General features: G+C 34.0%; 3 protein-coding genes and 1 pseudogene across 3 annotated transcripts; all 4 read right to left on the minus strand.

The window, feature by feature from the left end:
- Nucleotides 1-24,151: 24,151 nt before the first annotated feature.
- On the minus strand, nt 24,152-25,447 carry LOC131858797 (probable carboxylesterase 120). The gene is made up of 2 exons (XM_059212248.1): nt 25,082-25,447; nt 24,152-24,976 (listed from the first exon to the last, which is right to left on the minus strand). The coding sequence occupies exons 1-2, from the start codon at nt 25,349-25,351 to the stop codon at nt 24,311-24,313; spliced, it is 936 nt and encodes a 311-aa protein (XP_059068231.1). The 5' UTR covers nt 25,352-25,447; the 3' UTR covers nt 24,152-24,310.
- Nucleotides 25,448-26,819: 1,372 nt separating this feature from the next.
- On the minus strand, nt 26,820-26,933 carry LOC131859690 (U6 spliceosomal RNA; annotated as a pseudogene).
- A 19,016-nt stretch (nt 26,934-45,949) lies between these two features.
- On the minus strand, nt 45,950-47,233 carry LOC131072619 (probable carboxylesterase 17). Its single transcript, XM_058008844.2, has one exon. The coding sequence runs from the start codon at nt 47,057-47,059 to the stop codon at nt 46,136-46,138; it is 924 nt and encodes a 307-aa protein (XP_057864827.2). The 5' UTR covers nt 47,060-47,233; the 3' UTR covers nt 45,950-46,135.
- A 5,595-nt stretch (nt 47,234-52,828) lies between these two features.
- LOC131072620 (probable carboxylesterase 17) lies at nt 52,829-54,058 on the minus strand. The gene has a single exon (XM_058008845.2). It carries the CDS (start codon nt 53,898-53,900, stop codon nt 52,965-52,967), a length of 936 nt encoding a protein of 311 aa, XP_057864828.2. The 5' UTR covers nt 53,901-54,058; the 3' UTR covers nt 52,829-52,964.
- Between the last annotated feature and the right edge of the window lie 18,031 nt (nt 54,059-72,089).

Genomic DNA, 72,089 nt, shown 5'->3' on the forward strand with positions numbered 1-72,089 from the left:
CTTTTGTAGGTACATACTCAAGCTTTGCTTCGTTATTCCACACCTTTTCCCTCAAGAAGTGATATCGAATGGATATATGCTTTGTTCTGAAATGATGTATTGGATTCTTAGAAATATTTATTGCACTAGTGTTATCAAACAAAATCGAGATAGGTTCATTGAATATTACACCAATATTCTTCAACGTTTGCTTCATCTATAATATATGAGTGCAACATGAAGATTCTGCAATATATTTTGTTTCAACTATAGATAGGGATACAAAATTTTGCTTCTTACTTGACCAAACAAGTAACCAGGAGCCAAGAAACAATGCTCCACTACTTGTACTTCTCTTATCATCAATATTTCTGGCCCAATCTGCATCAATATAAGCTATTAGAGTGAAATCTAATTTTGGGGGATACCGTAGGCCAAACTCTTATGTTCCTTTCAAATATCTGAAAATTCTTTTTATCACCACAACATTTGATTATTTTGTTTCTTGGTGAAATCTAGTTGCCAAACAAACTACATACATGATATCTAGTCTGGTAATAGTCAAATATAGCAGTCTTCCAATCATTGATTTGTATTGTCTTACATCAACTTTAGGAGACTTTTCCTCTTTAGTTAACTTGCATCCGGTGGTCAAAGGTGTACACATTGGTTTAGAATTATCCAACCCAAACTTCTTCAATAATTCCTTAATGTATTTAGACTGTGATTTATGAAAATTCCTTTGTCATTCTGATTTATTTGCAAACCAAGGAAGAAATTTAACTCACCAATCATGGACTTTTCAAATTTCTTCTATATCTCATTAGCAAATTTTCTACACATGCCTTCATTTCCTCCAAAACTTATTTCATCAACATAAACCACAACAATTAAGGTTTTACCTGAATCAATTTTGAAATATAAATTGTTATCAGCATATCCCTTTTGAAAACCTTTATCAATCAAATGATCATCTAGCCTTCCATACCAAGCTCTAGGATCTTGTTTCAATCCATATAAGTCCTTCTTCATATGAAAACAATGTTTAGATCATCTATCAACTTGAATCCTTCTAGTTGTTGAATGGAAACCTCTTCTTTCAATTCTCCATTCAAGAATGTTGATTTCACATCCATCTAATACACCTTAATGTCCTTAAAGTTGCAAAAGCCAAAAATATCCTGATAGCCTCCATCCGAGCAATAGGTGCATATGTCTCCTCAAAGTTAATACCTTCAACTTGTGTGTAACCTTTACAAACCAATCTTGCCTTATTTATCACAACTTTTCCATCTTCATCCAACTTATTTCGGAATACCCATTTTGTTCCAATTACATTCTTATATGTCGATCTGTGAACTAGTTCCCAAGTTTGATTTTTCTTAATCTGATCTAGCTCTTCTCTCATTGCCTTTATCCAATTCTTTGGAATTTATAAGAAATAATGATTTGGATGACTTTAGAAGAATAGGGAAATAATTAATTTATTCACAAATCAATTATTGGACTATAGTGTTAAAATTAATAAAATTTGATTTAATTAATTTTAAGAAGAATACGGATAAACATAATTAAATTAATTAATTATGTAGGAAGGATAAATTAATTAAATATTTAATTTAAATAATTTTAGACATCTACAATCCTAAACATTGTAATCATTTTCGCACATCTGTCCAACACTCAAAAGATTATGATGCATACCCTTCACATAGTAAGCATTGTCAGTAATATGTTTTCCATAAAAAATAGAACCAATTCCCATAATTTGCGTTGTCTAATCATCTTCAAACCTAACAGAACGTTCATCATACTTTTCAAGTTTTACAAACTTACTCTTATCACCAGTCATTTGATTTGAATATCCACTATCAATCAACCATTCATTTCTATCTCTCCTAACACGTAAGGTAGTAGAAACGGTCTTGGGAACACCAATCTTAGGCACATCTTTTTCTACAAAAAACAAGCAATCACCATCTTCATAGTCTGATTCATCATCTAAAATACCAGCATCATCTTTAACATAGTAGGCTCTCTTTTTAAACTTTCCTTTACCTTCTATAGATTTTTGTCTTGATCCTTTTTCTAGACATCTAGTAGCTATATGACCAATCTTTCCTCATCTAAAGCATTTAAGAGGTAACATACCTTTGTGCTTGTCAATGCCTTATAATTTCCTCACAAAGTTCGCTTCCATCTCATTTGGGCTTTCATCTTTCGAATCTTCCTCGGAGGCTTTAAAGGCAATCTCAAATTTAGCTTTCTCTTTTCCAAACTTCCTTATCTCAAATGCAGACAAAGTGCCATAAAGTTTTTCTCTAGTAAAATTCTTCTGATCATAAGTTTCTTCAATATCAAAGATCTTGTCATTGTAGCTTTCTGGTAGACATGTCAAAATCTTCTCAATTATGTCTTCATCTGTCAAGGTACCGCCAAGTTCTCCGATTTCATTTACTGCACTGTGAACCTTCTAAAAATAGCTTGTTATGTCTTCTCCTTCTTCCATTTTCAAGTTCTCATATTTGCACTTAGCTATTAGCTTCTTTGATTGTTTAACTAGAGTCATTTCCTTCATAGATATCTCTCAAACTTTTCCCAAACTTCTTAACTAGTCTTTAATGAAATAACCTTTGTCAATTCAATCTTTGGTAAAGTACTAAAGATAGCATATCTTGCCTTTTCATTCTCTTCATAAGCTTGAATCTCATAAGGAGTGGTAAGACCATTTGCCGATTGAACATACTTAATTTCCATAGCTTTCCAAGTTTTGTATCTTAAAGAGATCAAGTAACCTCTCATCTTCACTTTCTAGAAGCTATAGTCTATTATTTGGTGTGTTAATTGGAGTACATTGAAGTTTTGCACAAATCTTGTACAGAAACAACAAACCAAACACATCAAGATCATATGCACTACATTCAAGATTTGATCCATGATGGAGTCATTGATTTGCAGTATTGTCCCAAATCTCACCAAATATTTGACATCTTCATGAAGACATTCACTACACAGATGTTTCACTCTCTGCGAGACCTTCTTGGGGTGAAGGACACTGCAACACAATAGTTGCATGTCTTTTCTTTCCTTTCATTACGATTTTGTTCCCTTAATTAGACTTAAAGGGGAGTGTTAGCATTAATTCCAACTTAATACAAATCAACATTATTCCCAATTTTCTCCATAACTTTCAAAGTCTTCTCCATAGTTTTGAACATATTGCTCATGCGTTTAATCCATAATCTAATAAATGAGTCTGCGGCTTAATTTGCACATTTTCACCGTGTTTTCTCCATAAATTAACGATGATATTTTCATGGGTAACCAAACTAAAAGAAACTAAGAGTTGATGCCTCTTCACCATATTAGTTTTTTCAACGATTGTTCTTAATCATTGTAATTTATGCAATTTAGAGTTAATAATTATCTATTATTTTATTCTACAACTCTATTAGCTCTCTCTTTTTTTCTATTTTCCCTGCAAAGTGTTTTGTTTCTTCATTTTCTAGGTACATCCAAAAAATCTATGTCCAACATCCACTGAAATTTCAGAGACCTCACAATTAGTCACAAGAGTGCAGATACACACGTGGCAACACAATTACATAGCTCAAGCCTTATCACAATTAACATGAAGCTAAATGCATAAAATTTGTACATGCACAAGCACAAGATTAGTTTCAGAGTACAAGAATGCATGTGGGAGAAGTCTCTCCTTACGTGTAAATTATCTCGGTCAAGATGTAGACCTGTAATGGCATGCTCATACTTCTTTGTATTAAATAATTCAGACCTTGTACATATTCTCTTATAAGCCCGACCATCATCTCGCACAATGCTTAAGATTATATTTCTTTAGATTCAAGGGTTTGCAATAGCATTGTGCAAACTTGACCACAACCTATGGTTTGCTCATACATGTGCAATATATATACAACTTCATTAAGAAAGAGGTCGCTATTCTATATAAAATTCCCAGTTCTATTCCATCTTACAACTTTTGTAGTACCAATAAGATCTAGACAACCGCACAAATCACCAATACGTTCAACCATATTGCCAGAGACAAGGAAATTACCCATGCCCATTTGTAGCAAAATACAAGCTAAGAGTCTGCATAGATCTACAATGAACAATGGCATGCACCCACAAGATCATAGCACTATCATCCAGGATGAAAACCAGTCACTACATATGGTATTTAGGCGCTTTGAATTAGGCATCTTCCCTTAACGGCTCGGCTTAACCGGGACACTCTAAGCGTTGACTGCTTAGGTGGCCGGGCCCACTCAACAGAGATTTCACATATCTTATTCATTGTTAAAAAAAATTACATATCTCATTCATTGTTAAAAAAAATTATAAATTGAAGAACTCCTTTCATTATTAATTCACTTGGGTATATACTATATAAATAAAAATTTAGATGGACCTTTCAATATACATAAAAAAGTTGGACAAATATTTTTTATGATTATGTTTTCATATACAAAGAGCATGCCATGCTTCTCGTCTTCATTTTCTTCTTTAGAACCACCGTCATTTTCTATTTCAATATTTATCACTTTCCTCGTCATCATCTTCAAATTCTCTCCTCGTGAAAAGTCATTTGTTTGTATGAGTTCTTTGAAATTTTAATTTCTAAATTGACTGAATCTAGATATAAGATTTGAATACTTTATTGCATGTGATTTTCTTGACCATGACTACTTATGACTCTGACTTGAATTGCATCTTCATCTTGCTCACACCCTCTTTTCATTTTTGATGTAGATGATGACTTTGAAATGCCTAGAAAATTTCCTTGACTATAACCCATTATGATACTAACTGTCATTGCGTCTTCATATTGTTTACCTTCATTGTACAATATCTCACCACCCCCACCCACCACCCCCAATCATGCTCTCTTTTTAGATGAAGATTCAACTTTACTCATGTTTATAATTTTTCTTGCAACTTGGTTTCTTATGCACCAATTTAGGATATTATTTTTAGTTATTTTTAATCATTTTTTAGATTTAAGAAAGTATTTTACTTTTATATTTAGTACATCAGTTGTATTCTTATATTACCTTCTTTCTTTTGTGTGCTTGTGATCTTATCACATTTGTTATAAAGTTTGATTGTTAGTAAAAAAAGAAGAAGTCAATGGTCTTGTCACATCCTACATTAGGCCCCTTTAACTTGGGCATTATGTGGACAAAATATTAATTAAAATAAAATAATAAAAAAAAATGAATGTACAAGAAAGGGAGAGGAAAGTTGGATGATCTCCTATAATTCACATTAACTAGCGATGGCACAAGAGAAAAGGGGGGTTATCATGCCATTAATAAGACATGCCATCAATAAGACATGCCATCCTTCCCCTTAGCTATACAGTATGTATGCTTTAATTGTATTAAAAAATAGTGTGTGATATTGGCAAAACAAGTAAGGAGATATACATAGACAATTGTGGAAGAAGGCAAGTGGGAGGAGCAAGCATGGACAATGGTTGGAACCTTAAAAAGGGTAGGGGGGTATAGAAACTACCTTGGTAGGTAGGATATTCTCAAAACTAGATTCATTAAAAATGGTTTATGATCTTTTGAGAAAAAGTAATAGGCAGAAGTAAAGGTACACTCCATAACCTTTGATGACATCCATCATTATTTTGTCTGAAGGAAAGCTTACAAACAAGCTATGGATATACTTCAAGATTAAAGAATAGACAAATTTCATTAGATGTAGGAAGAAACTTAAAGAGGAAAGAATGAAAACATTAGGCAAAGAATGGGTGATGAGAAGTTTGCAATCTCTTTTGGAAGAAATGTATTTAGTGGCAAAGGAGATGATGGTGATCTTTATGTCTATGGATAGTCATGAAAGTGTGAAGTGGTTTGAGAGGAAGAAACAAAAAAATTGAGGCAAAATGAGAGGTGATAATATCAGTGCCTAAATTAGAGTATCTTCAACATTGTTCCAAGAGCTAAGTATTATCATCTTTCACATAGTTTTGGTCTTTGAATATCCACTCAAGTTTGGTCTTTGAATATCCACTCAAGTGTAGACATCAACCTTATGCTTTTCTAGATTTATAAGGGAGACTATGGTAACAATAGTGAATGATAATAAAGTAAGTTTTCTACTTTCACTTCCCTAAGACTTGTCAAATGCTAAGGTTTACCTAGTCATTTTGGATTGTAAAATAATGTGCAAAATTTATCCTTTCATATTACTAAGAACAAACTTATTTCAATGCTACCTTCCTCAATTGAGTTAGTGTGTTTAGCTTGTGAGTATTGCTAATATATTTTATTTGATAATCATCTTAGTGTTTCTTTTCTTTTTTTATTCTCAAATTCTTCTTCATTAGAAGTAATTTTAACTTATGGCATGTATCTTATCATTAGAATCACCCACGCAGAAAGTCAATAGGTATATTTTATTTCTTTTTGTCTTTGATTCTGATAGTGATAATTGAAAGTTATATTCATGTCCTCATATGGGGTGTTGGATGTTGAACAATAAAAAAAATTCTCCACCCCTACATAGCTATAAAATATGTAGAATGGTTTGATAGGGATGGATGCATAGTGTCTCTCACTTATATACTAAATTTGAAATATATTCATTAGTGTTGTGCCTCCACAACTCATGCCCTATTTTATCTCTTGAGAAAATAGAGACCCCCTTTTTTCTTTTAGCTTGGCCTTATTTTTTTTTGTCTTTTGTATTCATTTCCTTCCTCCTCTATTTTTTTTCCTTTCCTTGTCTTTTCCTTCTTTCCTTGTTTTTTCCCTCTTTTGTCCCCTTTCTATTTCCTTTTTTTTCTTTTCCTACCCTTGTTTCGAGCTTGCAAGGATCGCGGATCAGGGATTCCCCTTCTGATTTGAGGAATCAATCTTAATCCTTGACCCCCGACCCAAGGTTGGTTCAAGTGTTGGAAACCTAAATAATGCTCTATTGTATTGTTATTTATGTGAAACTTTTCTGGTGTTTGTTATAATCAATTGATGTAGTTGATCAATTTCACAGATGTTGAATATGGTCTACATGTCTAGTGATTGACCAGTTTTAGATCCAGTTGACGTGCTTTAGTTATTAGTCTAATGATGTCCAGTTGATGATTTGATAAGTTGTCTAATGTTTAATTGATGATTTGATGAGTTGTCTGATGTTTAGTTGATGATTTGTCCGGTGATAGATTAATGTGTTTTTCAATTCTTTAGTTGTTGATCATTTATCTAGTGCCTTAGTTGATGATCTATCATGCAGACTACATGGTTCAAAAATATTAGTGTATATGTTGTTGTTTATGTTTACATGTTGATGCTCTATTTGATGGTGTTGTTGGCTTTCCTGACATCTATAGTTGTGGATGTTTCAGTATGGAAAAGAGAACCGATATGTTATTTGATAGTTATGTTAAGTAAGCTTTAATATGCAAGAAAGAGTATTTATGTCCTATGTGTAGAAAAATGGAACCTTTTCTGGTTTGTCATGTAATCAGTTTGTGTAAGTATGCAACAAATATTTAGTTATGATAGGGATGTATGAAAACTTGGAGATGTTGTTTGTTGATGTATTGTGTTGTCACATATATTAGTTTTATATGTCATTTCTAGTTGTTGTATGTTTTTTATTGCAAGTGTTTAGTAATGTATATGATCCAGGACTAGATGTTCAGAGGTTATCATGTTTCCTAGTACTGATGTTATGCATACATAAGTTGGTTTCAGGAGGTTACAACACAAGAAGTTTCAAAATGCAAGAAATAGTGTTTAGTGTTGCAGTGGAAGAATGTTTTGCATCCTTTCGGATTATGAAGATCATGATGTGCAAATTTGGATATAATGTTTATATATTATGAATTATGTACTATTAGGTATGTAGGTCCTCTGATTTCTCAAATGATGAAGCTAATTGTTGTTGTTTTTTGATAGTAATGTTGTCTATCAGCCTACTCCAAAAATTACCTGGTGGCTTTTGGATACGAGGATCCAAGGGTTGGGGTTTGGAGGACACGTTCTTTTGGTTTGTGCAGTATTCTATTATATCTTTCAAGTGTTGGTTTTGATCTACAAGTTAGTTATGTTTGTATGTGCTTGACATTCTCTATTGTGTTGACCCTTAGTTGCTCTAGTTGATCTATCTTGTTTGTATTATACTCTTTTGGTCCAGATATGCTATGGAGGATGAGTAAGATTATTTATATGGATCTCACCATAGCATGTGGTGATCCACACTTAGTAATTTGCATTAGAAGATGTTTTGGATTAATTGATTGGTGTGTTTCATTATCTTTCTACATGTTTATTTTGGTGTCGATCTTGGATATTGTTGTAGCATGTGTGGTTCACTGATATCTACTTGAATGAGTTTATTATGATATGTTTGGGTCCCCTTTATATCTTGGAGAGGATTTAAGTGATTTTTTAGGTCTGAATGGTGTAATTTTTGTAATATTGCTTATTCTATCTTGGCTGACCTAATTAAGGGCTTTGTTAAAAAAATGTATATATAAGAACATTTGTATGGCTGTAAGTATTGAGAAATGGAATGAGCGTGAATCATTGTGAAGTGGATGAGGATAATATTCAAGTAGATTTTGGGTTGGTTATGTGCGAAAGTCAATTGAGAAGTGCCTTGATAGTTAAATCTTCATAGTGACAATGATTAGAGATAGTATTTGTGATCAGATGTCATTTTAGTTTTAGTTATTTCTCTTGTCTATCAATGTACAATGAGTTTGTTGGTAGACTTCTATATCTTGCCCTGAGATAGTGCACCTCAATTCTACAAGTTTCTTTATATCTTGTGCTAAGGTTGTGAGCATTAGCATTGCAATTCCATTAGGTGCATATTTCCCCTTGGTAATAAGCCTAAAAACTTGTAATCAACTTTACTATATTATGAGTGTGATTCTCAGTGTGGTTTTTTCCTCATAGGGTTTTCCACATAAATCTAGTGTTCTTGTGTTGAATATGCTTTGTGCTTTCATTCTTTGAAATTATAGTAGAAGGTTAATAGTTATATAGATCTGAAAATTATTCATCTAGATTGACTCATCCCCTCCTCTTAGTGTCTTGCAATGATTTCAATACCAAGCAATTGGATTTCTTGTTTGCTTACAGTCAGCGGACCTAGTCATGGTGTGTGCAACAAACTATAATTCAAATGAGAGGAGGGTTTATGGTCCATTAGGAGATATCATTTTAGATATCTCTCCTGATGCAATTAAAGTTGTCTTCCACATTCATAAACACGATACATATGCTAAGGTTATAATCACTCGCAAGTAACAATATTATGTAGAGGAGAAGAAGTCAATAGTCTATATCAATGAGCATTTGCTTGAGAAGTCCAAGAAATCTAATCAATTGGAGAGGATGAAGGTTATTCACCAAGCCTACCTACATATGGATGCAAGGGATTATCTCACCCTTCTAAGTAGAGTAATAGGCCTCCCAAATGAAAATTTCCATCCACACTTCTTAAAAAATTATTCAAACTCCCAAAAAATACATAATATAAATTTTCTTTAAAGCAAAATTAAATAAAATTCTCCCTCCAAATTATTGGAAAACTAAATTCTATATTTAGTAATCCTCTTGAACATATACCTCACTTTCAATATTGACAAAGCGTAAACTATATTAAAAAATAATCTAATTAATTTTAAATTATAAATTAATCATTTATAAGTATAAATCTTATAAATTATATATGTAATTATTTGTGATTTCAATAAAATATGATATTAAACTTTAATCAAATTTTAGATAAAGTATAAAATCTATAATTATTTATGAGTTCAATAAAAGAAAAAAATATGTAATTATTTATTGTAAATCATTTAGGATGGAGATTATGAATATAGAACAAGGAATAATGAGTATGGATAATTTGATGTCCACAAAAATGGTAGAAGATTTTGGCCTAAGATGGATGAAGTAGTCACAACCATACAAGATTAAATGGTTGCATTAGTGAGATGAGATATTATAGAAGAATGGTGCAAATTATGATGAGGTGATATATGACATTGCACCAATGGATGTGTGTCATGTATGATGTAGGTATATGATTAGAGGGATAACATCCACACTATAAAAAAATATGTCTAGAAGATAAAATTTGATGCCCCTCTAAGGATAAGTGAGGGATAATTCTAAAGATACGGGTCATGATGAAAATAAATAAAAGGTACTTGAGTTTAAAATTTGTAGTTTTAAGATCAATCCTTCATAGATCTTATCAAACATTGGTGAATTTATCTTCTAAAAATAAGAAGCACCAAGATGTACATGCTCCAATAAAAAGCTCATAGTCATAAGAACATCCACAAATATTAGAATAATAATACAAACTTTTGAGAACATTATGTTGAAAAGGAAGCTTGATTGAAATAGAAAGTTAAACACTCTAAATAAACTAATCGTTGTTAGAAGGATGATCTGGGATAAATTCATGAAGGAGATATTTTTTATCTCAAAACTAATGAATGACCGAGCAAGGAAAATAAAATACAGAGGCAAAAAAAAACCTTGAGAAATTTAGCTACCTATAGGTGAAAAGAATCCAAAACATTTTCATAGAAGTTGAAGCTCTTTTGCATAACTTGTTATTATTTAAATCACGTAACATTAACACAATAAGAATTAAGCATAATTTCTAGTCATCATTTTATGTATATAGAAAGGATGCTCTACTGATCAAAAGTAAACATCACTTTGAATGAAGTTTGTGTTATACTAGTTAGTTTAACGTCTTTAATTTTCACACATCGCAATCGATGGTTGGCCTAGCCTTAGTAAGATATGAGAATAATAGCACATTTAATCTTGTTGTTTGTACAATCATTCCACCTTCTGTGAGCATTCCTTGACGTCATGTATAAATCAATTCCTATGTTGGAGTGATACTTCTCACACATTTGGTTTAGTTCAAGAGGGTTTTGGCCTCATTATTTTTTGTTAGATGCTTCACACTCTTTAGCTATATGATCATTTATTTCACTCCTCTCCTTTTTAGGCTCTTTGTGGTACTAAAACACTCACAATGGAGTTGCTAGTTCACTTTGATGGTGAATTATAGTAGATGGACATCCTTGTGGAGATCAACAAACCTAGATTGAGAAACAAATTCTTCAGAAGTGGTGATATTATGGTTGTCATTTTAGAAGTGCTTGGTATGGATCTCATGAAAGGATTTAGTTGAAACAATGTCAACATTGACATTTCTTTCATATTTATGTTTAATATATATACCCTCATTAGTGGAAAGAAACTCACCAAAGCCATGAGACAATATTACATTTAGAATAATAGTATGATAGTGTGAAAGCAATTGTTGACAACATTGCTCTTCTAGCTGTCAATATTCTTCCTCTCAAAGAATTTGAATGCCATAGATTTGTCTCGATTGATATTGTTTGTGTAAACATTGACATTTCTTTCATATTCATGTTTAATATCTATACCCTCATTAGTGACAAGGAACTCACTAAAGCCATGAGACAATATTACAGTTAGAATAAGAATATGATAGTGTTAAAACAATTGTTGACAACATTGCTCTTCTAATTATCAGTATTCTTACTCTCTAAGAATTTGAATGGCATACATTTGTTTCGATTGATATTGTTTGTGCCATTAAGTCTAGATTGATAGTATTGAATAAAAAATTTAAGTATTTAATATTCTCCACGAATCTAAGAAGACATCCCCAGGCGTTTATTAATATCCTGCAATCAGCTCATTGCATAAGGACATATTTCTTCAAGGCATTTTGTCAAATAGTTCAAGAGCCTTACCTAAGCTTCTACATTTTGTACATGTAGAAATCATGGCACTCTGTCAAATAATTCTTGGAGCCATTCTATCAAGCAGTTCACGTGCTTTGTCGAAGCTAACACATTATGCATACATGCCTACCAGGGGAGTTGCAGCTACAACATATGATAGAGTTCCTCTTTCATTTATGCGGTGATGGATGTCCATACCCTGTTCTACAACTCCCATTTTCACACAAGTTGGGTTGATGATACCGACAAAGGTTGTGGAGTCTGGGTTTACATCCACCATTGCATTTGGTTGAGATTTTCAAAATCCTATTCAACAAATACATTTTGTGCATATCCTGGAATCATAGCTTGGTATGAAAACCTGTTGCATCAACAACATCGTGAGGATATCCATGTCTTCTATCTGCTGCAAAACCCATTTGCATAAAGCAAGAAAGGCCTTGAAAATACCTCAGAAGCCATCTAGTAGGGATGTAAATCTTTATTCTTTTTCCAACATCTACTTCGTCATAAATACAAGCACATTAAATATTTTAAGTCATTTCATATTGTGTAGCTTCTACTCTTGAAAGTCTTTTGCCTGTCATGTTTTGTTGATTGAACGCTTCCTACTCACAGTCCAAGTGGTTTCAAATCATTCCAATCTACAATACCAAAAAGTAAAACAAAAATTAAGTATGGTTTAGTAATATGTAATGTCGATAAAATTGACTTCAAGCTTTCATCTATGACTCTTACTACAAAGAAACATAGACAAAAACTAGTTATATTGGCACACTTACCTTACCTTTTATTTGGGACCTTCATAATATAAAGAGAACCATCAGACCTCAAGGGCATGGTCCTTCCACTTTTTCCATAGCTTTTATAAGTGATAGCTGAACAAGAGATCTAAGAAGCTCGCAAATTACAAAAATGTGATGGAATTGCATTGGCTATAAAATAATATCCTAGATTTTTTTTAAAAGGTACACTGATAGAATTTAATAGTTCATTGTTAAATGTATAGTATAGTGGAGTTGAGTATGTGAAATTGTATGTGTTTGATATCTCCACATGATTCTGATGTCACTTTTATACACATTATTTAATCAATTTTGTCAGGATTATATTTATTTCTCTAAGGTTTTTTTAGTTAATAAAATGTTGGAACGCATGATGTTTAATTGTTAATGATTTATTCATATATTTTTATTTGTCATGTACTATATAGGACACACATTCCTTTCATTTTGGCTTGCTCAAAATTGATCATTTGATACAAAGTATTGTCTATTCATGTATTGTAACATTAGATTTCATTGTTAGATTTGTAGCAACCTCTATTATTTGTTTTTTTAATTATTTTTATGAATGCTTATTAAAGTGATTTTGATGCATGATCATGTATCTACTTCTACTTCTACTTCTACATTTCCCAAGTAAGAGACATAATCATTAATCACGAAGAAGTTTCTCAAGTAAGAGGTCCCACAATTTCGCATAAGACATCCAAATTTGTATGCACTATCATTAACCTAATTAAAAATAAAGTGTTGAATTAATAAAATAAAATAAAAATTAATTTTTGCATTATAGTTTCCACTACATATTGTTTTTACCTCGTTTAATAACATTTCTTTTAAAGAATTTTATTTTTTATAACAAGCACTAACAAGATCGAGAATCATTGAAAGAGGTGCCCTTGCAATAATTTATTACTCTATATGTTCACATTTTTGTCTAATAAATGTTGCTATCAAATTATATGGATACACCAATGTGTTGTAAGTGCACAAAATTCACAAAACTGAAAATGAGAATACATTTTATAGACTCGATTTAGTTGGAAAATGAGAGTTCACCAGTTAGTCATAATTTTTATATGCCTTTCCTCTAACTTATGTCATCAAAGTGCATATATTTATAACTACAAGGAAATCTTCTTTCTTTTCTGCAAAACTAATAATAGTACTTGTTAATATATTTTCTCTAGCATAAAGATATATGTCAATGTGATCCCGTAATTAATATATTGCTATCGACATACATGAGATTTTATCATATGGTGGTAAAATAAAGATACTTTTGCAATAAGATAATTTTAGATCCTTAAGTCAAATGAATCACTAAGGGAGATGCTAATTACAAGAAACTAGATTTTTCATGGGTTGAGACATCATCTTACTTTAAGAATAGTTCCCACCTAGTCCTTGAGGTCTTGGCCTCTAAATGCTTGATGTTTGTGGTGTTCATTTTTGGTACAAATTTGGTATATTTTTTCACTGTCAATTAGGACTTGATTTAAAGAGTGGTATTGCAAGATTTATGAAATGGACTTTTGACAATTCTTATATTGACATATGAGTAGGAGAGACTATTCTACATAAAAACTTAATATATATTTATGTGGTTAAAATTTAAGTAGTTGTAGTTACTTACAATGCAAGTCTCGATTAATTATAAGAGCTTTAAGATATAGATTGTTGATTTGGTTGATATCAATATTTCAGGTAGAGTATTTTCCTTCTATTGTTTCATGAACTATGTTGCACTGGTATCATTTTAAACCTTAAAATATTCTTAAAGACTTCATCTTTTTTTTATTTGTCAACAACCTCCCCCTCTCTCCCCCCCCCCCCCCTCTCTCTCTCTCTCTCTCTCTCTCTCTCTCTCTCTCTCTCTCTCTCTCTCTCTCTCTCTCTCTCTCTCTCTCTCTCTCTCTCTCTCTCTCTCTCTCTCTCTCTCTCTCTCTCTCTCTCTCTCTCTCTCTCTTGTTTATTAATTTATTTGCACTCCACTAATTTACAACATAATTTTAAATAAGAGGTATGAGTGGAGTTTCTATCTTGTACAACAAGACTTACAATCCTACTTTAAGATGAGATTGACCATCCTTAGTCCCTTATTTCCTTTACGTTGAACACAATACATAATTTTATAATAGAAGATGCTAATAAATATAAAATAATGGAATGTAATGCATACACAAATATGATGATGCATGCTTACACTGCATGGCAAAATTGCACTATTCAATCTGCAAAAGATTGAATAGTAAGCATACTTAAACCAAACAATATATAATGAATAAACACAATGCCCTTTTTCTTTTTGATACTGGAAAATAGGGTGAGTGATTAAAGGGCTTGTAATGGAATTCTCACTACTATAAGGTGGCTCAATTTAATTTTACGTATAAAATATATTAAAAATTTAAACTAGTGGATGAAATTATATACATGGAGAAGAATATTGTATGCCTTTGTTGTACTATGGTATTGCACTATTCAAGATCTAAAAATAAATTCTTACACAATTTAAGCATTTTATATGTAATAAATACATATTAAGCTCGAACCTCTCTACTTTTAATGTTGTAACATGGTAATTTTGAAGACTCTTTTACAATAAATTTCTCTCATGTTTCTTCTCATTTGACCATTCATCCATTGATGGTGCTTTGCCATTAACCATTTCTCCATGTCAATTCCATGTTGAGTCTCATTTTGAGAAATACACTCTATAATAGAGAACTTATTATGCATTGCAAAATATTTTGTTGTAACATAAGTAGATTTAAAAAATATTCAACATTAATTTTGGGTTGTGTTAGAGTTGGTAGGAGTTAGGGTAGTGGAAAAGACAACCAAAAAGAACTCTATTTGAATTTATTGGAGAGATTTTAATCTAATTATTAGTAGTGAATTAGATTTATCTTGATATTGCATGTATTGTAAAGATAGTTATCCATTCTACCAATAATGAAAAAATATTAGATTTTCTTTAAATGCATTCACTCATAAACATGAGGATGATTGTATACTAGTAGAAGAAGATTGTATACCTACTTTAAAAAGACCAGATATTATCATGATACTATTGTGAGACTTTTAAACATTTTGTATCTTTTTAATAAAAAATGTTACTTGTAACTTAAAATTTGTTTGCAAGTCACAATTTCATGCCTTCATAGAATCCACGAACAACCATAAGCACACCTTACAACAAATTATAGCAACATTCATAAATGTGATCTAAGAAGTTGCCAATAAGAGCTACTAGCTTTCCATGGAAGTTCCATGATGCACCATTATAATTACAATGAGCGATATTGATGGTTACCCCAATTGTAATTTATCTAGAATGTAGTAAATTTTACAAGATCTATATAGTTGGATTTTTAAGTACTTATAAAAAATATACATAAAAAAATTGTACCAACCACTGTTAATAATTTACATGTCTTCACACAATATTAGGCAGTGCTTTGGTACAAGACATTTGGCCTCCAATTACCCTCATAGCCCTCAAAAGTCCTTCTCCTTCTCTAACATCTCCTAGTTGTGAAGATAGTTTTGGGTGGATAGGTGTACATAACAGGAAGGAATATGTAAAGATGGATAAGTGTGACTATCAACAATAATATTGTGAACTTGATTAAGGAAGATAAGCCTAAGTGTGACCGTTACATCACCTTTGCCTCAAGAGATATTATTAAAGCATCTAATGGACCATTATGCATTGTTGTAAAGATTAAAAATAATCCTTCCCATGAAGTTCTCATTGATCCAAAATGTATGGTGAATATTACCATGGAAGTACATCTCTATACACAATTTTTTTATTAGGATACATATGATAAATCTTATGTTGTTGTCATAGGTAAATTTGGGATAACCTGCAAATAACTATTATTCAACCACAAAACCAAGTTCTCCACAAAACAGCGTAAACAATAAATGAAAGATAAATTCATAATGCATAAAATAGAAATGAAATCAAATTACACCTTACATTGAATCTATGACCTCCATTGTTCTTCTTAATCTCTAAGCATGCTCTTAGAAATTTGGTGTGTACATAAGCAGTTCTAAAGCATTTTGATATGATAGCATAGAGATATTGAAAGCATGGTTAGATTGAAATGAGGATTTGATTGGAATTTATAGAGAATTTTAAATTTTGATTAATGGTTAAGATTAATTTGAGTTTTGGGAAATCAATGGATATGATTGAATGACACTCAAATTTTCCATTTGGAAGTGGAGGAGAGGAAAATTTAATTGAAAAATAAAATAGAAAATGGATGATTTATGTGGGAAGTAAAACTAGAAAATAGAAGAGTTAAGTGGAGAGTGAAATTAGAAAATGAAAGAGATAAGTGGGAATATATGAAAGAGTTGAGTATCAAAAGAGCTGTGAGCAAAGAGAACACCATTTCTATATTTTAAGCGAAATAAACTCTTCATTGGACATTTAGTTCTAACATTCATATACTTATCCTTTTGTATGGAGATAGATTGTTTAGATCTTTTTTTTTTTTTTTACATGAATAGGTACAAAAGGATGAAGGTACCTTGAACTTGCTTGATACCTTGCTTATAAATGCTAAACGTGCTTGGATTTGCTTACTTTGGTATAAATATTTTTTGAAAAGAGAATTTAAAGCTTAATTGTGACATTGATGTGAGAAAACAAAAACAAAAATAAGGCTTTTGATTGAAATTAAAGTTTAGAGTGTGTCATTTAAGCTCAAACCTGATGCAACACAATGGCTTTCACATTATGTACCTTTTCAAATGCATTGTGGTCTAGCCATATTAGATTCCATCCAGGCTAATCTCTAAAGCTATGGTGGATTCCATCCCACAGGATCTTCTTGACCTCAAGGAAGATGCTAAAGCTATGCTGATGCTGGAGAAAGAGGTCTCTGATGCCTTAAAAAAAAATTATGTAGCTAGTCCCTGTTTCTTTTTTTTTGTTGTAGTTGCCAGCACCTCGCTGGGTTTTTGTTGTCTTTTCTTTGACTGCTGGGTTTGTGTTGTTTCTATATGTTGCAGCAAGTGTCTTCATTCTAGTCTTGATGCTTTAATGCTTTATCGTTGGACTTTGATGTAAGGAATTTCGGATCCCCTCAAAACCTATTTTTGCTTAATCAAAAACATTATATATGAAAGGAAAAGGTATTTGTCCATCTTAATAATTGGGAGACACAAGTGGGGTGTTTTGCCATGCCGACTAGGGTTTTCTCCCATAGCCATGGGATAGTCAAAATGAAGCAAAAAAATGCCTTATCATTGTTTTTCCATTGCAGATTTGGAAAAACATGGAGCTTCCACTCCTTCCATTGCCTTCCTCCAACAGCTTCACAAGCTGTGGATAGTCGCGAAGCACTTGAGCAGATCTGAAAGATAATCGATTTTTTCCTTCTTAGCGGGCCCATCTTATGCTTGCTCATTTCATATTTTTTTCTTTGAAGTGGATAACTTCTGCACGTTTGGAAACCCCTTGCCATCCACTTCACCAGACTTTATTGATTCGGGTCTCATTTTGAGCTGGTCTTAACAAGCAAATGCTATATTGAAGTGGAAATGCGTGGGTAAAGGGTTGGGCGGGAGAGATTTAAAAGTGAATTCAAACTTAACCGTAACCGTAACCGTAGCAGTGACATTCACTGCGGAGAGTTGTGAGACAGTCAGAGGAACAGAACGAGAACGGAAACGTTTAGAGGGCCCACATCAGTACTCTAAGCGTCAACGCTTGAGTGTGTTGGTTAAGCCCAGCCCATGTGAACAAATTTGCATTTGAGGTGAGAGCCACAACCTGAGAAAATCTAGCTCTTTGTATGTTGAGCCTTTTATAAGTAACAACTATACTAACTTATAAACCAAGTATCATATAGAGATGTCTTTCTCTTAAACAAGAAACAATGAAATATAAGGCGAAAGTTAACTTGTAAATGATTATAACAAATATTATAGCTATTGTTATTCACTAATCGATCATAACCAATATAGTGTTGTTGCAAGTAGACTCCTAGCAACTATTAATTAAAAAATGATGTACCAGTCTTGTTTCCATCATGGCTTATTGCTCTTCTTAGCTTGATTGCACCTAGATGACATAATATGGTCGCAAATCTAGATCAACATACCATTTGAGTAATTTTGGGGTACAAGCCTTCACTACCATTTAGCTTTTATTTCAAAATGAAATATTTATATCATCATTAAAGGGTTTTCAACCATCATAAATCGTGTAAAAAGAAGAAAAAATGAGGAAGAAAATATAAGAATTAAATGTTGTATCAATGGTTCATGAGTTGCAAGATGGAATATTTGCTACTATGATTAAGGTTGGGCCTACCATCTCCAAAGACACCATGGGTTGACAATAACTTGCCATTGAATCCCCACAAGCATTCATTGAACAACCATGTATTTGTGGACAAGAGACTAGCCTTGACAACGACTGCTTCAATCTAATGGAAACTATCAGATTGAACAAATATTAAAGCAAATGGGATAAATGCATACACATAACTCATGTAGGCTATGACAGGTGCATTTTGATACAAACAACATTAAACCAAAGTCTAGAACTGATACCTTAACCATGGATACTAAGAATGAACAACTAAATTGAGAATTAAAGCATACACACATGTACACTAGAGTTCATACAAGTCATAAGTGTATTATACGCATATTTAAATGATTAATGGAAAATAGTGATAGTGCTCTAGTTGGGGATGACAGTCACATGTTGGCATTGAAGATGTAGTCTACAAAAATAAGATGGATGAGGAAAAGGGGACATTGAAAGACAAAATAAATCTAGACCACACACACACACATGCATGCATATATACATGGCATAAAGGAAACACTACCTATCCACTTAAAAAAAAATATAGACAAAACAAATTGTAACCAATAGACATATAAGAAAAACAAAAGACTACTCAAGTATGGCATACAAGTATCTTGAAGAGAATGTTGTAGTTCAAATCCTATAATAGAAAACTATTGCATAAAACCATAGACAAACTAATGATGTCTTCTTGACCCTCTCAAAGACCAACTTGAGAAATGGACTTCATTTTCCTAACCCAAGGATGTATTTCACTCTTAGTATAATATGTCACATAAAGTATATTGACTTTCCTTTCGCTACTTGGATTGTCATCAATAATTGTATGGACATCTTGAACCTCCATTTGAAAGTCACATGTTTGTGGAGATCCTTGCACACGTGGATGATATATAGACTACTACAATTCCATATCCTCCTTCTGGTGCATCTTTTGAGCCTAATACTTGTACATCTAAATAATCATTTCTTTATGCATGATTTTTTATCCCATTTCCTCATACTTTTTGCAAAGATAAGTGACTATAAACAAAAGAATGCATGGTTTAACACAATGACATGGTTTATAGACTAATATATTTTGATTTTTTTTTAATATAATATGTCACATAAATTACATTACTTTTCTTTCACTACATGGATCATCATCGATAATTTCATGGATAGCTTGAATATCCATTTGAGAGTCATGCTTCCTTGGAGAGCATTGCACATGCAGATGAGACTAAGATTACTATCATTCCATGTCCTTCTAATGCTTCTTTTGAGCCTAATATTACTACATCCATGACATCTAGTGATTCTTTTTAGTAGGATCATATTTATTATTTTCTATAAATACTTTATAAGGATGAGAACTTGACGAATCTTGTAGGTTTGTTTTTTAAGTCCCTTCATACATATTTCAAGAAATCCTTTGAGGAAATCCATGTCCTCTCTGATGATAGTTCCATCAAAATTATTGTCACTATGACATTCTTTATTTTAGGAGCCTTCTCTCAAGTAGGATTTTCCCCTCGTTTGAGGTTTTATACTTCTTACTTCCTTGACGAACACATTTTATACATAGGCATACTATAACATGACTCATTTTATTTTCTATCAACCTAAGATATAGTTATAGGGGTGTTGGTGCTTTATTTTATTCAATCATTTATTTGTTTATTTTGTTGCATTTTGTACACCTAGGATTGTAAAAAATTGCCTATGTAGGCATCTACTTATGTAGTTTGTACTTGCATCATGTGACTTGTAAATTCCTATTTTGGTGTAGATGTTGTGCACACATGTCACTACACCTATTATCTCACATTAGTTGTACATTCACATATATAGTGGTGTATCCTATATATATCTTAAAAATAGGTTAGCTAGGTGCAAAGATGTACTAAGTTTTGGATGGTGTTCAAGTCTTATGGTGCAAGACATTATGTCATCTTAGTAGGATGAAATTTCCATCAATTTTTTTCCATTGATCCTTATAGTGTTTGGGGACTAACACACTATAATTAGGTGGCATGATACAAAATAGGTCTAAATGTGGATGATCACAAGTGTCTTAATTTTTCATGTTTTTTGAAGAGAGAATTTATCACTGTATCAGTGAGAAAAAGTTGTGATGATGGTTGAAGATGAAAAATGACTCCAAAACCAACTTTGGAATATTATTCTTGCAATAAGAAGTGAACATAATATTTTTCATGATAAACACATATTATAAATGATTGATTTTCAAGAATATTTGCATGGAATGCTAGTATTAGTTAAGCCACAAATGTTAAGTAGTTGCATGGTTTGATACCATGTTGGAGAAGCCAAGATATGAAAGTACAAAACGTCCTTCCACTAGAAAAATAAAATAAGCACAATAGGATGTCTATCATATAAAATGAGATTGTAAAAATATACAATGAGAAGCTTGCATATATAAGGTAGAGGTGGTAGGAAGGTAGGACTGAATGACTAATTATACCTCCAAATGTGTAATACATGTATACTTAGGTGATTAGTGTTGAGTATGTGTTAAGTGTGTATGGACTAGATGCCTCAAAAAGTGAGTACATGTCTCTCAACCACATGAGATGAGGCAAAAAGAAAAAAAAATCTAAGTGGAGACTTAACTAGTGTGAATAGGACTCTCTTAGGTAGGCTAAAATCTAACTAGTTTGATAATTTAAATATTTACATGATCAATTAAAAATTATGAACAAATCCTAATACCAATGACTAGAAGAATTTAAAGGATTTACATGTTTGATCTTATATTTGTTCATTTATCTATGTTTTCAAGATTGGGAGGTTGTAGGAGGGTATTGTGTTGTTTTTCCATGTTGGAGTCATTGAATTTCATGGTAACATTTTTTTGTAGTCCATCTTTGACTGTTGAAGGCGTGTTGTAGTAGATTGAATCACATCAAAAGTATGTGCAAGTTTAACCAGAGGAACTTCATGATCGTAAAGTGAATTTGTTGAGGCTATATGTATATTTTCTCTCTAGAGGTAGAGTTGTTCACATTGTATTGGATTTTCTTTAGACAAAATTATATGTGATCAATTTGTATGTGTTTTTTATTGGTATTTCTATATATATGAGTGTCAAGTAATCTATATGTTTACAATTCATGCATCATTGTGTGTGTGACATCCATTTTTAGGTGGTTATTAGTTAACTTTAAGGGTATGTTGGAGTTCTTTACATAAATATATGTTTAGGAATAGTATAGAGGCATAAGCTTCCTATTTATACATCAATTTGGAAGTAAAATATAGTGAATCTTATCCATTAACAACTACAATTGACACCATAACATAGAATTTTTAAAAGTTTGATAGGTATCAAATACAAATTATGTTTCACCGTTTTGGTTTTATTTAGGAACCTCGATCTAGATAGGTAAGATTTTTTGGCATTTGACCATATATGTTCATTTTTTATTCAATATGTTATAACATGTTTTTGTTTCAATGTCTCTAGACAAGACATTCTTAATCACATAATGCAACATAGAAGTTGTCATTTTCTTTAAAATCTATCAAGAAAAATTAGATATAGCTTTATTTTTTAATAATAATTTTATAAAATATATAAAATAACATCTTATTACACATAATTCCTACATAAAGAATATTTAAATTACATTGTAAATTTTAATCTATTTATTTTTATAATTTCGATTTAAAGATGTGTAGACTTTTTCTTCCAAACATGTATGACAATCTCTGTTGTTTCTAAAAGTATTTTTTGAACTCTCAACCTTTGTTTGTTGACTACAACTCGTGACTTTTTATAACAAACATCTCAAGCTTAGACTTCTATAACTATAAATCTCTTACAATGAATACTTCTACCACCATTAATATATTTTAGTTGATATAAGTGCAAGGGAGTTACTAAAAAGCACACCTAATAGATTAGTGCTATCTATTTGTTTGTCTTAGGCCAATGCAACGTTAATTAACTACCCCACTGTCAACCCATAGATTTTATTGGTGTTCGCCTAATTATTTCATGCCACATAAGGCTCAAGATATTTGATATTTATCATCGAACTAAGCTCCATCTTTGACAACACCTCAAATGGTACCCAATTTGATTAGTCCAGCCTAACTTGGAATGTCATGTTAAGGATATTTATAATTTGTCTTGATGCATTGAAGGGAGTGTGTAGATCCATTAGAAATAAATGAAAACTGATCTTTCTATGATGGGATTGTGACATTCCTAAGAGATGTGTATGCAAAATGAGGCAACAATCAGAATGCACAAGAATTCATTATAAAAACACCTCTTTGATTGGAAATTAAAATTAGAAATTTTACTATGAATTTCAGACTACTAGTTGAAAAGAAGGGAAATTCAATAGATCAATTGAGCTCCTAGACCTGAACTAGTAATTCTCTTTGTACATTTCTTTTGTACTTGAGGAAATAAAAAATAAGATTTCATGCCAAAAAGAGATTGTGAATTTCATGTACTTTAACAAGGAAACAAAAAATTATGGTAGATATCTACAAGTGCTTACCAGTATTAAAGTTTTGTATGGCCATACTAAGGAAACTCAAATATATTATTTGATGATGTGCCTTAAGAAGGATTCCATTCTTTGATAGATTAAACAATATAGATGATTTAATTGTATTAACACTATAGGACAAAGGAAGGAAGATTTTGGAATTTCAAAATTCATCAAAGTTCACTAATGTAGTTGAGTCATGTCCATTGTTAGCTATGAAAGACCAGTAGTTAATGTTAGTGAATATGCAATACTCATGGCATCTATTTGTTTTATTTTGGTATATTACTTACCATATAGAGGTTGATATGATCAAGTTGTAAGTTATATAGCTTTGTTCATATTATTTTTAATCTTAGGTGATTGGGTTGAAGCATAGAAGAATGGTACTTTCAAACTCTATCCTAATAAATGTGTAGAATGAACTATGACATTTGTACCAACTTTATCAAATTTTAAAAACACACACCTGAAATTAACAAATAAAATCATTAAAGAAAGAGAATACATAAGTTGTAGGACTTGATTACAATTATTAAAAAGATGGCACCTGAAACATAATTTCTGAGATGTATCAAGGGCATGAATGGACTGCCTATACAACTACTTGTTTGGAGAGAGTTCAAAATAATTAAAGATAGTTTCAATCAATAAGAATAAAATTGAGTCAGATCTGATTTTTGAAATAGATTTGAGTCAAGTGACACAAAGAGAAGGATACTTAAATGGATTGTGTATCATAATATATCTTATTTTCATAGGTAGAACAAGATAGCAGTGCGGCTAGAACAGGCATTGTGGTGGGCAAAACTACTATGCTATGGATAATATAACATTGTGGTGGGCGAAACTACTATACTATGGATGATATAACATCATGACAAGTGATTTAATGGCATTTAATGAATTCGGAAATAGTGTCTATCAGATGCTGTGTGTAACAAGCATGGGATGCATTTTTGTCCATCATTCTTTCCGCCTCCTTTCCGCTTTTCTTGAGATGGTTATAAAACATATCTCCTCTCCATTTAAGTTCATCCATTCCTGCAAGGGCTACCAAAACCGGCGGTAATTTCAAGGCAGGCTTCGGGGTCGAAACCGTCGGATTACAGAATGGATGGTCTCTGGTGGACCCCTGCGGGAGAACCATCCACCAGATGGGTTTGCAGACTAGTTCAAAAATCACTGGATCCTCATTGGCAAGCTTTTTCTCACCCCCAAAGAAGGGGTGAATACAGATCATTCCCTTCACCACCAACGGACTCATGTCCACGCCAGCAACGCGCAGTCCGACGTTGTGAACGATATTTGCTCCGGCGCTCACTCCGCCCAAAAAACACCGCTTAAAATCCACGACGGAAGGCAACAGCCACTCATCCGGCGACTTCGCGGTCCATTTCACTGCCTCCGTACAGTCATCGTACGCCGTAGGGAGCGGGTGCGTCCACGCCAGCCTGTAATCCACCGACACAATCATTACGTCTGCGTTCTTGCACACCTTGCAAAGAAAATTGACAGTTTCTACGTCCTTTGTGGAACCAGTTAAGGGCAACGTCTATCCAACGTCTATCCAGCACTCATATTGTACCATTGACTATGTTTAATAATTAATTGAAAAATAAACACTCATTATCTTTTAATTATTAATTAATTAAAAAACATGGTCAATGGTACAGTCAGGGTGCTGTATAGACACAGGCGCAGTTAAGAACCCTCCTCCATGAAAATAGATCAGTAAAGGCAAAATTTGAGCAGCGGTTTCCGGTTTGAATATGCGAGCCCAGACGCTGGTTTTCTGATTTATAACGACATCCTTTGAAGCAACGCCGTCAGTGAAATGTGGAGATGCAGGCAGTGTGGAACTTTCATGGCGCTGCAGAGAGCCATCTGAATAGACCTTCAACCCATCTACTTCTCCCACAACTTCCATTCTTACTCTGTTTACACAATAACTTAGTATCTGTGTAATGTATGGAGGAAATTATACAGCTTTAGGCTTAGTCTTGGCACATGCTCTGCAACAACCTCTAAGCTTCTTCTTTTATACATCCGTTTTTACTCTTTCCACAGAAAGTAGCCGTGCATTTAGGCACAGCCAATCGGAGGATCGAATCTGCCTGCTTTCTTTATCTTACCCTCTCCTCAAAAGTTACGAATAGAACAAATTGTACTCCCACGCGTAAGACTATGGCCCCCAAATAGTGCACTGTAACTGTTTTCTACCTCATAAAGTAAAATTGCTTTTCATTAAAGTTAGTCTAGTGGTGGAGAATTTGTGTTCTTAAGAGAGCTTTCCATTATTCTGCGTCTAGCAAAGTTGGCCCAATGAGAAAGAATTTGCGCTCTTGAAAAAACTTTTCATTATTGTTCACCTAGCAATGGAGAACTTATGCCCTTCAAAGATATTTCCATTATTGTGCGTCTAGCAAAGTTGGCCCAGTGATAAAGAATTTGTGCTCTTGAAAAAGCTTTCCATTATTATTCACCTAGCAATGGAGAATTTGTGCTCTTGACACAACTTCCCATTATTGTGCGTCTAGCAAAGTTGGTCCAGTGGGAGAATTTGCGTTCTTGAAAAAGCTTTACATTATTGTTCACCTAGCAATGGAGAACTTATGCTCTTCAAAGAGATTTTCATTATTGTGCTTCTAGCAAAGTTGGCCCAGTGATAGAGAATTTGTGCTCTTGAAAAAGCTTTCCATTATTGTTCACCTAGCAATGGAGAATTTGTGCTCTTGACACAACTTTCCATTATTGTGCGTCTAGCAAAGTTGGCCCAATGATAGAGAATTTGTGCTCTCGAAAAAACTTTCCATTATTGATCACCTAGCAATGGAGAACTTATGCTCTTCAAAGAGCTTTCCATTGAAGTTGGCCAAGTGGAGGAGAATTTGTGCTCTTGAAAGAGCTTTCCATGAAAGTTCACCTAGTGGTGGAGAATTCTTTTGTGCTTCGAAGCTGATTGAAGTTAATTTTAGGAATTAAGTTTTTGTAATTATTTATGATTTATTTTTATGAATATTTAATAAGTTAATATTGCAATTTAAAGAAATGATAATGAGATATCTATTGTTATTTTTAAGTTTGTTATTATTTATAAAAATGATATTGAGGTTAATAATTTTAAGAATATTAGTGGAAGTTGAAAGAGATGATTTTACCTTATGCAATCTATTAGATGATTCGACAAGTGAATCGTGTATTAAATTTACAAAAGTACTAATTGTAAAAGTAAAAAAGTATTTGAATTTTTGTTGTAAAAGAGATTTATTAGGTTAAAGAAAGAATGGAGCATTACTCATCTAAAGTTAGAACTTTATATTTTGTTAAGTGTCTATTAAGAAATTAAATGTGTATATATCTTGCTCACATAATAATATATCTTATATGACACACTAGTGTCCTATATTCATTTCTTGATTTATACCTGTCATCCTTGTGTAGGGACCATGCTAATCTTCTCTATATCGTTCCAATTCTATCTCATGCTAATATATATTATACTTATTGGCACTAAATACTTGTGCATGTTAGCTCATTTTTTGCATGTTATAGTACTTGCTAGTACTAAAAGAGAAAAATGGGTGCCTATGGTATATTTAGGGTCTTTATTTAGTTGAACCCATTGAATATTTTAGCAAAAGTGGTTGTGTTGGTATTTATAAATTAGAACCTAAATAGTTATGGGATAAAATTCTCTTCTCAAGAAAGCTAAGTTTATCTATATTGAAATCCAAAAGTCGTAATTACTTTGAAGGGAAGCAATAGTACATGAAAATACCTCACCAATCTTTGAGGGAAGAATGCACCAAAAACCATAATTTTAATAATTTCAAGAAACAAAATATAATGAAAATTATATCATAACATAGATTTATGTAGTGAAAACTCTTTTTAAAGAACAAACCTATACTCCAAAGCACAAATCGATTGTACAATTACAAACAAATATTACAATAAAATTTCAAGGATGGTAGAACTAAAAATGTACATCCTCTCATCTAGCACGATAACCCAAAGTGAGACAAGGGGAACAAGGTATCTAAAATAGAAAGTGATGCATCAAAAAGGAGAGGGCAGTTTTTGACCAATAAAATAGGATTGGGAAAATTCCTCTTCTTCTTCTTTTTCTTCAAACTCTACAAAACCTAGGGGGTCTTCTCTTGAGATCTTAAGAAATGATAATAGTGTGTATATCTTGCTCGAACGTTAATATCTTATATGGCACACTAGTGTCCTATATCCATGCTAATATATATTATAATTGTTGGCACCAAGTACTTGTGCATGTTAGTTCAATTTTTGTATGTTATAATACTTGTTAGTACTAGAAGAGAAGAATGGGTTCCTATGGTATGTTTAGGGCCTTTTATTATCAGTTTGTCCTAGTTTTGTGGGTTTTGCTCATATTTTGGCACATGAAGCCATATCAATTGTTGTTGTATAAAAATCCATTCCAAAAGCCCGCACAAGTAGTGGAGTTGGCTTGGGTCATGGGTTTTCTCCCCATTGGTTTTGGGTTCAAATCCAAGCCCTAGGTTTTCCCATTGTATGTGGTTTGGGGGAAACTGTGTGCATCTTGAGAGGATTAGTCTTGCCCCAACTCACCCCTTCCTAGCCCCAACTTGCCAATAAAGTAAGTCCAAGGCAAGGAAAACTGGTCTTGGACTATATAGAGTAGTATTTTATAGTCATCAAATTCCCACTTTTCAAAAACTCCCTTTCACATCATTCCACCTAGACCATGTTGTCATCTACTAGTAATAACAGCTAGAAAGTCACATCCTTTTCTCACCCAGGAAAAAATCTGTAATGAGCTCCTTAGTTGATATAGTTGATATGGTCCACGTGCATACCAATACTTCATGGGGCTCTTAATTAGACTATACCAAACACATTTAGTCTATAACTAGAAAATGTGGTTTGAAAAATTAGACAATGACAAAAGCCAGCATGATGAATATTTTTTCAAAAGTTTTATTTAATGGTCTAAAAGATGGTATTTGTGCTAAAGTCCAAGAGTTTAAGCTTGCCACATTTGGGAAGCTCTCAACTTAGTGAGATTAGTTGAGAACAAATTTACAACATAATTGCATCTATACAAAGCCTCACAAGCTAACATTTCATTGACAATTTAGTTGCTTCTTCAATAAATAACAAATGATTCCACAATTAAAGCCTACATACTCTTGGGATGGTAGCTACTTGCATTACAAAGGAAAAATTGATATTTTTACAAATATTTCTCTTTAGGTACTATTGTTTAACAAAACAATAATATAGGTGCAAAGATGGAAAATAGTCATAGATTTCATTTTAAATCAATCACATGACCATATCTTAAACATCCATCAATAGATCCATACACTCCTTGTATTACTTTGAAAAGATAGCTTAATAAAATTGTTTACGAAAAATTTAATGACCTCTACAAAGGCAAACCAATTAAAGGCAACACTTAAATTAGTAGATCTGATTAAGATAGTTTGTTAGGCTATCAAAAGCATACAAAATATTCATGGATATGTTCAAACATTGAAAGATTGCACTTTATCCTTTGCATAGTCATAGAGTTGTATCACAATGAAATAATAAAGATGAGACTTATACATTCACTATCATCTCTATCTCAGTATAGATAGCTTAGGAAAGCTATACACTTCCTCTTCTATGTTATTTTTTGCAACCATGTTAGCCAACTAACCTTTTTTCTAGGGCTAAATTGTGCAAAGATTACACTTAGGTTCACACATTGAAGGGAAATCTTTTACATTTCAATCATCTCATCATTTCCAATGAGATTTAGACAAATTCCATCATGAATGTTGGATAACTAGAACACCCCATGGTAAAAGAGAAACTAGGAAACCACACAGGAAGCCACTTTGGGCTCATTTGCCACTAAAACCAGCATTAAACTTACCACCACATTGAGAAGATAAAACTTTGAAATACAAAAGCTTGCCAAGAACATGGGGCTTAAGATGAACAACCAATCCCTACCTCACAACATGTCAATTCCTGAGGAATATTAGGCACATACCATCAAATGGTTTCAAAGAGGTAGCCATTTGTAGTCATTAGTTGAACTCTTCACTATTTCGCTTATAAATTGTGTGCCTCATTGCAAGAAAGGAGCCTCATTGAATGGATGTAAGAGAAATTGTTCTTGATTTCTTATCTTACCTACAAATATTTGGTAGGTGTTACATCTCCTCACTCTAAGTGTCACATCTTTGAATATTGTTGGCCACCAATAAATAGTTCTTAAAATATCTTGTGTGGTGGCCTTGGCCATGAAATTCCCACCACAAATACCTTAGTGGAACTCATTTATTACTCGGAGGGATTTCACTTGATCCAAACACTTCAAAAGTAGCCCATCTTGATTTCTCCATAAACACTTGAGAAGTGTGTTATATTGATTTTGAGTCGTTTTGGAAGGGAATATCTTGTTTTAATAAATAAACTACCACCTCCCTATACCATGGTTTATCTTTTAAATTGTACAAGGGAAAACATCAAAGTCAATATTAACCTCATATACCCCCATTTCATTTAGGTTTGCTTATGTCATAAGCTTCACTAGGCCTTTTCCTTAAACTAGCTTCATTGTTTACACTTTACATTTCCAAATTGTACTCTTGAATCTTGTTGATCCACTTGTATCTTTTTCCTAATTCCTCCTATTGGGTGAAGATATCCTTTGTAATTGTATACATGGCACATAGGCAACAATTTCTGAATCCATGAAATATGTCTATGAATTTCTTTATTGCTTTGACAAGTGTGTATATATGTTTGTCATAGTTGAGTACTTTATTTTTGAATCTTGTAAGGTCTTGTTAAAGAAGGCAATGGGTTGTTCTTGACCATCCTTATTCTTTTGAAGCAACACACCAACAATGGTGTAAATTGAAACAAAGGAGAAAAATCAGGAAGGTCTGAAGTAATCTAAACTTGCCAAGGCCGATGGTTGCTCTAGTGCTTCCTTAATTTCATAAATGCATCATCTAGTTCCTTGCTCCACATGTTTGACTATAACTTCTTTAGCATTTTGGAAGTTACATGCTTTGGTTTTCTTTTTAAAGATGGGGACAAACCTTCTCACAAAGTTTATGTGTCAAAAGAAGGAAATCTTGAACATCCTTGATAGTTTTGGGTTGAGAAATAAGGTTAATAGATTTCACTCTTTTTGGATCTATCCACAATCCTTTCTTTGGTACATTGTGCCCCAACAACTTAGCCTCTTCAACACCAAATACATACTTCTTATGATTTAATGAAATACTAGATTCAAGGCACCTTTTGAATATTTTATCTAGATGTTTGCAATGCTCAGGCCTATTTTTAATGCATGCAGGGTTACCATCTTGGTAAACTACCAAGATTTCATCAATAAGCACTGTAAAAGCTACATCCATTCTTCAATCCAAATGGCATTGTTTCATAGACACGGGCACCCCAATGAGTTGTAAAGATTTTCACATGCTCCTTTCATTGTTTGACTAGCACGTGATTATAATTGGAGAATCCATCAATAATAGACATCAGTTTGGAATTGGCAACCTTGGCAATAAATGATCCATGCTTGGCAAAGGGTAATACTACTAATTATTCTTTAAGAGACATGATATTCAAGTTTCTGAAATCTACACATAAATATGACCTCTTCATTCTTTTATCTCACTAACACTAAATTAGACACCCATAGGGAATGTCTAATTGACTTAATGATAACATTAACTTCATTAGTTCCTTATGCATTTGAAGGGCTAATGTGGCATTAATAGGTCTAAGCTCCTGCCAGAAAGGTTTTGCATCAAGTTGCAACAATATAATGTGTTGGAACAAGTCCTCTTTCTATGTTTTGAGCCCATTGTAAGACCAAGCAAAGAATCCCTTAGTTTTTTTCAGAAAGAAAATGCTTTTCTGTAGGCTTTAATGTCTCTCCAATGTAGTCCATTTTGGGCATAACATCAGTTCCCAAGCTAGCTTCTTCTACATCTTTTTGAATAGGTTATATCTTGATCTACAATACTTTGTGCGATCAAATATCCTTTTGAAAGCATATGGATCTCTTGGAATTGTACTGTCTCTTAGATTTATTATCTCATTTCCAAACAATGTCTCTCACTCCCATCTTCCATTTCCACCATAGGCTACCAATCAATTTGTTGATCACAAACTCATCCATAGGTTTCCAATCAATTTGTTGATCACAAACTCATCCATAGGCTTCCTATCAAAAGACTTGTTGATCATTATCAAAGACCTGCTAATATACATGTTCTTTGGTATTGTAGATCTTTTGAGCACTTCTAACTACTATAAAAAATTGAGGGTGTCCCAAATTGCATAGCTGCACAGTTTACTCTTTTCTTCTTTCATCATATACCTACGTCTCACTTGAGAGGCAACCAACTTTGAATCATGTCTAGGATCATCAAACATATTAACTCCATACTTGTGTGCACTATTCAATGCCAGCGTGCAAGCTTCATAGTTTGCATTGTTATTAGTGCAATGAAAACATAATTTGGAAGAGAACTTAAGATTTTCATTTCTAGGCTAGTCTAGAACATCTACATGTAATCTTTCGTGAGTACACACCATTAAATAACATAATCAATTAATTGTTTCCATTATTAATGGGATTAGGGAAGGTCCAAGGTTACATGTGTCGTTCTTTTGATTACTCAATATCTAATGAATTGATCAGATCCAACCTCTAAATATAATGCCTCTTTTGTAGCCTTATTAAGATCTTCAATAGTTTACAAGTTTGCATCATCCTCTTCTCTCGATGTAACTTTAATTTTTCATCAGTAGAGGGATGGTGGCATATGATAAATCGATTTGAAAAATGGTGTAGATGGACACCACCCATTTTCTAGACAACATACCCCCAATTAGCAAGATATTCAACAATAGTTATAATCATCAAGAAATATTTTTTGGGGTATGTGGCATGCTAGACCTCTACATCTGAAGTAATACCTATAACATTTACTTGTTGAAGATCTATGTCAAATTAGTTAGTATTTTCCATAACATTTTGAATGTGTAAACCCAAATTACCCATAACTTCAAGGGACATCACAATACTAGAGTCTTTGAAATCCATCATACAGTTGAAGACTTACATAGGAACTAGGGATAAATTTAATATTTAAATGCAAGTAGAAATATCCTTACCTTTAGCTACATGCTTATCCTTTTTGGTTCCATCTTGTTGTCTAAGTAGTAGTGCTTGAGATGGTCTTGGTCTAGTACTTGGGTCATTAGATTAAGTAGATTTATTCCACATACAAAATAATTTTGAGAAATTTTTTATTTAATAAAAATCGAATATATTTTGATTGACAAAGAACCTTATATCTAGCATTTGGCTACCACAATATTTTAAACATTTATCTAGTACTCTTTTATAACACATGATTTTATATGTTGGATTGCACATTGTTGGGACTTTTGATTTACATCTTTATTCAATATTATTAGAATGTTTAATGATTCACTTGGGGCTTGCTTACGAAGTCACAAATTTATGTTGATTGTCTTTTACTTAATAGGCCCATTTTCTAGGCACTTTTTGACATTCTCTAAATGCTTTTAGATCATTTTAGATAATCAAAGCATAATGTATCAATTATACATATTGGATTTGAAACCAACTCATGATGTTATTTAAAATCTCAATTTATCGTTATATTTAGAGTTAAACTTTTTGTTGAATGCTTTTGATGGTAGTGATTCGTAATCCAGGAAAATTATGCAAAGAATAAGGGTCACCAAATTACCCCATAGGAAGACACGAACAAATGAGATGTTGTTTACGATACTAAACTAATCTTAATTGCTCTCTTGATCAAGTTACTAGCCTATGCAAACAATAAGGGTCACCAAATTATTCTATAGGAAGACACAAACCAATGAGATGTTGCTTATGAGACTAAATCAAGATCTTTATTGCTTCTTCTCTTGATGTTTTCAATTTATCTTTGTGATATGGTCCCTCAATGTTATGTCAATCCAAAGACAAAAGACTTATGATGGTGGCGAAGCAAAATGTATGCAAATAAATACATATAATTTAAACTATTTTAATATGAATGCAATTCTAAAGATACTAACGACAAGGATCTTAGACTATAAAATGTAAAGGAAACTCTTAACTCAAAAACCACAATAAAATATGATATTCTAACTTTATTTTAACTAAATTTGAGTCATTGGCTAATCCAAAAACCTTTAATTACTCTTTAAATTAAAAACACTTTTGTTGCAAGTGACTCAAACATTTGAACTGTGTTACTGATAGTAGTGATAGACTCATACTATACAGATTTAGATAGTAACATCAATTAAATCAATTATTGAATCAAAATTAAGAAACATTCAACATAATCATATACTTGCAATAAAACCTAACTTAAAATATGCCTCAAGAACAATATAGAATGTTGCTATTGTGAATTGAGTAAGCTCTTTCTTGCCCTCCTTGTGGTAATGTCATTAAGGCTTTTTCATATCACACATAAAATCTCTTTATTGATAATGTAATTCTCAAAAGAACACATGTCCTCCTATTTATCTAACATATTTTTATAAAGTCTATAAAACAAAATAGAGTACACCAATTCACAAAATCTAGCACTTTGTATGTCAAGCCTTTTATAGGTAACAACTATACTAACTTATCAACCAAGTATCATATAGAGGTGTCTTTTGTTTTAAACAAGAAGCCAATAAATATAAGGCATAAGTTAACATGTAAATTATTATAACAAATATGATAGATATACTCATTCCTGATCAATCATAACCAATATAGTGTTGTTGCAAGTAGACTTGTAGCAAATATTGGTTAATTAAAAAATGATGCACCAATCTTTGTTTCCATCATGGTGCATTGCTCTTCTTAGCTTGATTGCTCCTAAAAGACATAATATTGTTGCAAATCTAGATCAACATACCATTAGAGTATTTTGGGGTACAAGCTTTCACTACCATTTATCTTTTATTTCAAAATCAAACATTTAAATATCATCATTAAAGGGTTTTCAACCATCATAAATCAAGTAAAAAATGGAAAAAATGAGGACTTGACGATACAAGAATTAAATGCTAACTTATCAACCAAATATCATATAGAGGTGTCTTTCTTTTAAACTAGAAGCAAAGAAATATAAGGAAGAAGTTAACTTGTAAATGATTATAACAAATATAATAGATATTCTCATTCATGATCAATCATAACCAATACAGTGTTGTTGCAAGTAGACTCATAGCAACTATTAGTTAATTGTACCAATCTTTGTTTCCATCATGGTTCATTACTCTTCTTAGCTTGACTGCACCTAAAAGACATAATATTGTTGCAAATCTAGATCAACATACCATTAGAGTATTTTGGAGTACAAGCTTTCACTACCCTTTATCTTTTATTTCAAAATCAAACATTAAATATCATCATTAAAGGGTTCTCAACCATCATAACTCGAGTAAAAAAAGGAAAAACTGAGGAAGAAGATACAAGAATTAAATGCTATATTAATGGCTTATGAGTTGCAAGATGGAATATATGATACTATGATCAAAGTTGGGCCTACCATCTCCAAAAACACCATGGCTGGACAATAACTTACCATTGGATCCATGCAAGCATTTGTTGAACAACCATGCATTTGTTGACAAGAGACTAGCCTTAACATCGACTAGTTCAATCCAATGGAAATTATCAGATTGGACAAATATAAATCACATGGGATAACTGCATACATATAACTCATCTAGGCTATGGCAAGTGTATTTTGATATAAACAACATTAAATAAATTTATAGAATTGGTACCTTAACCATAGAGATTAACAATGAACAACTATATTGAGAATTAAAGCATACACACATGTATAATAGGGTTCATACCAGTCATAAGGGTATATATGCATATTTGAATGGTCAATGGAAAATAGTGATAATACGCTCTAGTTGGGATGGTGGTCACATATTGACATTGCAATAGTAAATCAAAACTTGAAGATGTAGTCTACAAGAACAAGATAGATGCGAAAGAGGGGACATCGAAAGACAAAATAAACCTACCACACACACACACACACACACACACATGGATATATAAAAGGCATAAAGGAAACAATACCTATCGACTTAAACAAAAAATATAGACAAATTTTTTTTAACCAATAGACATATAAGCACAACAAAAGACTACTCAAGTATGGCATACAATTACCTTGTAGAGAATGTTATAGTTCAAATCCTACAATATAAACTTATTGAATACAACCATAGGAAACCTAAAATGTCTTATTGCCCCTCTTAAAGACCAACTTAAGAAATAGACTTCCTTTTCCTAACCTAAGGATATATTTCACTCTTAGTATAATATGTCACATAAAGTATATTGACTTTCCTTTCACTACTTGGATCGTCATCAATAAAATTGTATGGACATCTTGAATCTCCATTTCAAAGTCATGTTTTTGTGGAGAACCTTGCACATGTGGATGATACTTAGACTACTACAATTCGATATCCTCCTTCTGGTGCTTCTTTTGAGCCTAATATTTTTATATTTAAATAATAATTGCTTTATGCATGGGTTATTACCCTATCTCCTCATAATTTTTGTAAAGATAAGTGACTATAAATAAAAGAATGCATGGTTTAACATGATGACATGGTTTATAGACTAATATGTCACATAAATTACATTAACTTTTTTATTTTGCTACATGTATCATCATCAATAATTGCATGGATAGCTTGAATCACCATTGGAAAGTCATGCTTCCTTGGAGAACATTGCACATGTTGATGATACTAAGATTACTACCATTCCATATCCTACTTCTAATGCTTCTTTTGAGCCTAATATTACTACATACATGGCATCTAGTGATTCTTTTTAGTAGGATCATATTTATTATTTTCTAAAGATAGTTTCTAAGGATAAGAACTTGACAGATCTTGTATGTTTTTTTTGTAAGTCTATATATATTCAAGGAATCCTTTGAGGACATTCATATCCTCTCTGATGATAGTTCCATCAAAATTATTACAGTCACTTCTTTAATCTTTATTTTATGAGCCTTCTTGTTAGGGTTTCTAGCAAATCCGAAGCAAATATGAACTAACAATTATATGCAGATTTAAATACAAAAGATAAAGGAATAAAATAGGACACAGATAACACAAAGATTTAATGTGGTTCACCCAGAATGGGTTACGTCCACCATACACAGTCGTCCAATCTTTCTTATTATCCAGCAAAACAGTACATCAACCTTACAATGCCTTAAGCATCCCAGCTGCTTATAACATGCATTTTTAGGGCAACAAACAAAGTCGGCCTTTTTAGGGTTTTATTACAATGTCGGTTTTCATCAACAAAAACGGCAAAAAAAAAATTCAATGAGAACCTCATATATACCGGCAAGGATACGTGCTGAGTGTACAGTACTTTGTTGATCAGTCACCACATATCAACAATCTCCCACTTGGAGACTAATTAGGCTCCACACCAAACACTTCTCTCATAAGTAGGATTTTCCCCTTGTATGAGGTTTTATAATTCTTACTTCCTTGAGGGACACATTTTATACATAGGCATAATAAAACATGACTCATTCATTTATCTTTCCTAACAACCTAAGATACAATTATAGGGGTGTTGGGGCATCCTTTTATTCACTCGTTTATTTATTTATTTTTTATTGCATTTTATTCACCTGGGATTGGATTAAATTGCCTATGCAAGCATCTACTTATGTAATTTGTACTTGCATCAAGTGACTTGGACTTTCCTATTTTGGTGTAGATGTTGTGCAAACATGTCACTACACCTATTATGTCACATTAGTTGTGCATTCACATATGTAGTGGTGTATCCTATATATAGCCACTTGTAGCTTATTATTGAGCAATGTTTTGTACACACATTGGTCATGTGTATTGCATTTTATTGATCTTGTTATCTAGTTGCGATTTCCTTTATTCTCATTTTTTTAAGTGGCTTCCTTAATCAAATATGAAAATAGGCTAGCTAGGTGCAAATGTGTACTAAGTTCTGGATGGTGTTCAAGTATTATGATGCAAGACATTGTGTCATCTTAGTAGGATGAATTTTCCATCAAAATTTCTCCATTGATGCCTAGAGTGTTTAGGGACCAAAGCACCCTAATCAGGTGGCATGATAAAAAAAATAGGTCTAAGTGTGGATGATCACAAGTGCCTTAATGTTTCATTTTTTTTGGAGAGTGAATTTATCATTGTATTAGTGAGAAAAAGTTGTGATCATGGTTGAAGATGAAAAATGATTCCAAAACCAACTTGGAATCTTATTCTAGCAATAAGAAGTGAACATACTACTTTTCATGATAAACACATACTATAAATGATTAATTTTCTAAAATCTTTGCATGGAATTTCGGTATCAGTCAAGTCATAAATGTTAAGTAGTTGTGTCGTCTAATACCATGTTGGAGAAGCCAAGATTTGAAAGCACAAAAAATCCTTTACTAGTGAAATACAATAAGCACAATAGGATATTTATCATATAAAACAAGATTGTACAAATATTCAATGAGAACCTTGCATATATAGGCAAGGTAGAGGTGGCAGGAAGGTAGGACTAAATGACTGACTACCCCTCCAATGGTGCAATACATGAATGCTCAAGTGACTAGTGAAGACTTAACAAGTGTAAATATGACTCTCTTAGGTAGGCTAAAATCCAACTAGTTTGATTATGTCACTATCTACACTAACAATTCAAAATTATGAACAAATCCTAATACCAATGATTAGAAGAATTTGAAGGATTTAAGTGTTTGACCTTCCATTTGTTCATTTCTTCTATCTTCTAAAGATTGGGAGATTGCAGGAGGGTATTATGTTCTTTTTCCATGTTGGGGCCACTTGCTTCCATAGTAACAATTTGTTATAGTCCATCTTTGACCATTGAAGGCGTGTTGCAGCAGATTGAAACACATCAAGAGTATGTACAAGTGTAACCAGAGGTTTCAAAATTATAAAGTGAGTTTGTTGATGCTATATGTAAATGGCTTTCTCATGTAGTGGAATAGAAAGTATTTTCTCTCTAGAGCTAGAGTTGTTCCATTGTATTGGATTTTCTTTAAAGAAAATTATGCATGATAAATTTGTATGTGTTTTTATTGTTATTTCTACATATATGAGTGTGAAGATATTTTTATGTTCACAATTCATGCAACATTGTGTGTTAGACATCCATTTTTAGGTAGAATTAGTGAAATTTAAGGGTATATTGGAGTTCTTTAAACATAAATTATATGTTTAGTTATAATAAAGACACATAAGCTCCCTATTTATACATCAATTTGGATGTAAAACGTAGCGAGTTTTATCCATTAACAACTATAATTGACAACATAATATATAATTTTTTTGTTTGATAGGTATCAAATACAAATTATTTTTCATGGTTTTAGTTTTGTTTGAGAAGCTTGATAAATATCATATTGTTTTTCATTTATTTCTATTGAAAGAAAGAGTATCATACTATCATATTGTTGGCCTTATGGATAAGAAATGGTTTGTGCATCATAATATATCTTATTTTTTCTTATAATATAGAATTATAATAACAAAATAAATAAGTCGTTGTTTGTGTTCAACAATGACCATTTTATTCATATTATCAATTTTTATCAATAGCGAGTTTTTCTTCTTAAAAATTCTAGATAAAGACAAGATTTAATTATCAAGAATTTTTTACATTCCTCAATAACAATTTGAATATATCCAAAATAAAAAGAAAAAAATTACAAACTAAATAAATTTTATTATTTATTAGAGGAAGTGTTATAGCTAATTTTGCACACCCAAGATCCTAAATAGTAAATCAGATTGGGACAAAACTGCTTATAGCTATTGTTTTGGCTTCTAGGTAGTAAGATGTATAGGAGTTGAGAAATACAACCGCACAGTAGCCTGAAGATCTTCTGCAAGACGAATAACCTGTTACAAGGAGAAGCAATGAAGCAAAATCTGAAGAATAAGAAAAACACAGGAAAAACTATTCTCCAAACAAGAGAGCTCCAATTCACAAGGAAAAAGTATTATAAAAAGATAATACAAAGAAAAGAAAAAGTAACCTCTAATAGGTCAAGAAACCCTAAAAAGGGAAAACCCTAGGTTTGCACATAATAATTAATTAAAATAATTAATTATATGCACCTAATGTTAGCTTAAGTGTAAAAAGATAATTGGAAACTTAAAGAATTAAACAAATAATGTTTAATTAATCAAGTAAAGACCCAATTACTCTAACACCCCCCCTTAAGCTAGACTTAGGGAGAAGCTAAAACCTAAAACAACTACTGAAAGCATGAAAGATGGGTCCCGGCAACAAGGCCTGATCAAGTACCCAAATACAATGAAATCTCTATGAAACAGAGACAAAGGAGAAAACCCAGTGGGAAAAAAACTCCTCTCCAAAAAAAGATAAAAGAACATGCTGAAAGAAGAAGAAGGAAGGAAGGCCTCACAAAGAACCCCCAAAGACAACTTCCTTCACCCCAAGCATAGAGCGCAATTGAAGATAGCGCGGCAATGCAAAAGGTTTCGTGAAGATGTTTGCAACCTGCTCAGAAGTGGGAATGTACTCCAAAATGAGAACACCATCCTGAATCAACCGACGGATGAAGTGCATGTGAAGCTCAATGTGCTTCGTCTGCTGATGCTCTACCGGGTTGCGGGAAATATGAATAGCACTCTGATTGTCACACCAAAGAACAGTGGGACTATCAGGAGGAAAACCAAACTCAGTCATCAACTGTCGAAGCCATAAAATCTCCTGACTAGCGAGCACAGCAGAGCGGTACTCAGCCTCTGTAGATGATAATGCATGAGCAGTCTGCTTCTTGCAAGACCATGTGATAGGACCAGAGCCAAGACAGAAAACAAAGCCGGAAGTAGACTTCCGATCAGTGACATCACCAGCCCAATCTAAGTCAGTGTAGCCAACAATGTGAGGTTCCCTGATGTATAATGAATGCCATGAGAACTAGTGCCCTGAATGTACCTCAAAATACATTTGGCAGCTTGCCAATGACTCTCATGAGGATCATGGGAGAATCGAGAGACAAGACCAACCGCAAAGGAAATATCAAGATGGGTGTGAGTCAGGTACAACAAACTGCCTACCAACTACCTGTAAAATGTAGAATCGACTGAAAGAGTGGGACAAGCTGTGGTCAAAACAACCCCTGACTGACATGGTGTGGGAGCAGGCTTGCAATCAAGCATGTCGAAGCGTTGAAGCATGTCAAGAGAATACTTCTGCTGGTAGAGAGAGATCCCATCAGAAGACTGAATCACCTGAAGACCAAGGAAATAGTGCAAGAGATCAAGATCTGTCATCTCAAACTGATCCATCAAGGCACGTTGAATATGCTGAATCATAGAGGATGAGCTACCCGTGATGAGAAGATCATCAACATATAGCACAAGAATCAAAATGTCACCCTCAAGAAGCTGAATGTAGACGGTGTGATCAGAATGACTGCGGGAGAACCCAATGGAGAGCAAGAAAGAGTCCATCTTCTCATACCAATCCCGAGGGGCCTGTTTGAGACCATACAATGAACGCCAAAGTCTGCAAACCAAAGAACTATCCTGCACAAATCCCTAAGGTTGTTCCATGTAGATTTCCTCCTATAGATCCCCGTGCAAGAAGGCACTCTTCACATCCATCTGAAAAACAGGCCAACGCCAAGAAGCTGCAAGAGAAAGTATAAAGTGAATGGAATTCATCTTGGCTACAGGGGCAAATGTCTCGGAGTAATCAATACCCTCAACCTGTGAAAAACCCTTCGCAACAAGATGTGCCTTGTACTTATCAATGGAACCATCAGCAGCATATTTAGTGCGATACAACTAGCGACACTGAACCATCTTTCTGCCCTTAGGAAGAGGATAGAGATCCTCTGTATGATTCCTCATCAAAGAAGAATACTCCTCCTCCATAGCACAATCCCACTCAGGGTGACCTATCGCCTCTGAAAACTTCTGAGGATCATCTGAAATAGCATGACTCAAAAGACTAGAACCCACTGTGTGAGAACGAGTGCGACAAGTATGTGAAGGATCACCAGCCAGAGGACCTGCCGCTGCAACAGTAAGGCGGGCCCACTTGGGCATCTAAGGTGGAGCAGGTGGAGGTGGGGATGGTGGAGGTGGGGATGGTGGATCATCAGCACCATCATTAGAATCATCCTCAAAAAGATCCTGAAGTGGTGTAGTAGATGGAGTAGGCAGAGGAGTAGACACTGAAGTCGGGGTATCCACTGTGGGAAGACGCTCATCAAACTGAACATCCCGTCGAAACAGGACCTCTCTGGAATCAGGATCAAACAACCTGTACGCCTTAACATCCTCACAGTAGCCAACAAAAATGAGTGGTCGGCTCTTCCGCTCCATGGCTCTCCTCTGAGCATCAGGAATAAAGGCCCATGCCTCACTACCAAATACCCGAAAAAAGGAAACATCGGGCTTGTTATGAGACCAAGCCTCCTCAGGAGTCATATGTCGAATAGCCTTGTGAGGCATCCGATTTTGAATATAGTTGGCACAATTGATTGCCTCAGCCCAAAAAGACGAATCCATGGACCTGGACTGAATCATACAATTCGCCATCTCCCGTAAAGTTTTGTTCTTGCATTCAACGACAACATTCTGCTGAGGGGTGTAGGAAACAGTAAACTGATGCTGCAAACCATGCTCAGTGCAAAAATCTCTGAAAGTCTGATTCACATACTCCCCCCATTATCTATACGTATCCGTCAAATAGAACAGCCAGACTGCTTCTCGACAAATGTCTTGAAGATTCGAAATGAATCAAAGACATCAGACTTGTACTTAAGAAAGTACACCCATGTGCGTCTGGAGAAGTCATCAATAAACGTGAGTACATACTTGGCCCTGGAAAAAGGAGGAGTGGGAAATGACATGAGATCACTGTGAATCAACTCCAAGGGTGCCAAAGCACGAGAGGCTCTCCCCTTCGGAAAGGGATCTCTGTGATGCTTGCCAAGAACACAACCATGACAAACACTATCAGTGCAGGAAATCTGTGGGAGCCCAAGAACAAGTGCCTGTGTACTCATCTGCTTAAGATATCTGTAATTGACATGGCCCAATCGCTCATGCCAAAGCTTACTCATTGAATCTGCATGTGCTATGAGAGATGAACCTGTACCCGAAGAGGGCTCAAATTCATCAAATCTGTAGAGACAAGATGCAGAATCCACACTACCAAAAGCCACAACCAAATCTAGGTCATGGAGGTCCCGAATAACCACATCATGTGGTGAGAACTCAACTGTCTTACCAGAGCCAGAGTGGCAAATCTGATAAATGGACAAGAGGTTCGTCGAGATGTCAGGGACAACCAGAACATTCTGTAGAGTACCCCCATCCAAAGAGACAGATCCTGAACCCAAGACGGAAAGCTGAACTGAGTCACCCACTGCAATCTGTGAAATACCACAAGAGGCAAGAGAAGTAACCAACTGCTGAGTGTGTGTCATATGGTGAGAAGCACCAGAATCTAGAATCCAAGTGGACCCAAAGGTCGAAGCTCTAGTAGTGAGAGCATGACCTTTCCCTGTGGAAGGAGAAGATGCCTGAGGTGAGGAAATGTGATGCTGTTGCATGGCTTCCTCTAAAGCCTCTAATCATTTCCAACACTTGAAAACTGGATGTCCATCCTTTCCACAAAAACTGCAAGTGTCTGATGATTTCTTCTTAGTCTTGGAGGAAGACTCATCGGACTGTGAAGATTTCCCTTATTTGGGAGGAACTGGTTTTGAATCAAACTTAGGAGCGGGCTTGGAGAAATTCTCACTACCTATAGAAGGCTTTTTCTGCTTCGGTTTCTGCTTCTATTTGTCGTTCTCCTTAGAGGACTGAGCAACCAATGCTTTGTTCTTGGAGCCTGAGAGCGTATCCAACTAAGAAAGATGAGACTGCTCCCGAGACAAGCGCTCACAAAAGACATCAAAGCTAGGCATGGTGAAATTAGTACCCAAACCATCCATGGTGGAGTAGAAAGCAGAGGCAAAAAACTGAAAGGGACCCCGAAGCTTCGAAAGAATCAAATGAATGCACTCTGTATCAGTCTTGTTCTTTCCACATCCCTGAAGAACAGATCTGGTAGTCTTGAATTTGTTCAAAAAATCCTCAATAGTGGGAAAGGTATCAGGTAATAATGAAGTCAACTCTACCTCAATCTGTAATGCCCGAATCTCATTGACCCTCCCGAAGAGAGAATCAAACTTCAACCACATATCCTGAGGAGTAAGCAACTCATCAAGGTGAAACAGAAGACTGTCGGAGACATGCAAAGCTATCAAACCCATGGCCTCATCCAGCTTGTTCTGGTTCATAAGAACCTCATAAGGACGGTGAAGGTCTGGCTGAACCTCATCCAAAGTAGCCCACAACCTCGTGACCTGAGAAGCCTTGTGATGCGGGGCTTCCAGGTGTGATAGTTGTGTGAAGTCAACAACTCAACTGAAGGATCTGCCATGAGAACAAAGAAAAAACTCTGCACCTGCACCTGCTTGTTGGTTGTTTTTATTATGTGATCTTTCAGAATAGACAGAAGATGCAAAAAAAATTTCAAACTGATATCTCATGTACCTGGTGAAAATTTTGAGAAAAAAGATCACAAATCTAAATAGAGCATGCTGAGAGCTTTCCAACGCCTATTCGTTTTCGAAAAACGGAGTCCATTTGCCCATTCTAAGACCCCGGAAGTGCAAAAAAGAAGCCTGACTTTGACTGGTAAAAAAACATAGTCAAACAGTAGATCCAGGAAAGAAAATCCACCACCACGAGAACCGGCTCGGAATCACCTTTCCAACGCCTATTCGTTCGCTAAAAAATGACTCCGGATGCACAATCTAGGCCCAAAAAACCAACCCCCTCTCAAAAGGACTAGAGAGGAGGGGCTGGTGGTGCTCCGGGCAGAGGTGGGGCTCGGGCTGGGCGGAAGTGGTGCTCGGGTCGAGCGTAGGTGGCACAATGGTGGAGTGGCGCTCGGGCCGGGCAGAGGTGGCGCAGCCCGGTGGAGGTGGCAGAGTTCGGCGGTGGTGGTGTGCCGGCGGGGCAGGAGTGGCGATCGGAGCGCTACCGGAGCAGAGGAAAGTCGTCGTGTCGGAGCTGGAGCCGGAGCCGGAGCCGAGGAGGAAGGTCATCGGAGCCGGAGTCGGAGAAGGAAGGTCGCCGGAGACGGAGCCGGAGAAGGAAGGTCGCCGGAGCCGGAGCCGGAGAAGGAAGGTCGCCGGAGCCGGGGAGGAGGCCGATGGTGCCAGTGGGGTCGGCCTGACAGGTCCGTACGGCGCCGGACTGTAAGGTCCGGTACCCTAAAAGGTGAGTTTTTAAAAACCCTTTTTTTTAATGCGTTTTTTTTTTTTGTTTTGATTTGATTGATTTTTTTTTGAAAATCAAAACAATTTGGCCTGCATGCCGTAAAAAGGCAATTTTTTAATTTTTTTTCTCGATTTGCATGCTAGGACCGTACAGCCTGGCCTGGAGAGAAAAAAAATCACCCAAATGCTCAGGGGTCAAAAAAGGACAAATTTTATGACTATAGAGGCTTTTTGGTCTTCTGAGCATGATGGTGAGGTCCGTTTAGGCCCAAAGTGCTTAGAAAAAAAACTTAACCCTAAGCACACAAAAAAAATGTCTAAAACCCCAGATCTGCTTCCAAAGCTAAAAATCTCAAAACAAGAACAGATAGCTGCAGATCTGAAGCTCTGATACTATATAGGAGTTGAGAAATACAACCTCACAGTAGCCTGAAGATCTTCTGCAAGCCGAATAACCTGTTACAAGGAGAAGCAATGAAGCAAAATCTGAAGAACAAGAAAAACATAGGAAAAACTATTCTCCAAACAAGAGAGTTCCAATTCACCACGAAAAAGTATTATGAAAAGATAACACAAAGAAAAGAAAAAGTAACCTCTAATAGGTCAAGAAACCCTAAAAAGGGAAAACCCTAGGTTTGCACATAATAATTAATTAAAATAATTAATTATATGCACCTAATGTTAGCTTAAGTGTAAAAAAATAATTGGAAACTTAAAGAATTAAACAAATAGTGTTTAATTAATCAAGTAAAGACCCAATTACTCTAACAAGATGCATACACCCTCTGGAATCCATTATGCACGCAAGGGTCAAAAAGTACACATTTCAAAGTGTTGTCCAATGCCTACTTAAATATGCCCAATAGTCATACACAAATTAACCAATTATGATCCAAAAATATTAAAAAATAGATGATCATAATACATATAAAATTTATTAATGAACTTTAAATTATAATTTAAAAAATATAATAATAATTAAAAATTGATTTCACAAAGAATGAACAGTTATTCCTAATGAAATTAAAAGATGATTACTCCTTAATTCACTTCGTAAACAATTTCTTCTGAATTTTACAACCAAGTAAAATCTGTCAACCGACTTTCCTGAATAATTGATTGAACAAGGACAAAAAGTATTACAAGAAAACAGGAGAGTTATAGGTCCAGCAATTATTAGCTAGAACAAGATAGCAGTGCGGTTAGAAACTACTATACTATGCAATTTATTTGACTCAGCTCCACAAAATATAACATCGTGAAAAGTGATTTTAACGGCCATTAATGAAGTCGGAAATGGTGTGTATCAGACGCAGAGTTCCTTCATACTGCGGAAGGATAATGTGATAAGCATGGATTCCACTTTCCTCCACCATCAATTCCGCCTCCTTCCCGCAACTCTTCACATATTCATAAAACATCTCCCCTCTCACTTTAAGTTCATCCTTTCCTGCAAGGGCCACCAAAACCGGCGGTAATTTCAAACCAGGCTTCAGGGGCGAAACCGCCGGATTACAGAATGGATGGTCTCTGGTGGATCCCACCGGGAGACCTATACTCCAGATGATTTTGCACGTTTCAAAAAACATTAACCCCTCAGACTCGACCCTTTCCTCACCCCCAAAGGCGGGGTGGATAGGAATCACTCCCTTCACCACCAATGGCCTCACGTCCACCTCAGCAATCCGCAGTCCGACGTGGTAAACGATATTCCCTCCGGCGCTCTCACCGGCAAGAAAACACCGGTTAAAATCCACGACGGACGGCGACAGCCACTCCTCCGGCGACTCTGCGCGCCCGGAAGCCTGCTTTGCGATCCATTCGATTGCCTCCGTACAGTCATCGTACGCCGCCGGGAGCCGGTGCTCCGGCGCCAGCCTGTAATCTACCGACACAATTATTACACCGGAAGTCTTGCACAAATTGTGAAAAAAAGTGTGGTATTCTACCCAGGCTGTGGAACAAGCTAAGAACCCTCCTCCATGAAAATATATCAGCAAAGGCGGTTTTTCAGCAGCGGTTTCCGGATTGAATATGCGAGCCCAGACGCCCGTTTCCGGATTTATAATGACGTCCTTGGAAGCAACGCCGTGTGTAAAATGTGAAGATGCAGGCAGTGTGGGATGTGGAAGGCGCAGCACAGAGCCATCTGAATAGATCTTCAACTGCCCTTCTACCTCTCGTACAACTTCCATTCTTTCTCTCTTTCCACAATAACATGTGTGGAGAAAATTATATAGTCTCAGCACATGGTCTGCAACAAACCCTCAACATCTCCTTAAGCATCCATTCTTAGTCCTTCCACAAAAAGTAGCCGTGCATTTAAGCACAGCCAATCAGAGGATCGAATCTAGCTGCTTTCTTTATCTTACCCTCCTCAAAAATTAGAAAATTATAAAGGAATAATATAAAAAAATTACGAATAAAACAAATTGTCTCCACACGCGTGTCTATGCGCTCCAAATAGGTAAATCGTTTTCCATTAAGATTAATGTGTTGAAATATCTTCTTGTTGACAAATAATGAAGATAACGATGTCTTTCTTAATTTAGATTAATATTGGTTTATTATGTTATAATTATTGGGAAAAAATAATATCTAGATCATTTATGCATTTTTATTCAGAAAAAACTTCTATTAAATGTTGAAGTTAATTTAGAGAATTACATTTATTATCTATTTTTAATATTTATAATGTGTAATTTATAATTAGTATATTTAGTTTTAGAAGAATATAAGTAAAGTTTATTTAGAGATATCATATTTGTTTATTATTCTATTAAAAAAATTATTATATTACTATATTGTAATTAATATTAAATTATTATAAAAGTATGATAATGTAATTAATATTAAATTATTATTATATTTAAATATATTTTTATTATTATATTTAGCTGATAGGTTATTATTTCGAAGAAACCTCCCACCAAAATGTAATGTCTCACACTTGATTACAATTTATGACATCAAAAAAGTCTGATGGACAGTTTTGCATGGTCTTCATTTTGATGATGTGTTAATTGACGTTGCATCAATCTCAAAGTGCACAGATAAAATGGAACTTGAGGATAATTGCATATAATAAAAGAATTCAATAATGGTGTTCATATTAGTTGGGAGATGTGTTGATAGGAAGATTGCCAAGATCTTCCCTGATCTATGAATCCCTTTCGACATTTGTGATTATTGTACACTGTTAGGATACTGCAAGAAGCGACAATGTCATTAGAGAGATTAATTCTTGGATTAAACCCCAATCTCTCGCTCAAATTTGTAAATTGGGGCCTAAATAGATATGTTGATTATTTCATTTAAAGCCACCCTCAATCTAAGTTACTCTAACTAAGCAATTGGATTATACAAAGAATTCTCGTTGTCTAGTACTGTTATTAGATTTCTACAATCCATGCTAATATTCAGTAACTTGCTTTTGGATTCGATTGTGTAGACCAATTTTTATTATCAATTGAATTCTCGTTGTTGTTAATACAAGCAATTTTTTTATCTTGTTATTTTTTACAAGTTTGTAAACTACCTTTCTATTACTATAAGTACAAAGGCAATATAATTTGTGTGTTGATCAATCCGCTTGTGTTGTCTAATTTTTTTGTCAGTCATTAGGTTCTGTTGAATTTGTTGTGTGGAGCCTGACAAAGCATAATTAGGTTGTTTGTCATAAGGTAAATTTCAACAATCCATGATTTGAAATGGTCTCAACTTAAAGCCCAGACAATTAATTGATAAACCTATGGAATTTTTTGATGTCATTGCATACTCCTTTAAATTGTGTTTAATTTACTTGAAAGGGTCTTCTTTCTTCAAAGCACTTCTTCCTAAGATTCGTTACTTCAAAACACTTTTAATTGTATACAATTTTTGGGATTAAAAATTTACTCATTGTTTGGATATGCGAAAAAAATAAAAATCTATTTAGGGGTTTAAAATCTTAGAAGAGAATCCTATGTATATGTAAATGTAAATATAAGTTTCTCTTTCATTCTCAATTAGGGTTTGAGGGGACATGGGAATACATTTTAAGGATGGTGAAATTTTTTAAAATTATAAATTGTTTTGGGGGCTATCAAATTTTATATATTGATAAGTTTTCAATTTTATGTTTAATCTCCCTTTTTGTTTGTTTATTTTGATATACCAATAGAGGGGGATTTATTGGGCCCTTATAATATCAAAAAATGGATGATACTAGTCCCTAATGGACAACTGAAACTAAATAATAGAAAAAGTAAAGAAAAAAGCATAGAAATACCCAGTGATATTACGTGAGTACAATCTATAGTATTGAAACGAAAACAACACGAACCTAAAGCTTAGTAATAGTAACCTTCCAACCACCCATCCCCAAATTTTCTATTTAAAAATTTTATATTACAAAAATTAATAGCATCTATGACATTAATCATTAAAAACGATCATTTTACCATAACCACTGAAAATTAAAAATCCAAAATTTCTTTTGATGAAGCCCACTATTTTATTTCAAAAAGGAAAACTTGTGTATTATTACAAAGTGTTTCAAGCAAAATTATCAGAGTATATGCTTCATTCTTTAGGTCAAATGGGTGGTTGTTGTTGTTATCGAGAATCTTATGGATGGAGATAGTAAAATTGTGAATTGCAACCTTGTTGTGGTGGATTTCTTGGAAAATGCTTAATCTATAGATTTCATGGGTGCTAAGAAAAGATGGATCCAAATTTCCAAAGAGAATTGAAGATGGCATTGGGAAGAATGAGAAACCAACACATAAGTTCTCCAAATTGAACTAAGAGAAGCAAAGACAGGGCTTCAATGCTTCATCACTGTAGGATGCGAGAGAGGAAAACAAGTGAAGACATGGGAAACGACAAAAAAAAACTCCTTAAAGGGGAAAAAGAAGAAAAATTAGACAATCTCAAATCTCTTTTTCTATCATAATCAAGGATGATGTAGTCATTAATATTGAAACAATAAAATCAAGACTGGACAATGGAGACCTTTATATGTACAATATTTTTTTGGAGAGGTTTGGAATTTTTTCAAACATTTAAATTTGGTTCTAAGAATTTGAAGAAATTGTGCCTTGTGACAGATATGGACAAATACTCTCTTGAAACTTTAACATTTTATTTTGTCACTTCTAAAGTTGTTTAAATTTTCAATTGGATTGAACATTAGCCTCATCCAATCCTACTTCTAAATTTAAAGAATATTTATTACCCAAACCAAATCGTACTATCAACATAACCATTGCACCTTGTTGAGGTGCAAGTGCTAGTTTTATATTTTGGTTAAATTATTTACAAAAGCATAAAAATCTTTTAGTACCAAATTATTATTCCAAGCATGTTTATATCTTATTGTGTACCAAATTTGGGCACCATGTTTTGTAATGGTTTGTGCACATTTTATTGTGTCATATTAGTAGGATGAAGTTCTATCAACCTTTCTCCATTGATCCTTATATTGTTTGGGGACCAAAGCACCCCAATTAGGTGGCATGATAAAAAATAGGTCTAAGTGTGCACGATCACAAGTGTCTTAATGTTTCAATTTTTCTAGAGAGCAGATTCATCACTGTATTAGTGAGAAGAAGTTTTGATGATGGGTTAAGATGATTAAGAATCGAATAGTAAATCCTTAAGGAATCTTCATTCAAATTTATAGATCACAAATGACCCCAAAACCAACTTTGTAATCTTATTCTTGTAACAAGGAGTGGACATACTGTTTTTCATGATAAACGCATACTATAAATGTTTGATTTGCCAAAACATTTGCATGGAATGTCAGTATCATTTGAGCAACAAGTGTTAAGTAGTTGCATGCTCTGATACCATGTTGGAGAAGCCAAGTTATGAAAGCACAAAATAACCTTCCACTAGTCAAATAAAATGAGAAATTGTACAACTATAAAATGAAAACCTTGCATATATACGTAAGGTAGAGGAGGTAGGAAGGTAGGACTAAATGACTAACCACCCCTCCAAAGGTGCAATACATGTATGTTCAAGTGATAAGTATTTGAGCATGTATCAAGTGTTCATGGACTAGATGTCTCAAAAGGTGAGTACATGTGTATCAACCACATGAAATGAGACAAAGGGAAACAATCCCTAAGTAGAGACTTAACTAGTGTGAATAGGACTCTCTAGGTAGGCTAAAAGCTAACTAGTTTGATAATGTCACTATTTACACTAACAACTAAAAATTATGAACAAATCCTAATACCAATGACTAGAAGGATTTGAAGGATTTAAGCATTTCGTCTTCCATTTGTTCATTTGTTTCTATCTTCTCAAGATTGTGAAATTGTAGGAAGGTATTATGTTGCTTTTCCATGTTGGATTCATTGGCCTTCATGGTAATAATTTGTTGCAGTCCATCTTTGACTCTTGAAGGCATGTTGTAGTAGTTGAATCACATCAAGAGTATGTACAATTGTAACTAGAGGTTTCATGATTGTAAAGTGAGTTTGTTGATGCTATATGTAAATGATTTTCTCATGTAGTAGAATAGAAAGTATTTTCTCTCTAGAGCTAGAATTGTTCACATTGTATTAGATTTTATTTAGAGAAAATTATATATGATCAATTTGTATGTGTTTTTTATTATTATTTCTACATATATGAGTGTGAAAATATCTAGATATGTTCACAATTCATGCATCATTATGTGTGTGACATCCATTCTTAGGTGATTATTAGCGAACTTTAAAGATATCTTGGAGTTCTTCGCATAAATTATATGTTTAATTATGGTAAAGAGGCATAAGCTCCCTATTTTTACATCAATTTGGAAGTAAAATATAGTGAATTTTACCTGTTAACAACTATAATTGACACCATAGTATAGAATTTTTTTTAGTTTGATAGGGGTATCAAATACATATTATTTTTCATGGTTTTGATTTTGTTTAGGAACCTTGTTAAATAGATACAATTTTTTTGCATTTGACCATATATGTTCTTGTTTTATTCAATATGTTATAAGATGTTTTTGTTTTTATGTCTCTAGATAAGACATTCTTAATCACACAATGCACCATGGAAGTTGTCACCTTCTGAATAGTTTATCAAGAAAAAATAGATATAGCATTATTTTTTAGTAATAATTTTGTAAAATATACGATTTGTAATATGTTATATATATTTTTCATGTAGAGAATCCACAACTACAAAATGTTATTTAAAATTAATATCTTATTACACATAATTCCTACATAAAGAATATTTAAATTACATTCTAAATTTTAATCTATTTATTTTCCTTATAACATAGAATTATAATAACAAGGTTATTGTGTAGCTGTTTGTGCTCAACATTGACCCTATTATTCATATTATTAATTTTCATCAATAGCGAGCTTTGTTTATTTTTAAAAATGATTGAGATTTTACCAAAAAAATGAAGATGTTAAAATTCTAAATAAGAACAAGATTTAATTATCAAGAAATTATACAATCCTCAATAATAATTTGAATATATCAAAAGTAAAAAGACAGAAATTGTTCTCGCTTCTAGATAATAATGATGCATGTTGTGAAATCTATTATGCATGCAAGGGTCAAAAAGTACACATTTTAAAGAGTCGCTTGATGCCTACTTAAAGATGCCTTGATAATCGTGCGCTTAAAATTACCAATACTTATGCATAAAAAAAAATTATGATCCAAAAATAATAAAAAATGGCAGCTGTGAAAATTATTAATGAACTTTTAATTATCATTTATTAAATTTGTTCCATGTGAAAATTATCATTTATTGATTTTTTTAAAAGTTAATAATTGAATGCTATAACAAATACCTATGTGTTCTCCCCTAATGAAATTCAAAGATAATTAATCTTTGATCTACCTTCCGAACCCATTTATTCTAAATTTTACAACCAAGTAAAATCTGTCACCTGACTTTCGTGAAGAATTGATTGAACAAGGCCAAAAAGTCTTACAAGAAAACAAGAGAGTTGATCGAACAATTATTATTAGCCAGAACAAGATAACAGTGCGGCTAGAAGAGAAATTGCAGTGGGTGAAACAACTGTACTACAGTGCAATTAATTTGACGCAGCTCCACAAAATATAACATCGTGGAAAGTGATTTTAACGGCCATTAATGAAGTCAGAAATAGCGTGTATCAGACGCAGAGTTCCTTCATACTGCGGAAGGATAATGTGATAAGCATGGATCCCACTTTCCTCCACCATCAATTCCGCCTCCTTCCCGCTTTTCTTGAGATCTTCATAAAACATCTCCCCTCTCACTTTAAGTTGATCCTTTCCTGCAAGGGACACCAAAACCGGCGGTAATTTCAAACCAGGCTTCAGGGGCAAAACGGCCGGATTACAGAATGGGTGGTCTCTGCTGGACCCCACCGGGAGAACTATACTCCAGATGAAATTGCACGTCTCTGCAAACTTTAACCCCTCTGCTCTTTTCTCAGACTCCATCATTTCCTCACCCCCAAAGAAGGGGTGAATAGCAATCAATCCCTTCACCACCAACGGGCTCACGTCCACCTCAGCAATCCGCAGTCCCATGTGGTAAACGATATTCCCTCCAGCACTCTCTCCGGCCAAAAAACACCGGGAAAAATCCACGACGGACGGCGACAACCACTCCTCCGGCGACTCTGCGCGCCCCGCAGCCTGCTTTGCGATCCATTCGACGGCCTCCGCACAGTCATCGTACGCCGCCGGGAGCCGGTGCTCCGGCGCCAGCCTGTAATCTACCGACACAATTATTACGCCGGAGTTCTTGCACAAATTGTGAAAAAAAGTGTGGTATTCTACCCAGGCTGTGGAACAAGCTAAGAACCCTCCTCCATGGAAGTAGATCAGCAAAGGCGGTTTTTCAGCAGCGGTTTCCGGATTGAATATGCGAGCCCAGACGCCCGTTTCCGGATTTATAACGACGTCCTTGCATGCAACGCCGTCTTTGAAATGTGAAGATGCAGGCACTGTGGGACGTTCATGGCGCTGCAGAGAGCCATCTGCATAGACCTTTAACAACCCTTCTACTTCTCCCACAACTTCCATTCTTACTCTCTTTACACAATAACTTGTGTGCTGTATGGAGAGAATTATATAGGCTTAGGATTAGTCTTGGCACATGATCTGCAACAACCCCTCAACTTCTTTTAAACATCCATTCTTACTCTTTCCACAAAAAAGTAGCCGTGCATTTAAGCACCGCCAATCGGAGGATCGAATCTCCCTGCTGTCTTTATCTTACCCTTCTCCAAAATATTAGAAAATTATAAAAGTATAATATAAAATTTCCTACTAAAACAAATTGTCCCCCCACGCGCAAGACTACGTACGCCCCAAATAGTCCACTATATATGCTACCTAATCCAGCTAAATCGATTTCCGTTAAGATTAATGCGTTCAAATATCTTGGTGTACGTAAGAGTTGTTGACCAACAATGGAGATAAGGATACGTTTCTTAATTTAGATTAATGTTGATTTATTATGTGATAATTGTGGGGAAAAAAATATCTAGATCTTTGAGGCACTTTAATTAAAAAAAATCTCCTTCTAAATGATATTGAGGTTAATTTTAAGAATTAAGTTTGTTGTAATTATTTATTATTTATCTTTTATAAGTTACTATTGTAATTTAAAGAAATGATATTAAAATATATATTGTTTATTTTTAAGTTTGTTATAATTTAAAAAATATATTAAGATTAATATTTTGTACAATATTCTTGGAAGTTGAAAGAAATGATTTTACCTTATGTAATCTATAATAATTATATGATTCAACAAGTGTATTGTGTATTAAATTTACTAGTATATCTATATTTAAAAAATATAGGTAAATTATGTCGAGAGATATTTTATAATAGAAAGGAATCTTTATTGATTGTTCCCTTTTAAATATTATGGCACTCTTCCACTATCATTTGAATGTAACGGTTTCATATAGTTTGAGACAAGTGGCAAGGGTTTTATTTCATTTAGAGTAATAAAATAACACCTCTACAAAAACCAAAAGATGACATATTTCATGCATTTACCCATCATTTGCATGTCAAATTGTTTCAAAATTGAATTTTTGTAAACAACATTTTGATGTCGTTGTAGATCAGCATAATCAGCATAACAAGAGTACTAATTGTAAAAGCAAAAGAATATTTGGATTTTTTTGTTGTAAAAGAGGTATATATGGTTAAAGAAAGAGATGGAGCATTACTCATCTAAAGTTAGAACTTATATATTGGTAGGTGTCATGTAAGCTCATTTTTTGCATGTTATAGTACTTGTTAGTACTAAAAGAGAAGAATGAGTGCCTATGGTATATTTAGGGTCTTTTCTTAGGTAAACCCATATTGAATATTTTACCAAAAGTAGTTGTGTTGGTAAATAAGTTAGTATCTAAATAGTTTGGGATAAAATTCTCTTCTTAAGAAAGGTAAGTCTATCTTGATTGAAATCCAAAAGTCCTAATTACTTTGAAAGGAAGCAATAGTACATGAAAATACCTGGAAGAATGTTAAAAAAAACAGACAATTCTATAATTTCAAGAAATAAAACACAATGAAAATTATACCATAACATAGGTTTATGTAGGTAAAACTATTTTCAAACAAAACACCTACACTTCAAAGCATGTGCCAATAGTATGATTGCAAACAAGGATTGCAATAAAATCTCTAGGATGGTAGGGTGTGGGTAGGGCTAGAAATTATATCATAACATAAAAAGTAATGATACATGAAAATAATTCCTACACTAATCTTTGAGGAAGGAATGTACGAAACAAAATTATTTCTATATTTCAAGAAACAAAATATAATGAAAATTATACCATAACATAGATTTATGTAGTGAACTCTTTTTTAAGAAAAAACTTACACTCCAAAGCATAAATCAATTGTATTATTAGAAACAAAGATTACAATAAAATTTCAAGGATGGTAGAGCTAAAAATGTAAGTCCTCTCATCTCACACCACAACCCAAAGTGAGACAAGGGGAACAAGGTAACTAAAATAGAAAGTGATACATCAAAAAGGAGAGGGTGGTTTTAGACCAATAAAATAGGATTACAAAAGATCCTCTTCTTCAAACTCTACAAAACCTAGGGGGTCTTCACTTAGGGTCTTGAGAAAGGATAATAGTCTGTATATATTGCTCTCATGCTAATATCTTATATGGCACATTAGTGTCCTATTAACATACTAATATATATTATACTCGTTCGCACAAAGTAGTTATGTATATTAGCTTATTTTTTGCATTTTGTAGTACTTGTTAGTACTAAATGAGAAGAATGGATGCCTATGGTATATTTAGGGTCTTTTCTTATCAATGTGTCCTAATTTTGTGGGGTTTTCTCAAATCTTGGCATGTGAAGTCATATAAATTGTTGTTGTTGTAAATATTATTTGGATGGTATTGATTTTTTTCCTTATGGAAATCGGCAACTATCTTTTATCTAAGCTAAAGTGATGGTTGTATTGTCGTAATTGTACACCTTTATTAGTGTGTCTAATTTCACTCTCTCCTAGCTTGTATTTTAGTATTTCCCTTTCCTTTATGCATTATAGGACTTCCTCAAAAATTTAATTAAATCTAAGTCCTCTCTCATCAATTCACATTTCATAAAATTGGGCCCTTGATCCTAGGTGTGCCCCTTTTGATTATTTCATCTTGATTTAATCCTAATCTTAGCCTAATTTCAACCTTCAAAGCACATCTCACATATCTATACATTATAATTCGAGTCATTGAGCTAGATTCAACATTAGAACATCATTATCTTTCATTCCTCGAAAGTTAGAGATTTTTTGCTAAGACCAGGGCAACCTACCGGGGTGAACTCACAATACCGGTTCCCACTTTTTGACCAACTTTGACACTTAGATGAATATTTTGAAAAAAATCTTCACTTTCTAACACCTATAACTTTTAAACCGTTAAGAATTTGAAGATGATATAAACTAGTGATTTTCAACATCTTGTTTGTAGATTCTAAATATATTTTTTGCAAATTTGTTTGAATAAAATTTTATTGATTTTTCCATCTCCCTCAAAAAGTAGTTGTTTACAACAAACAACATTTTTTAAGAGTGATGTGTATCCCGAAACGTATAATTTTTTTCTATAAATGATAAAAACTTAATTCTTTTGAATTTTGGTTTGTAACATCAATACCCAGGGCATGCACTTGGTTTGATAGTGATATGTTGAATATTTTTTATTTTATTAAGTTTTGAAGTTCGACTAATTATAATTTGGATATAGGTGTACGTTTGAACACATAACTTGTTCTATATGTATCAAAATTCAATTTTCTTTTTTTTGTTAGAAAGAAAACACCAATACCTAGTGCATAGATATTTTTCAGAATTTTTTTGAATTAGTTTACTATTTTTCCCAATGCATTGAACAAAGAAGTTCATGTTCGGTGATAAACCTACATTCATAAGAAATAAAATAAAAATATATTAATGAGATTAAATATATTAAAAGTTATACTATTTGGAAAGATTATAATAAGGACTAAATACTTTTTTTTTTAAACTTTGAAATGAATTAATTTGAGCCCCCAAAAGCTAATGTAAAATTGGTTTTTTATCAGCATTTGATAGATGCAAAGGAGACTCCATTGCAAGTATGATTTAGAAGTAGAGAGGTTCTATCCAAGAAATTTTGATCTAAGAGCCTTTGATTTAACTCTCTTCAATTAATTACTTCAAATGGGACCTCTTAAAGCTTAAATCATTATATTTTTTTAAAAAATGTATGATTTTAGCAAAAATCAGGTCGTACCAAAAAGTGGGAACGAGCTTTGTGAGTTCACCCACCATCTCGGTCCTGCACTTATTTCTCTGAATTTTGAGAGGATAATTTAGTGGTCCTACCCTATCCAAATCTAGCTTCGTGCATAAATATATCAAACCTAAGTCAGCCTAAAGGTGATTTTAAGTATGAAATCCCTATATAAGGCATCCCTCTCAATTCATTTTCATAATCTTATCTTATGCTAATATTATCATCTGATTCAAGCATAATATTTCTTCTTCGAGAGAATATTTGATTCAAAGAGCAACAAACTATATCAAGACATCTTCCATTTATGTTTTATTTATGATTCCATGATGGATTTTATGTGATTTACCATGCTATTGCATCAACACATTGAGGACTTATCCTGGGAGCATTGCATCGCCTATTGAAGGTATAATCATCTACATTTTTAAGATCTAACCTTACCCTCAAAAGGCAATCCTTTCTAATTCAATTCAAGTTCAATTTTTATCTCAATTAGGGTTAATTTCAAACCGTGGTTTAACCTAAGGCAAACCCCTATCAACAACCCCCTTTCTTTCCTCTTGTGTGTAGCTATAGGTACCCAACAAGGATGAAAGACCTCAGATAACATCAGGAACCCAACATAGGCCTATTCCCTGAACTTGGACCTTCTTTTCAAGGACCAAGGTGCTAGGTCGCCTTGGTCCTCAAGATTCTGCACCAATTTTCAAGGGTGGATTTTGGACAGTCTCAAGTTCCATATTTTCTTACAACAACTCATACTTAGAAGACCAAGGCATTCTGGCACCTTGGTCCTACTAGATCAACATCAAATTTCATTCACAGGTGCACAATCATATTTCCTTCTTAATTATGTGTATGTTATGTAGCATTTTTTTATTTTTTGTCAGCCATTCACACCAACTTAAGGGTTTAATTTATTTATACCTTAGCCATAGTTTGCATCACTTCAACATATCTCCATAGTTCATTCACTTTCCATAGAAACGAAGGAATAGAAACCCTAGAAATGTCATTTGATTCTCTTTTACAATAGTTAGTCAAATATGATCACTCCTCTAGGTGATTTCGTATTTCAATATTGCTATGAATGTGGATCTTGATCTTATGTTCTACCCAATTCCATTTTCTTACTATACAATGGTCTTTTGGGATTAAATCTTGGGACTACTGCCCTAGTAAAACCTAATACATCCTTGATTAGTTGTGGCCAATGGATTCACAAGGTTTAGGAGGAATTAATGACACTTGAACATTGTTAAAATTAACTTTGTTTAGGGGTTTGATATTGACTAGGATGTGTTTATTGAATTTGTTACTATCTACAGGTGAAATCAATTGAATAAAAATAGAAGTTTGTGTTAAATAGATAGTGAAATCTAATAGAGTTTGTCTAGAATAAAGATAGAAACCCTAGAAAAGAGGATGAAATCCATCAGCAAAGAGAACACATATAAAGAAGAAGAAAAAATGTGTTTCAATGAGTATTGAAATAATGGGGTGTTGAGTGGAACTCAATACTTATAGTATTCATGTGGGCCCTAAGGAATAGTCAAGAGAACAATTGAGTCCAACATTAAAAAAATTCTTCATAATTCTAGCATTGTAAATTGTATGCCTTTAATTAGGGTGTCCAATTTCACACTCTCCTAGCATTCATTTTAGTATTTCCCATTTCTCTATGCATTATAAGACCTTTATTGCATTAAATTAATATTCAATTTAATATTATGAGTCCTATTTCACCTTAATACATCAAAACTCTATTATTTGGGCCCTTATTTTAAGTGTGCCCTTTATCTTATTTCATTTTATGCTTATATGGGTCCTATTTTATTTTAAAGTTAAATGCACCTTTTCCCCATCTAAATATTATAACTTTTCATATAGATTATATTTCTAGTACCAAGGTCCTATTATCTTGCAATCCTAAAAATTCAGGCCAAAAGTGTTAGGATGATTTCAATCGAGCCGACATTGTCTGATGCTTTTAGGCTAGAATTTAGGGAGGATTTAATATGTCAGTCTTTCCATTTCTACAACTGTCCCCAATGTAAAAATATGATAATTATAAGTTGGCCAAAAGGTGATTTTATTTTGAGATCCCTATAGAAGGCATCATTCATAATGAATTGTCATCGTCACATTCTTATCTCACCATTATCATTCCAATTCAAGTGCAACACTTCAATAGCAAATTCGAGTCTAAAGAGAAAAAAGCTACATCAACACATCTTCAATTATATCAATTATTTCATGATGGATTTTTTATGATGATTTATCATGTTATTATATCAACACATGGAGGACTTATCCTAAGATAACTGCATCATCAATTGAAGTTATAATCATTTCAATTAAGCATTTTCATTCAAGCAATTTCAATTCAAAATTTTTATTTCCCATTCATCATTGTTGTAGGGTTGAGTCCCAACCTGAGGTTTGACTAAGGCAATCCCCTATACAACCCCAAACACCATTTTTATCCTCTTGTGTATACATTCAAGTTTAGCTACATGCTTCCAATAAAATCGAAGATGAGAAAGTGCTCATGACTTAAAGACAGAGGACCCCTCCAAAGCTCATCAAAATTGATCTAGACAAAGACACTTGGGGAAACATTGTCCTAGACAAGGGTGCTCAAGATGATATTTTCCTCCCAGTTCAAGCTAAAATTTGGCGATAAGTAGGCACATGATCTCAAGATTTCATATCCATCTTAGTGCTAAACAATTCACCATTTATAGAGGGCCACATAACTATCATTGTCCACTACATTTCAACTCATATTTTTGCGATAAGTTCTTCTCTACATCTCCTTTCTAGGTATGGGTTGGTTCTATCATTATAAGTCCTTCATTTACTTGTTCATTTTGTCCATTATAAGTTTTTCACCTTCTTACCCTAATTCTCACATTCAATCCACATCCTTTCAATTGCTCATTTTCAACTCAATCAAGGACTACTAAATTCACCCTGTTCTCAACCCTTTCAATCAAATTTGAGCTTAAGCCGAGTGGATCCATCCTTCTTCTAATGTAATCATTAAAAAATTAGGTTTAGTTACTATCTTGCATGTACAAACTAGTGAGCCCTATTTCTATCACTTGCATTTTTGGTGAACTTTACTCTTCTTACACTTGCATATCTTTTGATTTTACATAATTTTGTTGCATACATTGGTTTGGTTGCATATTTAAATTGAATATTATGGAATACAAGTATCTTGTTTGATTATAAATGCATTTGGTTAAATGAAATTGGTATCTTCTTTTTCTATTTTAGTTTCGATTTTTATTCAAGATGTTCTTGATGTTCCCTTTCATGCATATGATGATTACTTATCTCTTCCTTTCATGCATAGCTATGATTTACCCTCTCCCAAATTTGATCCCACCCATGAGCACATCTTGGTTCAAGAAGAGGCTATCAACACTTCTTTCAGAGATCTGTTTTCCAATGATGAAGCTTTGAAGAATAATCTTCATCCTTCTCGTAGAATGTACCTTCCCATGGAGATCATTTGGTGCAAGTGAGTGATATTATGGCTACTTTTCCTAATGTTACCTTATGTTCTTTTCATTTCAATGATCTTCCCTGTAGAAATGAATCATTAATGAGTTATGTTTGTCCCTCTCCTAAAGTTTTTCTTACTGACAAGGATACTTTGGAGCAAGAGGATTATACCATTAAAGCTTCCCTTCATGACAATATTTCCAATGCTCTCTCTCTCTCTCTCTCTTAAAGATGATTCTTTAGTAAATAAAGAATCAAACCAGTATCAATCTTCTTCAATTTCTCCAACCTTTTCTCCAATACAAACAAATGCACCATCTCCTACTAAAGATACTCCTTCACCTGAAGAGGTACTCTTGGAGGATGATTGGGGATCGTTAGTCTTCACAACCTCTTTTGTGAAAATATAAATCCTCAAAGGAGCCTAGTGTATCATTTATTCAAGCTTCCAACAAATGTCTAGGATTTGATTGGGCCTCTTTAAATTTCAATCCAATTCAACCTAAGAGTTAACCCTCTCCTTTAGACATTTCAACACCTACATTTGGTTCTACACATGGATACAATTTAGGATATGTGCAACAAAGTCTTGAGGCTCATGATAAATCTACATCACAATTTTTCAAAGAGGGTTTAGGTTTCAAACCTCCTTTTTTGACATCCCCTCCCCCATTATCTAGTGCATTGTCACAAACCGTATTTATCTATAATTATTTAATTAGGAAAATAATGCTTATTTTTCTCTTATGAAATGGAAATGAAATTTGAAGTAAAATTAGATGATAATGAAATGGAAATTTAAATGCAATGAAATGATTTAAATTGATTTCCTTTTTGATATGTAAATGCAATTGAATGATTAGTATTATTTTTATTATAAAATTGGGGATCATCACTGCTAATGAGCAATCAAGTGCAAGTGAATGCAGGATCAGGTGAACGCGGATGAAGGCGAGAACATGGTTTAGGTAGAATTGTTTTAGCTCTTGGACTTCGGTAGAATAGATGGAATCTCACACACCACATTAGATCTTGTTTTATGCATCTTGCATATATGAGTGTGTTAAATGACTTTAAATAGAATCCTTGCTTAATTTTGGAATGATGAAGTTCTTATACAACTGCTCAAAATTGAATTCATATTTAAAGAAAAAATAGATTGATTTGAACGTTTTTAAAGTGACTATGTATGTATTTTGATTCATTGTTAATATATTGTTAATGCAGATGGAGTTTTATATTTTGAATAAATGGATGAATACTATGTTTATTTCTTGTCATCAATTTATGAAATATATATATATATATATATATATATATATATATATATATATATAAATATATATATATATTTGAATGAGTGACATGAATATTAAAATAATTGAGTGTATACATACATACATAGATACATACATACATACATGCATGCATGCATGCATGCATATATATATATATATATATATATATATATATATATATATATATATATATATATATATATATATATATATATATCGACTTGCAAATTGTATGCATTTATTACACCGAATAAGTAATGCATATCACAATCGATGTGAAAGATTTGGTAAACTGTATTATCAATTGAAGTGTGGCTCATGGCAAGACTTGCAAAATGTATGCAATGCGTGGAGAAGGGGGCGACGGGGGGGGGGTAACCCTGGCCAGTCACTGTTGTTAATAGAAGAAAAACCTGCCACCACTGCCTTGGAATTAATACCAACTTCAGTTAATGATAAAAAACATAGTGTTAGCCACGAATTTTGGAAAATAAATATAAATGCCTTTAGCATTACAAAAAATAAAAAAGGCGTATTCATCTTTGAAGAGACACAAAAAACACAGGGAATAATCTTAAAGAAAAACATTTATCGAAATTTGAGAAAGAGGAAGGAAATCGGTAGCATTCTACAGGTCATTTGATCATCCCAAATCAAGAATCGAATTCTGAGGTAGGTTGATTCATTTCTTTTGAATAAAATATTTGTCTAATTCATATTATTGAAGTGTAAATGCCTTTCTCTGTAAATTGAGAACTCCATTGGTAAAGATTACATCTTTGTTTGAAGGAATTCATCTCTGTTGGGCTGAAGAACAAATCAACACATTAGATCTTATATATATATATGTATGTATGTATATATGTATATAAAAATACATTTTTATATGAACAAATTCATTGAAGCTCAATGAAAACACACTTTCTGATTCTTTTATAAAAAAAATTAGAAGAGATGAAAACCTTACCAAATCACATCTCTTTCGAATGTTCTTATTTCATACAGAAAATAAACTCAGAACCATATAGGAACATAGAATTTAAGAACGTATGCTCATATTTTTATTTTTGTATTCTGTTTATATGAAAAATGTGCGTACATGCGTTACACCTTCTTAATTTTAATTCTTATCCTTGATTTACTTAAAAAGATAGAAGCGAAATATTGTTTTCTTATTAGATACAATTGGTTGTAAATGAAAGATTATTTCTTCGCTATCTATTTAACGAAAGATTGTTTCTTCTATATCTATTTAACGAAAGATTGTTTCTTCTATATCTATTTAACGAAAGACTGTCTTCTTTTATATTCATTTTTGGATATCAAATGAACAATAGGAAAGCTAGATATGATTGTGTTTGTGGGGAAAGTTACCTTCCGAGACGGGTGCCAAATGTGGAATTTATACCAAAAATAGTTTTATTTTCTAAACTATGTTTATTTCCTATGCATGGCATCATACTCGGTCGAGTAACTTATTGACCATTGAAATAGATGGATTTAATTATGTTCTTTACCATATCCTTGTTATGATCTTGCTTGTTTCTTAAATGAATTAGAAAATAGAAAATGCATGTGTATCATTATAGGCACGCACTAGATTCCATCTTGTTTATTGAATTCCTTTTGCTAAACAATTCGTGCAGGGTTGGGTATTCTAAATAGATTAAGAATTCTGGGGAAGTATATACTTCAAGGTTGGGTGGAAAAAGCACCTGAATCTTGTTCTCATCTTCATTCTAAGGATTGAAGTAAAGATAGCTTTGGATTGAAGATCAATGGATGCATCTCATCCTCTACTTTGTAATTTGTTTTTAGTTGAACTTAAGGCAAATGAAAAACCTAAGTATTGTATGTAACTATGAATGATGTAGAGAACAAATGAACTACTATGAAGACCCTATGTTGTAAAATAATATTTAAAATATTCTTATTGAATAAGAATCATTATTTCGATCATAGAAATTTGTGTATGTAAGGATTATATTTGAATGACAATACTGAATTAAGGATAGTAGTGAAAGAAATAATTGAATTTATTTAAGAATAAAGAGTTTTCGTTTTATTATTGAAGTTAGAATGTTTACATCTTTACATTTTGGTATCAGAGCTCTAGGTTTATAACACTAGGACCTTTGACCATTATGCTAAAGAAACATTCCTTGATGAGGAATTGTTGAATTTTAATGGGTTCTAGGATTACTAGAGCTGGATCAAGCAACGGGAATGAAAGACTTGACCAGATTCTCGATCTTTTGAATCAACAAAATGTTAGGATGGATGGAATTGAACAAGAAGTTTGAAGAGTTGGTGAGATTCAAAATGAACAACCTCGACAGGAAGAACAACCTAGGAATGAAATTCCTAGAGTTGAGGAAACCTAATCATCGAGCTAGGATTGAAGGGGAGCTAGCCAAAGACTTGAAAAGGATAGCCCCACCTAAGTTCGATGGTAAGACCATTGGTGATGGTGTTGAAGCTTGGGTAATTGCGATGGAGAAGTATTTTGAACTCTATAACATGTCTAATGAAACTAAAGCAGTAGGGGTTGCTTACTAGCTTACTGGAGAAGCTGCGACATGGTGGGACAATGAGAAATCTGAGAAGAAGTTACAACTTGGTGATATTACATGGATACTATTTCTGCAATCATTTAGGAAGAGGTGTCTTCCTCAGTTATGCTTCGACAAGAAGATGACAGAGTTTCAAAATCTGACACGGGGTGGTATGGCAGTTACTCAATACTGGGAGAAGTTCACCAATCTCCTAAAGTATGTTCCGCAGTACTAGATGGATGAACGATTCCACATTTGAAAGTTCATCTTGGGTTTGAGGACTCACATTGGAGCAGAAGTGGATATTCATAATGATAGTTCTGATACTAAATGTTTAGTACAGATGCCAAGCTAACAAGATGAGAGGGGGGGGGGGGTTAATCATACAAACTTAATCTTCCATAAAATCAACAGATTCAACCTCAGTAACCTTATCAGAAAAATTGTAAAGCATGCAAACTCATAAACAGATAAGATCACAAAATACATAACACCAGATTTAACGTGGAAACCCAAATAGGGAAAAACTACTGTGGGATTTCGGACCCACTAAGAAATATACTCTTCTAGAGTATGCTCGGTTAAAAGCAAATCCTGTTAAAGATTACAAACACGTTGCTAGATGTGACCCGTTTAAGGGATTTCCCTTAGATCTATTAGGATCTTCACCTTGTTAGAAGTGACCTTGTTAAAGGATTTCAAACACTCAATAAGAATGTCACCTTGCTAGAGGGTTTTACAAATAAGACTGTTAAGTCCACTCGGTTAAGAGATTTTCTGTCACTTTACAAAATAAAAGTAATAAAACATATCTGCAACTTCACATCTAAAAATGCTAAAGCAAATTCTTATTTGCTCAATACAATCTAATCATAGGACTTATCTTGTCCTTCTACTGGGCTCTATACTCTGTTATCAAAACAGGTCTTCAAGCTTCAGTGCTCGGTAATCACTATGTAGCATCCTTGTGCTTACACTTGCCCGCATACATTGTTTATCAACAGTTTCTTATTTATAAACAATTTGCCAACCGTTGAATCTCCTTGATCACATTTCCCATGATCAATCATAGCCATCAGATCTTCAAACTTGACTAGGTTCAATGTATCCTTCGATCTGAAAACGTTTTACCTCGCCTTGGAACTTGCATACATTTCTTGGAACTTGTGCTAGGGTATTGCAATTCAATCTGAGCTGTAGATCTTCCTACCGATCTTTCATTGCCATAGATCCTTAACAAACTTCATGCATGACATACCAATCATTTAATCGGTTCCAGCTCATCAATTTCCTTCATTAAATAATGCTTTTATTCATTCAATGCATTCTGTTATTACTCGGTTGCAACTCGGTAAATACTAAACTTCACTTGGTAGACATTCTGCCTTCATTAACAGATAGCGATAACTTTAGGGTTTACCGACTAGGTTCCTTAGGGTTTACCGACTAGGTTCTTTGCTCGGTAACATAATATAGTATTAACCTTACAAACAATAGCATATGTAGGATATCAAAAAACAATCTAAACATCATGATCTCATCATTGTCTAACTCGGTAATAGTTGCCCATTGAATAACTTATTCCTCCCCTTATTCATCACATTCTTTCTGTGCCTTTTACTGATATCTCAACTCTCTTCAAAACATACTTCTTAAGATATGGCAACATCATACTGAATCAGAAAATCAATTCCTTGACATCAATGACAAAATAATAATATTAAGATAGTAAACATCCTTAATCAGTTATATCCATAATCATCAACAACCTTTTCAATATCCTTATTGAAATGCCAACAATCTCTTATTGTCTGTTATAATGCCAACAATCTCCCCCTTTGGCATTGATGGCAAAACCAATTGATTTGACCTAAATGATTCGGATTGCTGTGAGATTCTGAAATGCTCTCCCCCTGTCATTAGTCTTCCCCAGGTGAATTCACAAAGTTGGTTCCCACTTTTGCCAACGAAGGAATTTGGCGAAAGTGGGAACTTCAATTTTTAAGGTGTTCGAGCGAAATAGGGGTATTCACTCAAACTACCCCTTAGACTTCGAGCGAACCATGCTGCGGACCTTGGTTCGCTCGAACTGCTGGTGACTTTTGGGTTCGAGCGAACCCCATAAAATATTAATATTTTAGGGGGTTCGCTCGAACCCCCCATTCGCTCGAACCCCCCATTCGCTCGAACCATTTTTCAGTTACGGTTTTTTAAAACATTTATAAAAAGCGAAAGTGACAGTTAAAGGGTCATTATCAAAGTTGTCTTTTTCTGTCTGGTGGGGGTTGGATCGAACCAGTCGTCAACATCACATCACTGAGCTTTGTCTGCAGCAGCTAGCATCTTTCATATTTTAGTTTTTGACCTTTATTATATCAGGTGCACAAAATAACCCTTTGTTTGGTTTAATAATGTCTTTTTTTATTAAATTAATAAATAATTTGTTTGTTAATTAATTTTTTTAATTAAATAATTGTATATAGTTATTGTTTTTCAACATTTTAGAAAAATGTTTGATAATTTATTGTTTTTCATTATTTTAGAAAAATGTTTGATAATTTAATGTTTTGACTGAAATGTGTCAATTTGTTTTTAAAATTACATAATTGTATATATGTATATTTTTTTCAACATTTTAAAAAATTGTTATGAAAAACATAGAAAACTAAGGTAGTAAATCAGAACTTAGAAAAACATTAGCAAAAAGAGAAAATTAGAAAAATGTAGCAAACGTAAATATAATAAATTAAACTTTAGAAAAATTAATAAATTTTAATTTAAATAAACATTAGAAAATTTGGATAACAAATTTAAACAAATTAGACAAAATAAATCCTCTACAATGTGAACCATTTTCACATCCTATTACACGCACAACATGACCCCTTAAGACCACATATGCCCTGATGACACTATACGTTCCCTTAGGAGGTCATAGAGGATCGCATATAACATACTAGTGTACATATGACAATCCCTTTAGGATCACATAGTGTCCTAAGGGGTCATATGTGGTCCTAAGGGGTCACACATGTGCTATAACACATGTGTGACCCCTTAGAACCGCATATGACCCCTTATAAAATTGTAGTGTGAATGACATACCCCTTGGTCCATCAAATAGTGTCTTAACACATGCATGACCCATTAGAACCGCATATGACCCTTTATAAAATCCTAGTGTGAACGACATACCCCTTAGTCCATCACATAGTGTCTTAAGGGGTCGTATGTGGTCCTAAGGGGTCACGCATGCATTAACACATGCGTGACCCCTTAGTAGGTCACATAGGACCCCTTATAACATCCTATTGTACATATGACATTCCCCTTAGAATCACATAGTGTCCTAAGGGGTCATATGTGGTCCTGAGGGGTCATGCATGTGTTATAACATATGCATGACCCCTTAGAACCGCATATGACCCCTTATAAAATCCTAGTGTGAACGACATACCCCTTAGTCCATCACATAGTGTCTTAAGGGGTCGTATGTTGTCCTAAGGGGTCACACATGCATTAACACATGTGTGACCCCTTAGTAGGTCACATATGACCCCTTATAACATCCTACTGTACATATGACATTCCCCTTAGGATCATATAGTGTCCTAAGGGGTCATATGTGGTCCTGAGGGGTCACACGTGTGTGTTATAACACATGTGTGACCCATTAGAACCGCATATGACCCCTTATAAAATCCTAGTGTGAACGTGACATGCCCCTTAGTTCATCACATAGTGTCTTAAGGAGTCGTATGTGGTCCTAAGGGGTCACACATGCATTGACACATGCATGGCCCCTTAGTAGGTCACATATGACCCCTTATAACATCCTACTGTACATATGACATTTCCTATGTGTCCTAAGGGGTCATATGTGGTCCTGAGGGGTCACGCATGTGTTATAACACATGCGTGACCCCTTAGTAGGTCACATATGACCCCTTATAACATCCTACTATACATATGACATGTTCCCCTTAGGATCATATAGTGTCCTAAGGGGTCATATGTGGTCCTAACCCATTAGAACCGCATATGACCCCTTATAAAATCCTAGTGTGAACGACATACCCCTTAGTTCATCACATAGTGTCTTAAGGGGTTGTATGTGGTCCTAAGGGGTCACACATACATTAACACATGCGTGACCCCTTAGTAGGTCACATATGACCCCTTATAACATCCTACTGTACATATGACATTTCCTATGTGTCCTAAGGGGTCATATGACCCCTTATAACATCCTACTATACATATGACATTCCCCTTAGGATCGTATAGTGTCCTAACATATGCATGACCCCTTAGAACCGCATATGACCCCTTATAAAATCCTAGTGTGAATGACATACCCCTTAGTCCATCACATAGTGTCTTAAGGGGTCGTATGTGGTCCTAAGGGGTCACACATGCGTGACCCCTTAGTAGGTCACATATGACCCCTTATAACATCCTACTGTACATATGACATTTCCTATGTGTCCTAAGGGGTCATATGACCCCTTATAACATCCTACTATACATATATGACATTCCCCTTAGGATCATATAGTGTCCTAACATATGCATGACCCCTTAGAACCGCATATGACCCCTTATAAAATCCTAGTGTGAACGTGACATGCCCCTTAGTTCATCACATAGTGTCTTAAGGAGTCGTATGTGGTCCTAAGGGGTCACACATGCATTGACACATGCATGACCCCTTAGTAGGTCACATATGACCCCTTATAACATCCTACTGTACATATGACATTTCCTATGTGTCCTAAGGGGTCATATGTGGTCCTGAGGGGTCACGCATGTGTTATAACACATGCGTGACCCCTTAGTAGGTCACATATGACCCCTTATAACATCCTACTATACATATGACATGTTCCCCTTAGGATCATATAGTGTCCTAAGGGGTCATATGTGGTCCTAACCCATTAGAACCGCATATGACCCCTTATAAAATCCTAGTGTGAACGACATACCCCTTAGTTCATCACATAGTGTCTTAAGGGGTTGTATGTGGTCCTAAGGGGTCACACATGCATTAACACATGTGTGACCCCTTAGTAGGTCACATATGACCCCTTATAACATCCTACTATACATATGACATTTCCTATGTGTCCTAAGGGGTCATATGACCCCTTATAACATCCCATTGTACATATGACATTCCCCTTAGGATCGTATAGTGTCCTAACATATGCATGACCCCTTAGAACCGCATATGACCCCTTATAAAATCCTAGTGTGAACGACATACCCCTTAGTCCATCACATAGTGTCTTAAGGGGTCGTATGTGGTCCTAAGGTGTCACACATGCATTGACACATGCGTGACCCCTTAGTAGGTCACATATGACCCCTTATAACATCCTACTGTACATATGACATTTCCTAAGTGTCCTAAGGGGTCATATGACCCCTTATAACATCCTACTGTACATATATGACATTCCCCTTAGGTTCATATAGTGTCCTAACATATGCATGACCCCTTAGAACCGCATATGACCCCTTATAAAATCCTAGTGTGAATGACATATTACCCCTTAGTTCATCACATAGTGTCTTAAGGGGTCGTATGTGGTCCTAAAGGGTCACGCATGCATTGACACATGTGTGACCCCTTAGTAGGTCACATATGACCCCTTATAACATCCTACTGTACAAATGACATTTCCTTTGTGTCCTAAGGGGTCATATGTGGTCCTGAGGGGTCACGCATGTGTTATAACACATGCATGACCCCTTAGTAGGTCACATATGACCCCTTATAACATCCTACTATACATATGACATTCCCCTTAGGATCATATAGTGTCCTAAGGGGTCATATGTGGTCCTGACCCATTAGAACCGCATATGACCCCTTATAAAATCCTAGTGTGAACAACATACCCCTTAGTTCATCACATAGTGTCTTAAGGGGTCGTATGTGGTCCTAAGGGGTCATGCATGCATTAACACATGTGTGACCCCTTAGTAGGTCACATATGACCCCTTATAACATCCTACTGTACATATGACATTTCCTATGTGTTATAAGGGGTCATATGACCCCTTATAACATCCTACTGTACATATGACATTCCCCTTAGGATCATATAGTGTCCTAACATATGCATGACCCCTTAGAACCGCATATGACCCCTTATAAAATCCTAGTGTGAATGACATACCCCTTAGTTCATCACATAGTGTCTTAAGGGGTCGTATGAACTTCCCATTAAGATCACATACTGCAAATTTAATACTTTTATAATCATATGGGCCCAAATATAATCATATCCATGCCCAAATGTTATATATCATGTTCTTGATTTTTGTATGTATGTCAAAGATTTAAATATACACGTGTTAGATCTCTCTATCTCTCTGAAATATATGTTATCTCTCTCTCTCACTGAAATATTTGAAATTTTTACATATATTTTTTGAAAATGAAAATGATCTCTCTCTCTCTCTCTCTCTCTTCTTACGTATTTATTTTAACTTTATGACATGTACCTAGATAGATGGCATCCCAGGATATACCTTCGCAGGCTCCTGATCAGGATCCACCTACGCAGACTCCACATCGAGATCCACAACAGGATCCCCCCTTGCCCGACATTGCTACTATTTTTCAGTACAGTGATCGGGAGTTGCATAGGTTGAGGTCCATATTAGATGACCCTCATACTAATGGCATGTACAAGAGTACATGCACGTCCATTTTTGATAGTTTGCGAACATTGAGGGATCGCTTAGTTTCTCATACGTCATTCTCACCTGAGGTTATAGAGGATATATATAGACAGTTGAGGAGTGAGGTGAGGGGTCCTCATTCTTTTGCTGATGTGGTGGGAGTGGTCTCGAAGGAGACCATCAAGGAGAGATGCTTTCCACAATATCAGGAGAAGAGTAAGATGAGGGGATATCAGGTTACCAGATGTATCGACCCATAGGTTGCATCACTAATTTACCCACGCTTCTTAGCTGCCCATGGTTGTTATCCTAATAACGACCAGATACCATTATAATTTGCACAATAGGTATTTGTTGAGGTTCATTGTCAGATGAAACCA

Source organism: Cryptomeria japonica, chromosome 10, assembly GCF_030272615.1.
Source record: "Cryptomeria japonica chromosome 10, Sugi_1.0, whole genome shotgun sequence".
Lineage (NCBI taxonomy): Eukaryota > Viridiplantae > Streptophyta > Pinopsida > Cupressales > Cupressaceae > Cryptomeria > Cryptomeria japonica.

Coding starts and splice junctions, on each gene's coding strand:
- LOC131858797 (XM_059212248.1), bottom strand. CDS start 25,351: ATGGAAGTTGTGGGAGAAGTAGATGGGTTGAAGGTCTATTCAGATGGC. Junction 24,977..25,081: donor CTGACTGTACCATTGACCAT/GTTTTTTAATTA, acceptor GACGTTGGATAG/ACGTTGCCCTTAACTGGTTC.
- LOC131072619 (XM_058008844.2), bottom strand. CDS start 47,059: ATGGAAGTTGTACGAGAGGTAGAAGGGCAGTTGAAGATCTATTCAGAT.
- LOC131072620 (XM_058008845.2), bottom strand. CDS start 53,900: ATGGAAGTTGTGGGAGAAGTAGAAGGGTTGTTAAAGGTCTATGCAGAT.